The sequence below is a fragment of the Entelurus aequoreus genome, linkage group LG07, assembly GCF_033978785.1.
Source record: "Entelurus aequoreus isolate RoL-2023_Sb linkage group LG07, RoL_Eaeq_v1.1, whole genome shotgun sequence".
Classification (NCBI taxonomy): Eukaryota; Metazoa; Chordata; class Actinopteri; order Syngnathiformes; family Syngnathidae; genus Entelurus; species Entelurus aequoreus.
In genome coordinates, this window is record NC_084737.1 from 51,708,349 (window position 1) to 51,780,437 (window position 72,089).

At 42.2% G+C, this 72,089-nt stretch overlaps 2 protein-coding genes across 5 annotated transcripts; one reads left to right on the top strand and one right to left on the bottom strand.

Annotated features, from left to right (window-relative positions):
• Nucleotides 1-10,300: 10,300 nt before the first annotated feature.
• On the bottom strand, nt 10,301-41,344 carry LOC133653111 (uncharacterized). 4 transcript variants are annotated; one of them, XM_062052132.1, is made up of 9 exons: nt 27,805-27,940; nt 27,450-27,636; nt 27,086-27,334; nt 26,796-26,920; nt 26,353-26,399; nt 26,120-26,268; nt 25,831-25,992; nt 20,041-20,133; nt 10,301-10,324 (listed from the first exon to the last, which is right to left on the bottom strand). In XM_062052132.1, the coding sequence occupies exons 2-8, from the start codon at nt 27,607-27,609 to the stop codon at nt 20,129-20,131; spliced, it is 897 nt and encodes a 298-aa protein (XP_061908116.1). In that variant the 5' UTR covers nt 27,610-27,636; nt 27,805-27,940; the 3' UTR covers nt 10,301-10,324; nt 20,041-20,128. The 4 variants fall into 4 exon arrangements, with proteins under 4 accessions (XP_061908116.1, XP_061908115.1, XP_061908114.1 ...); XM_062052131.1 differs by lacking the exons at nt 10,301-10,324; nt 20,041-20,133 and having other exon boundaries at nt 25,364-25,992; XM_062052130.1 differs by lacking the exons at nt 10,301-10,324; nt 20,041-20,133; nt 25,831-25,992; ... (2 more) ...; nt 26,796-26,920; nt 27,086-27,334 and adding exons at nt 28,802-28,916; nt 29,037-29,147; nt 30,225-30,541; nt 41,332-41,344 and having other exon boundaries at nt 27,522-27,636; nt 27,805-28,625.
• Nucleotides 23,733-25,182, top strand: LOC133653110 (P2X purinoceptor 7-like). The gene is made up of 3 exons (XM_062052128.1): nt 23,733-23,987; nt 24,468-24,686; nt 24,999-25,182. Exons 1-3 carry the CDS (start codon nt 23,734-23,736, stop codon nt 25,150-25,152), a joined length of 627 nt encoding a protein of 208 aa, XP_061908112.1. The 5' UTR covers nt 23,733; the 3' UTR covers nt 25,153-25,182.
• Nucleotides 41,345-72,089: the final 30,745 nt, after the last annotated feature.

Consider the following 72,089-nt stretch of genomic DNA (forward strand, 5'->3'; position numbering starts at 1 on the left):
ATGATTTGCAAATCCTTTTCAACCCATATTCAATTGAATGCACTACAAAGACAAGATATTTGATGTTCAAACTCATTAAATGTATTTATTTTTTTTGCAAATAATAATTAACTTAAAATTTCATGGCTGCAACACGTGCCAAAGTAGTTGGGAAAGGGCATGTTCACCACTGTGTTACATGGCCTTTCCTTTTAACAACACTCAGTAAACGTTTGGGAACTGAGGAGACACATTTTTTTAAGCTTCTCAGGTGGAATTCTTTCCCATTCTTGCTTGATGTACAGCTTAAGTTGTTCAACAGTCCGGGGGTCTCCGTTGTGGTATTTTAGGCTTCATAATGCGCCACACATTTTCAATGGGAGACAGGTCTGGACTACAAGCAGGCCAGTCTAGTACCCGCACTCTTTTACTATGAAGCCACGTTGATGTAACACGTGGCTTGGCATTGTCTTGCCGAAATAAGCAGGGGCGTCCATGGTAACGTTGCTTGGATGGAAACATATGTTGCTCCAAAACCTGTATGTACCTTTCAGCATTAATGGCGCCTTCACAGATGTGTAAGTTACCCATGTCTTGGGCACTAATACACCCCCATACCATCACAGATGCTGGCTTTTCAACTTTGCGCCTATAACAATCCGGATGGTTCTTTTCCTCTTTGGTCCGGAGGACACGATGTCCACAGTTTCCAAAAACAATTTGAAATGTGGACTCGTCAGACCACAGAACACTTTTCCACTTTGTATCAGTCCATCTTAGATGAGCTCAGGCCCAGCGAAGCCGACTACGTTTCTGGGTGTTGTTGATAAATGGTTTTCGCCTTGTATAGAAGACTTTTAACTTGCACTTACAGATGTAGCGACCAACTGTAGTTACTGACAGTGGGTTTTTGAAGTGTTCCTGAGCCCATGTGGTGATATCCTTTACACACTGATTTCGCTTGTTGATGCAGTCCAGCCTGAGGGATCAAAGGTCACGGTCTTAGCTGCTTACGTGCAGTGATTTCTCCAGATTCTCTGAACCCTTTGATGATATTACGGACCGTAGATGGTGAAATCCCTAAATTCCTTGCAATAGCTGGTTGAGAAAGGTTTTTCTTAAACTGTTCAACAATTTGCTCACGCATTTGTTGACAAAGTGGTGACCCTCGCCCCATCCTTGTTTGTGAATGATTGAGCATTTCATGGAATCTACTTTTATACCCAATCATGGCACCCACCTGTTCCCAATTTGCCTGTTCACCTGTGGGATGTTTGATGAGCATTGTTTTATCAGTATTTATTGCCACCTTTCCCAACTTCTTTGTCACGTGTTGCCGGCATCAATTTCTAAAGTTAATGATTATTTGCAAAAAAAAAAAGTTTATCAGTTTGAACATCAAATATGTTGTCTTTGTAGCATATTCAACTGAATATGGGTTGAAAATGATTTGCAAATCATTGTATTCCGTTTATATTTACATCTAACACAATTTCCCAACTCATATGGAAACAGGGTTTGTACATACAGTCAGTATGTACAAACATGGTCTGGAGTGTCATGTGTCGATGTAACAATAAAAGTAGGGATCCAGTTGTCGTTTAAACGAGTTGTTTTATTCACGGCTTTACAGCTACTCCAAGTACTAACTGCTAGCCTCAGGCACATACACAGAATGTTGTAACATGAAGACGCGCTGCAAGCCGTACATATCACAACCTGGGGTGCACAGAACAGCTCCATTTAAAAAAGAGAGGGAAAAAAACATAGCGATTAGAAGGAAACATTTATAAATAAATAATGTTTATGTGTTTATTATATAACAAGTTTGTTTACTGTTGTACTGCTTCTTCTTCTTATAGTTCCACTCACGGCATGTCAAAATAAAGTATTGCAAAGTCGGGTGTGATGCCTGACATTGCACGTCATAATTGGATTTTTTTTTCAGGGTCCATGTACACAGTTCGAATTATGATCAGATTAAATGTCAGGTTTGTCACTGACAGTTTAGTTATGTTTTGGTTTTTCCTCCGTTTGTTTTTATTTCCTGTCAGCGCTCTTATTTTGGTTCAGTTTCCTGCTTTTCTCCCTGAGCGCTGTTTCCCCTCAGCTGTGGCTTATTGGCACCTGGCTACACCTGGTGTCAATCAGCTGCCTGCTATTTAGACCTGCTTTGCCCTCCAGTCAGGGCTGGGGTATTGTTGTTGTAGCTGTAGCTACTACCTGTATGCTGAATCCAGATAGCTGTTAGCCGTGTCCTGTATGCTGTCTTCCAGTTCCTCGTTTCCTGTCTCCTAGTTCCTGGTTTGTGTTTTATCTTTATTTTGGACATTAAATTATGTTTTCCTGCACCAAGCCTGCCGTCTCTGCATCTTGGGGTTCGTCACCAACACCTTGTGACATTAAATACATTTTGCCTATGTACATGCTAGTGTTTCCTTGTCTCAGACAAGCTATAGCCTGTGATGTGAACGCAATCATGCACTCCTTGTCTTCTTTTTATTATTCCTAAACAGGTTGGTAAAGTGAGGTAATGGCAGGCCTGTCACTAGGTTTTAAGAACAGTGGGGCTTAGCCTCCTGGAGAGAAACATGATGCAAGCGTGCGAGGTAAAAACGTTTGCACTTGCAAGATCGTTTCGCTCACAAGAGGTGATGGAGTGATTGTTATTAGTGTATCATAATTTCTAATGATAATCATGCGTGAATGAGCTCGGCTCTTTTTTTTTCAGATCTAAAACAATTGACAGAAATCAATCACCATCATGCTAACAATATGACTTGGTTTGCTAGCCAGGTTTTTATTTATCAAAATGTGGCTCACCTCATTAATTACATGGGGCTGTTAGCTACTAGCTCTTATCTGGAGCCAATTGTTACTTCCAGCAGTTGTAAAAATTTTATTTCTTGAAAAACTTCCATATGTACAAAACATCTTGTAGGCTAGTTTTCTTAATGTTGCTGCTCTCTGTCTGGTTCTGGCTGTCTGCAGTATGTACACTGTAGCAGGTCCGTAACTTGGATTTGACAAATACTGAGGTCAAAATTTTGTGGTCCAAGAAGGGCTTTAAAAGGCTGAAATCGTGGCTATCCCAGCACCATATAAATAATATTACACAATGAATTTCCAAAATAAAAATTGTCATTGGGGTAGAACTAAGTGTTATATTATCCAACATCTTTGACAATCAGCATGATGTCGTAACGGTCCACTTTTTATTAATATGCTGAAGTTTAGCGTAATAAACGTGTTTAACATAATTAAAACAAATTACTATAGTAAACTTGGGGTAAAATTTTATATGAAGCGCCTCTTGTCATTCAATAATTTACATATGGCATGTGCTTCTTCACGCAAAACGGTCAATGGTGAAGTCGATCGATGTCGCTACACAATGACAAGCATCATCATCAGTCTTGTATAAATAAACATTGATTGATTGATTGATTGTAGCTGAACGTTTTGGAGAGAGAAGAGGAGAGATGCAGCAAGTCACTCTTACACTTTAAGCAATAGAGCAAAAAAGATCCACCAGCTCCGGCAGGAGTGGAAGAGCCTGAAGTTCTGGGAGGCAAGGGAGGAGGAGTGAGAATCGCTCTCAGAGTTGCGTAACATCCTCCGCAAAAGACTAATGGCTTTGAGGTAAGCTGAGTGCCATCGGAGGAGGAGGAATGAGAGGGCCAGGAAGAGAACGGTATTTTTGGCCAACCCCCTTAGCTTCACAAAGCAACTGCTCGGGCAGAAACGCAGAAGCCAGTTAACCTGCTCCAGAGAATAAATTCATCGCCACCTAATGAACACCTTTAGTGATGGCTCTGGAGAGAGATTCAGCAGGTGGTCAAGAAGGAAAGAGCTAGCTCAGCTCCATGGCCGAGTGGGGTACCCTACAAGGTTTACAAGAAATGCCCAAAGTTACTCCACAGGCTCTGGAAGATACTGAAGGTGATATCGAGGAGGGGTAAGGTGGCTGACCAGTGGTGATTCGCAGAAAATGTGTGAATTCCAAAGGAGGAAGAGTCAAAGACCATTGATCAGTTTAGATCCATCTCCCTGCTCAGTGTTGAAGGGAAAGTGTTATTTAACATTATTGCAAGGCGCCCGACAGACTACCTCCTGAGGAACGCCTACATAGACACGTCGGTCCAAAAAGGTGGAATACCGAAAGTGCCAATGTGTCTGGAGCACACAGGAGTGGTCACCCAGCTGATCAGGGAGAACAAGTGGTATCTGGTGGTGCTGTGGTTGGACCTAGCAAATGCGTATGGATCCATGTCCCACAAGCTGGTAAAAACTTTGTTCTGGACAACTATAACAATTTCAGTCTCAGAGCTTCTAATCGATGTATGTAACATCAGACTGGCACAAACTCGGGAATAGGTTTATTCACAGGTTGCACTGTCGGTGATCCGTTTTGCACATGCCATAAACATGATTTTGAAGTCAGCTAAGACCAAGTGCAAAGGGCCGCTTACCAAGTCTGGTGTTCGCCAGCCACTGATTAGAGCCCTTATGGGTGACTTCACAGTTTAAACACCTCATGTTCCTGGGAGAAAATGGATCCTCAATGGCTTAGAAGAGCTTTAAGGTGATACGAACTACGGAAGTGCTGCAATACCGAGATTCATCCAATCAAAAAGTCTCTCAGGTTGGAATCAAAGTGAGGACAGAAGCAAGTGGAAGGCATCAGAGGCTGTGTACGATGCTGACTCACCATACTTGCCAACCCTCCCGATTTTCCTGGGACACTCCCAAATTTCAGTGCCCCTTCCCAAAATCTCCCGGGGCAACCATTCTCCCGATTTCCACCCAGACAACAATATTGGGGGCGTGCCTTAAAGACACTGCCTTTAGCGTCCTCTCTCACCTGAAACCTTCACCCCTTAACAGCCGCATGCTGTCCAGGCGTCCGCTTTTCCTCAACATAAACAGCGTACCGGCCCAGTCACATAATAATGTAGCGTTGGACGGGTTTAACAATGGTCTTTACTCGAAGATGTCAAGCAATGCTGACACGTTGTATTATCTTTTAGCTGGTTTAATGATAACGCAAGGCATACTTGTTCAACAGCCATACATGTCACACTGACGGTGACGTATAAACAACTTTAACACTGTGAACCCGAACCAAACAAGAATGGAGAACATCCACACCGTAACACAACAAACACAACAGAACCAATACTCAGAATCCCTTGCAGCACTAACTCTTCCTGGACGCTACAATAACATCTATGGCTTTTGGAGCTCAGTGCACAACTACTCACACAACAAGAAGGAGACGAAGCAGAAGAACAAAGAAGAGACATGGCGACGACGAGTAAGAAGAAGAAATACGCTTGCAAGTTCCAAAATTATTGGAAAAAATAATTTCATTTCATCCAGAAAAGCTCGAAGGGGAAGGGGTATGCTGCCTGCACCTCAAACCCGCCCCCCCAACCACGGCCCAACACCATCTTGGCGCAAAAAGCGTCCATGTATAGGCCACCGCGAGAACCGCTTGCGGGCGCCTGATGGCCGCTTGCGCGGCAGGCCAGCTGGAGGTCGTGGAGGCGACGATGCTGGAGATGAGGATGAGGAAGATGACTGCGCCGTGGGAAGGCCCGCCGAAGACGATGGGGGCGCAGTGGGAAGGCCCGCCAAGACGATGAAGATGGTGGCGCCGTGGGAAGGCCCGCCAAAGACGATGAAGATGGCAGGGCCATGGGAAACCCCGACGAAGACGAAGAAGATGGTGGAGCCGTGGGAAGGCCCGCCAAAGACAAGGAAGACGAAGGCACCTCTGAAGCTTGAGCGCCAGGCGAAGGAGGCTGCCGTGGTGCTGGCACGGTGACAAGCCGTTGTACAGGAACCGGAAGCAGCCGTGGTGCAGGGACCGGTGCTAGCCGTGGTGCAGGGAATGGTGCTAACCGTGGTGCAGGGACCGGTGCTAGCCGTGGTGCAGGAATCGGACGCAGCCGTGGTGCAGGGACCAGATGCAGCCGTGGTGCAGGGACCGGACACAGCCGTGGTTTTGGTGGGAACCAGCCTTGGAGCAGGTACTGGTATGGGAACTAGTCTTGGAGCAGGTACTGGCACGGGAACCAGTCTTGGAGCAGTTACTGGCACGGGAACCACTCTTGGAGCATGTACTGACACGGGAACCAGTCTTGGAGCAGGTGCTGGTACGGAAACCAGTCTTGGAGCAGGAGCAGGTGCTAGCCTTGGTGCTGAAGCAGGTGTTGCAGCTGTGCCACCCCACTAGCACAGTTCCCAGCACTAGCCGCCCCCCTCCGGAAGCGGATAGCAGATGCCTTTTGGGATAACTGGAACAGTCTTTAGGGATGGGTGGGGGAAGGTCAGGAGGCGGCTAACAGAATGAACATTGCAAAGAAAATTATTGCTCTCTGACGTCATCACTAGTGGGCGCAGTAACATCATTGGCGGCGATATCCGGTTGGTTCACAGCCTAGTCGGTGAAATGTTTGGCAAAATTATGGATTGGATTACCAAACATCGGCGGCAAGGATGACAGGGCTGCTTGAGGCTTTCTTCGGTCCGGAAGAGGAGTTTGAGGGAGCGGGGCGTCCTGACAGCGAGGCGAAGCCTTGTTGGGTGACTTCGGCTTTCGCTGACGCGTCCGGGCTGGCTGTGAGATGACGTCCGCAGGCCAGATGGAGTTGATGGGGACCAACCAACCGTTAGGACCCCACATTAAGTCCTGGCGCTCCATGGGGGAATAGCGGAGAGTCTCCGCCTCCATCCATCGCCTTCAATGCCAGTCACGTACCTTCTTCATCCACCTCCTCCACGTCCGTTGCGAGAGAACTGTAGCCTGCTGGCTTTCTACTGTACCGAACGGGTCGCATGGTGATGCGGAGGTCGTTCTCCCAAGATGCAGACGGACTCCGGACACAGCGTGCAGGTAAGAAATGATTTATTCTTCCTAAATCATACAGGGAATAAGAAAGATGTGCCAATAGCACGGGAGGCATCAAAACTAACCGTCGTTAACTGTTGCTTGTAGCAATCTAGGAAGCCAGACAGTGTGGGGCGAGCAACGTGAATAAATAGCCCTCTGATTGGTGCCCGGCAGCAGGTGAAATCAGAGGCAGCTGAAACCAATCAGCACCCATGGTAACTGAAACACAAACCCAGGGGTGCAGAAAACAGAACTGAGGTAGTCAAAACTAACAGACGAAAACCATGATCCGGGCAACGGATCACAACACACCGAGCGCATACAATCACAATAATCGTCCAAAGGAATAATGACAAAGTAAGAACAATTCTAAAGGTTAATAAAAAGGGCGCATAAAGGCAATATGAAGGTATTTGGGCTTCAGAACTGTCAATAAAGATGATTCTTTAAACACGGAAGCTGCTTTAAAACATGCCTCGCCAAATGTGTCAATACAGCATTACCACCGTTGCTTCAAATTTAGGTAAACATTTAAATAATAAAAGGATTTTAAAGAGTGGCAGGCAACATAGTTAACAGTTTCCTCAGTGCACATACAGAGTAGATACAGGACACACATACAGCTGGTTGGCTTGTTGAAAATTATTAGAGCAGTCCAAACCGCCCATGTAATGTAAAATAATGGAAGTGATTCGACTGAATTTCGTAACAAATTCCCACTTTTTCATGTGTGTGTTTTACATGATACTTGTCTTATCTTTGTATTTATAGCCTTGTTTTCAGTGTTTACTAATTATTGTATTTGTCTTGAAGCATCTAATACAATGTCAATAAAACTTTCTATTCTATTCCAACCTAATTCTAAATTATGGCAGGCTTTATCTAACCTGACTCTCGCCAGATCCTTGTAGTTCGCTGAGCTCCACACAAGGATCTGGGCTCGAGGGTAATACAAATTCCTTCAAGATAGCAAAAAATAATGAACCAATCAGGATCGCCGGGCGGGATTTCATAGATATGACGTAGCGCCGAAACGACTGTTTGATTCAAACAACAATGGCGGCACACAGCGAGGAGTCGTGTGCTGACATTGATTCTGCTATTGCAACTGTTCTGTCGAATATATTGAATATTAATCCTTTAAAAGATGAACAGAGAACGGTTTTGAAGGCATTTAATAACTTTTCGCTCTGTCGTTATCCAATATGTCAGCTGTTCTGTTTTGGATTTCCTAGCGTCGCTCTCATCAGCGTCACGGGTTGATTTGGATGTGAGTGGTTGAAGTAGCACGCCATTCAAGATGACGGAGAAGTGGTTTATCCAATCACATACAATGATTGTTTTTACAAGGCCCCACCTTCTGAAATACATCTCCTATTGAGATGCCCCAGATCCTTGTGTGGAGCTCAGCGAACTACAAGGATCTGGCGAGAGTCAGGTTAGTTGATCTAATATGTAAAAACAAATTATAAACTGTTATTTGAGTGCAATAACAAAAGCCCATATGTTAAATGCACATTTTAATTTTAATTATAATATTGTTCTTTGGGTACAATAAGAGACATCCTCTATGTAACCCTAGTTACGAACTCGTAATAGAGGAAACAGGTGAGTAGTAGTCAATGGTGTAGATATCGAACTGGACTAGTATCAGAAGGATCCTAGTGTTTTTAAGAGCCAGTGTTGCATATCAACAATGACACAGACAACGATGAACTTGAATGTTGAATGGCCAAACATGTATTGAAAAGTGCACATAGAAATTTACAACAACTGCAGTATATCTTTTCTTTTCTGTCTTGCCACTGGTGAGGGCGGTCGCATCTCTCTCCGCTCCCTCCTTCCCTCCCTGCTTGCTCTCTTTGTTTTTGTCTTGTTTGAACTATTTTGAAGCCTCTTTTCTTGAGCTGTCCTCAAATCTAAACATCAAAATGAATTTGATCAACTGGACTCTCGACGCAATTGACACAGTCTTTTCGACAAGGAAAAGAGGCTCGGGGGAGCCTGGCTGCCCTGATGGAACCATTGCTGCGGGGTACGTGAGAGATTCCTGGAATACTTGGAGAATCATGTGCCTCTCAGTCCTTTCCATCGAGGACGTGGAAGACATCTACCTATTTGGAGCTGTGATCGCAGGGCATTTGCTGATTGGGCTGGGCATTGCTCTGGTGTATCGTCAAATTCGGAAGACGATGGCAGCCACTCAAGGGGCCAACAGGCTGTTCAACGCAATGGAAGGAATGGGTCGTGCTGTGGGATCACAGACTGGAGCGATTGCTGATTTGAATCGCAAGGTAGATTCGATCTTGATGATGTTACAGAAAGAATAAATTGGAATTGTCAGAGCCAGCATATAGAGCAGGAATGTCATTGTTTTGACTGCTCGAAGAAAAAAACAACAACATCTTAATCTACGATTTGACTCCCTCGAATGGCCTTGAGGAACAGGCTGTTTGAAAACACTCCCCCGAGGACTCCTCAAAGATGGACGCTTTTGACCTTTCCCTTTTCTTCAAAAGCACCTGGGTCGGACTCTTGAACTCTTGAACTCTTGGGGCCGGCCTCGGCCCATAAAGACAATCCAACATCTCACCCAAGTTAATTGGGCATACATGCACGCATATACCCTTCCCCAATCAACGCCTTCACCACTGCTTTATTCCTCCGGGGTTGTGGGGGCTGAGCAGCGCTTAACAGCAGCTGCTGGCCTCCAAGGTCCTGTTGGATGACTTTGTTGCGAGTTTGTTGTGATTAAATGTACCTTGTTTATGTGTGCCATGCTATGTGAGGTTTTTTTTCCTCGGACTCAGTCTGGACCATTCCTGAGGGTCCAGCCTCAGACTGATATTTTTTTTACTTCCACCCTCCCCCCAATGTCACCTTTTTCCCACCTTTTTGAGGAGCGCCTAAGTGAGGCTGATCCGTTGGCGGTCCCGTCTTGTCTCCCTGTAACGTATGTCTGCTCTTAGCGGGATTGTGCCGAAAATGTAATTTCAGTTCTTATGTGTCTTGTACATGTAAGAATGGACAATAAAGCTGATTGATTGATTGATTGATTGATATGAAAAATAATGAACAAGAATAAGAAAAGCCGGCAGAATTGAAACCCTTTTTTCAAAGTTCCCAAAGTTTGTTTAAATAGTTCGTTGGGGCCCGTTTCTCTGTAGCTAACAGTGCACTGTATTAGTATTGTCCTACCGCACAGACCGTGGGGGAGGGGACGTCAACACTGCACCACAGTGTCCAGATTCTCAGGTAGCTCGCCACCCAGAATGCACTGGGAATCGGATCGATGGATCTCGGGAATGGGGGGGAATCAGTGTTGGAGATGGAGAGACTGCGGAGCCTCTCATCCACCTGGGCTGGAAGGGCGATGTCGTCCTCTCCACACAAGGTGCTCCAGGGAATTAAGATGGTATTTGAATCACCCAATCAAAAAAACCTGACCTAACAATAGATCAGACAAGACCCAATAACTTGTATTATTCACACACACTGGTTTCAACTGTGTTCTTAAATAACCATGAATTAGCTTAAATACTTTTAACTTGCATTAATTAGCTCAATCATGTCATTAATCACCAATCATGTATCTCAAATGCTTTGGTTTACAATGTATTTGTTTTCAAAATATGAAAAATCAAAATAAAAGTTAAGCGCTTATTATAGTTCTTTTTTCCAATTGTTCAAATATTCAAAAATATATGAAATGCTTCTTCAAATAAAAAAATACAAATACTATTTAAATGCACCTTTAAGTTCACAATTAAACGAGGTAGGTTAATTGCACAAAGTTCACATTAATGCTCAAAATGGACTTTTGTGTAGCAACTTGGAGGTATATAAGGTTAAAACGTGGTAAATCTCTCCCTTGCTAGCACAGGTGAGAGATGCACTAAAAATTACCCCTTCAATCACTAAATCAAAAGTACTCAGTAATCTATTACTTCAGTAAAACAAAAATAATCACAGTGTTCCTAGCATGTGCTGTAAACATGAACAAAATAAATATCACCAACACTTATGGCTCAAATAAAACATCACATCATTGTTATTCACTCACCGCTGATCAAGTGAAATGACTGCACACAGGATATCAGTCAGTGAATATTATACTCGGATGTCACACTGCTCTACAAGATTCAAACAACACAATATACGGATCAAAAGTTGTATAACAACATTAGAAATGTGGATGGATCGAATTGCAAGCTTATTTTCAAGCCTTACCGAGTGGATGGCCAAGGATTGATCGACAGGTTCTCCGCGTGTGTTCGCATTGCCACGCATGGACCGACAAAACCGGAAGGGGAGTTTCTCTTCTTCCACACTAAAGGAAGTTGCGTCATAAAACGAGTGACACGGAAGGGCTCACAGGCTCGCTGATTGCCCTCTAGAGGTGACAATCATGGAGACAGGTAATTTTTACCTCTGCAATTTCTGTTAAGACACAATGTTTGTGTCAACATTTCTATGTATATTGTGTGTTTACTATTTTAACAATTTGTAGAGCAGGTTGAAAATATAAATGAATAACGTAAAGTGCAGATTAGTTTGTACCTGTTTTAACACTTAGTTATTTAACTGAAATTAATGTATCGTTACTAAATGAATTATTTTAACTCAAATGAATTATTTCAACTCCAGGCATATGGTGTTTTCAAGCCTGGGTTACACCTATGTTTAATCATCAATTTTATCATACATGTTCTGTTAAAATGAAGCCAATAATGAAATTTTTTGTGTTTGTTTATTTTGAAAAGCATCAAAAAGTATTGAAATACATAACGATAAACATTTTGGTATCAAAAGATCGGTGTCGGTACATTTCTAGGTAGGACGTATGTGCAAACATATTTATGAAGGTGCGTACGTGCCCGAACGTAAACTATGCAGTGACGTAGAAAATGGTGTCCCAATTCCTAGGGAAGTTCACAAAGCTCTACCTTTTTTTTCTTCATTTCAAGGGTGTAGTGGGTGTGGGTGAGGACTAGTGGTAGTGAGTGAGGGCTAGTGGTAGCGAGTGAGGGGGTGTATTGGGCCTAATTACCTGAGTATGCTGCACCTCTTGTTAACATCAAAAACGTTGCGCCTTTTGAAGCTGATGTGTATGGATTTCTTACTTGTGGTGCAGCTGCTTTAAGGCCTCAGCCTTTAGAGTCCTTAAACATCCAAGAGCTTTATGAAATACATAATAGGCCTCAACAAGATAATAAAAACATTCTCTATCACTCAAAAGAAAATTCTGTTAAACGTTACAACTGAACATTATTGGACATGTTAGAAATACTGACTCAACAGGAAAAAACTCATTGGAAATATTTTGTAAAACCTTTAGTGCATGAATATAACTGCACAAACAATCTTGCTATGTACACAGTAAGACCAGAGGACCAAGAGAAGCCATTGAGAACACTGCACAGAAATCTCCTGCTGCCAAGAGGCTACCTACCTTCTCCGTTAAAGGAACTACTACCTCACAAGCAGAAGAGAACTGTACATGTGCCTGCTGCTGTACTTGACAATAGTGAGATAGATTCATCAAGAGATTGACTTACCATACGTTTGCACGTTCCATACACAATTGAACCTATGACTTTCACAACAATACCCACTGCTCAGCCTGTTCCAACCATAAATCAGCCTGCTATCCCTGCACAGTCGTCGTCATTTCCCACTAAAGACAACCCTGGGCCTGTGGAAGAGGAACCTCAAGCTTCCCAGGGAGCGGACCTGAACAAATTACATCAGTTGAGAACTCCAGAGCTGAGGAGACCCATTCTCCTGAATCTGATAATCTCAAACCTTCCGTTGATGACTTATCCATTGATGAATCAGGACCGTTAAACCCTGATATTGAACCGCCATTGCAACGTTCCGGCCGCACAAGAAATACACCTGAGAGACAAAACTCGGTCATCCTCCACTAAAGAGCATCCAAACTTTATTTCATGGCATGAGTACAGCCTTATCATTTGCCCTTTAACAAGGACGAATAGTTACTTCCTACTCACTCCAGTAAGCCAGTTATCCGCTGCCAGCCTGGTCCATGTCTGAGGACGTACATGAGATCGAGGGGGAATGTGTAATCAAGTGACGTAAAATTTCTGGTTGACGCAGTTGGCGCACTCCCTTTGAAATTCCGGTACCACCTGCCCAACTGTTGCTGATCAGCATGGCTGCTGTGCTCTGTTTGGCGTTTATGGTTAACTCAATCGAAATTGGAACAAACCTGCTCACTAGACAATCTCTTCATCTTTTTTAGACACCTCGTCAGCTATTTATTTCCTTGGTGATTTGATTTTTTTTTCCCACCCTCCTCAGACCTATCAATGTACTATTTCCCCTTCTGCTTATAACTTCTGGAATTACAAAGTTTTGAGTTCAGACGCAAAAACGGATACCTCCAATGTTTTCGTTTGAAATAAATCATTGTTTTTTTGTTGAGCTTTTCATGAAGCAGCTATCCTGCTGATGTGGGTTGCAATTGAATTGTTGTTTCCAACTACAAAAATAGTCTCAATTTGAAAAATGCAAGTTTATTACTTAAATGAAGTTTTGATAATTGTGTACAAATTTAGCAGCAAAAACAAATAACTCCAAAAAACATCACTTTGCAAAAACAGACTAATTCTTTACTGTGATTTAGGGCTATATGAATAAACATTGATTGATGATTGATATACTGTATGGCAGGGGTCTCTAACACGCGGCCCGGGGGCCAATTGTGGCCCGTGATACGTTATTTTGCGACACCCCCCTTAATATGAAAGTTTAATGTTAGTGCGGCCCGCGAGTTTTAAATGAATGCCGCTTGACAGCGTTGTGTGCAGAGCTGAAGGAATTTACCAATCACGGTGTGGTATGTGGCTCTCGACAATATTGAGGGCATGCCGTGATGGCACTGCCTTTAGTGTCCTCTAGAACCTGTCATCGTGCAGTCCTTTTCTCAATACAAACAGCGTCTAGGCCCAGTCACATGTTGTATGCGGCTTCTCCAGGCACACACAAGTGACTGCAAGACATACTTGGTCAACAGCCATACAGGTCTGACTGAAGGTGTTCGTATAAACAACTTTAACACTGTTACAAATATGCGCCACACTGTGAACCCACACCAAACAAGAATGACAAACACATTTCGGGAGAACATCAGCACCATAACATAAACACAACAGAACAAATACCCAGAATCCTTTGCAGCCCTAACTCTTCGGGCTACAAAAACACCCCCGCTACCCCCAACCCCGCCCACCTCAACTCCCCCACTCCCCCCCCCCCCCCCCCCCCCCCCACACACACCCTTCAAACCCCCCCATCTCCTGAATTCAGAGGTCTCAAGGTCGGCAAGTATGCATTGACGTCACTTGTGTGATGCAAGCAGAGAAACATTTTGCCGCTTTTCCACAACACCCGAACACGCTCTTCTTCCCTGCCTCCCACACTCGCCCGCCTGCTCGCTCCCGCCCCGGCGCAGCTGTAAACAGTCCGGGCGGGGAAGACGAGCGGTATGGTAGCTTCTTAAGCACTTTGCCGAAGGACCGAGCGACAATACAAAAAACTGTGGTGCACTGGACCACAGCGCTGATACTCCGACAGAGAGTCGCTGGGCGAATCGTACAAGTAACACGTTAGTCGTGATGTTAGCCCGTTCGGGGCTAATTGTGCTACCGTAACTGTAAACTCCACGGCGAGCCCACCTCCCCCCTACCGTTGGCTCCAGAGTAAACAGTTCATCATTCAAAAGAGTAGTGGCTACAAACGTATCCTGTACATTATGTACACAGGCAATAAATATAATTTTCCCACCGCACTGTCGACCTTTTTTGCGCTCACGGACTGCTCAGATTTATCAGGACAGCATCTCTTTTTGCGCCCAGCAGGCGAGAGCGCCACACGCTCAATGATTTTATCAAATGTACTCAATATTGATGCTGTAATTAAGTTACAACCACGGCAAACCAGACACAGCGAACATGAGCGCTGATATTAGATGGCGTCATCAAATTTCGATGCACAGATTTGTCCTGATGGATTTGGCGCTTGTCGGTTTCCGGAGTAAAACGGAATATTCAACAGTGAAATGTGAAAGATGAGTCGCTTTTGTGGATAAATTGATTGTACCTCCTGGAAGGGAATGGTGTAAACTAGGCCGCTGGAGATTGTACATTTTTGCCTCAATTGCTGAATTTCCATTGCAGTTTTTTCGCAAAATAATAGCGATATTTCAAAAATTTCGAGTGAGTACATTTGCAATTTGTAGGTATTTCCATTAAAGGGTGTTTTTGCGTCATGAGCCATAATTCTCGTAAAATTTCATCCCGCGAGACTCCACATTGAGGAAGTGAAGTGAATTATATTTATATAGCGCTTTTCTCTACTGACTCAAAGCGCTTTACATAGTCATTATCTAAGTTACATTTAAACCAGTATTGGTGGCACTTGGAGCGGGTGGGTAAAGTATATTGCCCAAGAACACAACGGCAGTGAATAGGATGGCGGAAGCGGGTATCAAACCTGGAGCTGTCAAGTTGCTGGCATGGCTGCTCTACCAACCGAGCCACGCCGAAGATATTGCAGCCAATGCTGTTGCCGTAATGTCAATAGAAGACAAAGGCAGCGGGTGATCGCTGAAGGGCAACGTTTTTACGGCCCCCTTGACATTTGTTCGGGCATGTGGGTCTCTCCAAGCCTGCGGGTCGGCCTCTATTGTGGATAAGGGACCCGTTGCAGTAATGCCGCCTCGCTCGACCCCGGCCGACTGATCGAAGCAAGGCCATGATAACCCGTTTGGCCTAGTTTTCCTGCAATAGCGCCCCACCGGTTCGGTGTTTAGGGGCCGTCTAAATGGGAAAAAAGTGTTTCCGTCATCCTTTTGCAAAAAACTTCAATATCGAAACGTCTCAAAAGGCACCTCATGAGAGCGCAAAAATGTTTTAGCGATATTTAAGAGGTTTTTAAAAAATAATGGTGTTTTCATTACCAGTTTCTTATTGCGATATTTAGGTTTTGCTCACTTCTAGGGGTAATGAAAATGCAGCTAGTCACACTGATAGATAAATATTAAACAGTGAATCTGAAGTGGCAACGGCTTAATGAGTCTTTATTTGACAAGTCATTATTTGGATAAAGGTTTACAGTTGTATTAAATGAGGACTTGTTCGTGCTGAAAAAGACATTTATATCCATCTATCCATTTTCTACCACTTGTCCCCTTACGGGTTCGCGAGGGGTGCTGAGCCTGTCTCAGCTGCACACGGGCGGAATGCGGGGTACACCCTGGACAAGTCGCCACCTCATCACAGGGCCAACACAGATAGACAACATTAACACTTACATTCATTCACTAGGGCCAATTTAGTGTTGCCAATCCGCCTCATCTATATATATATATATATATATATATATATATATATATATATATATATATATATATATATATATATATATATACATATACAGGGCTCGTATTTAATCACGACAACCGCGGCAATTGCCGCGACTGCCCTTGTTATTTTCCGTAATGCCCTAAAAAAATTGACCAGCTTGCGCGACAAGAACTATACCGACACCGCCCTTGAAGTTTTACCTGTTAATGGACGAGGGATGTAACAGTAAACGGTATAATGATCATTTGTGATAACATTTCAGACAGTTAGTAATACCGTCTAATTTTTTAATTACCGAAAAACATCCTTTATTAATGCATTTTAGGCAACAAGAAGTCAGGCGTATGCACACTAGCGTCGTTTGGCTTGATAACCATGGCGGACTAGCGACACGGACTTTGCTCCGGAGATTTCCCCTCGGAGTAAACGGAGCCAAGCGCTTGGTTTAACGGAATTTTTCCCTCGCTTCTCGGCGTGCATTTAAGAGCGGGCTGCTGTTAGACGGCGACAAGTGTGGACAATATTGGAGACGGACGCACTTGTCCCCACACTAAAAGTATACTGCGAAAGTGAAAAACTTTTTGATGTTGCTTTAATTTGCTCAATACTGCTTCCATCCGCTGCTGTGACTGAGAGTTAATGAGGTGAGGAAATATGTAGCAGGTGATGTGTCGTAAACGTTGTCACAACTTGTTTATAAAGTCTTTAGTTTGTTTACTGGGATGTTCACTCATCCTTTATTTAACTGCAAACTGTATCAGTGTTCAAATAACATCAGTACTAGCTAAAATGTTTTGTCATCTCATCGAATTGAACGCAGGCTGTGAAGATTGTGTATTCGATGGGAGACATGTCACTCCTGGTTTTCTTTTGTTGGCCAAACTGTTGATCTGAACCACAAGGAGGCGTTGGAGAAGAACAAAGCTTGTTTATTAGACTTCATCTTCCATTAGCCAAACTGCTTTGGTTTTATTTTGAAATAAAAAAGTAAAGGCTATATTTGTTTACATTACTTGTGTTTTTTCATGTCACAAAGGTATTACTTCAATAAACATCCATGTGACACATCATTTTGTTAATCTTTTATTGTGTATAGTTAATTCTTATACGACATATTTCTGCTCAAACTCTTAATGGATCTGTCCCGATACAGCATCTACATGTACATATAAATGTAGATAACTAAATGAATAACAATAATTTTTTTAAAAACCTACCTCTATCAAAATGTAAAAATAAAGATAAAGGCATCATGTAATGACAAAAAGCTGACAAGTTGATATTATTAAAGAATATAAAAAACTAATATTTGTCTTTAGATATATGAATAACGTTTATCTATAGTCTTTTTATTAGACATTACAAATTACACAATGGTACTACGTTAACAACCCAACACTGCTTTACCTAACAATCAGTAATAATGATTTCAATATTGATAACAAGTATCTTAATTATTACTTTGGCCATAATTGGCAGCCCTTGATCTGGTACTGGTACCAAAATGTATATTGATACTTTTCAAAATAAAGGAAACTACAAAAAATTTCAATATTGGCTTTATTTTAACAGAGAATCTTACAATACAATAAACATATGTTGCACTACCTGCACTACCATGAGCTAATGCAACAAATTTGCATTCTTATCTGTACTGTAAAGTTCAAATTTGAATGACAATAAAAAGGAAGTCTAAGTCTAAGTTTATATGTTTCCTATTGCACTCAAAGAACAATTTTAGAAGGTTAAAATATAAATTAAAGGGCATTAAGCACATTGGGCTTTTCTTGTTAAATGATAATTGGGTTATACTTGTATAGCGCTTTTCTACCTTCAAGGTACTCAAAGCGCTTTGACAGTATTTCCACATTCACCCATTCACACACACATTCACACACTGATGGCAGGAGCTGCCATGCAAGGCGCTAACCACCAGCCATCAGGAGCAAGGGTGAAGTGTCTTGCCCAAGGACACAACGGACGTGACTAGGATGGTAGAAGGTGGGGATTGAACCCCAGTAACCAGCTACCCTCCAATTGCTGGCACGGCCACTCTACCAACTTCGCCACGCCATCCCCAATTTACAATTTTCCATATTACATATACACTCAAAAAAATGACTCATTGGATGAATTCAATTAAAATGAGGGGAGGATTTCCATCCAACAAATATATGTTGCCCTAACTCAAAATTCGTACATTCTCGCAATACAATAAAAATGAGTTAGTCTAACTAATTTTTAACAAATAAAGCCAAAATGAAATTATTGCATTAACTAAGCGAAATTGATTTACATTTGTCAGACTCATTTTTAACAAATAAAGCTAAAATGAAATTATTTTGGTTACTAAGCGAAATTGATTTATATGTGCCCAACTCAAAATTGATTGGAAATTAAGCAAGTTAAAAATCACCCTAGATCCCATAAAAACACATCAGACAAAACCTGGTTGGTATTTTTTAATGTACAATGATCCTTAATTCAACAATCTTGAATATAACACCACAAGATGTCAAAGTTACTTGCAAACACAAACAAAAATGATGCATTTGAGTGAAAACAAAACATCAATAAGTCAATTTTACATAAAGATGTCAGATTTGCGTACCAACACACACCAATAACTTAGTTTTATATTAACAAAGATGTCAAATTGACTTGATACAAAGCATAGAGAACTCAGTCTTAGATATAAAACACCAAGAAAGACTTTTACCTTTTCTTAAATAACTCGAGGCAAACTTTACGAGAAATGGTTCTCCAAAATAGTTTAAAGTGGTGTAAAATGAACACTCAGCGCAACAAAGGAAACTGCAAAAACACATTTGAGTCCTGCGCAAGTGTGCTAATGTAGCCATTAGCCTTAATGTACTAGAGTTCCATCCATCCATTTTTTACCGCTTGTCCCTTTTGGGGTTGCTGGAGCCTATCTCGGCTGCATTCGGTAAAGAAAAGAAAACAAGGCAAATACAAAATTACCGTGGATCAAATTGGCAACAAACAAAATTGAATAAGAAAAACTTAACATTCACAGACCAGGAATCTGATATTAATGGGATGTTAGTAGCAAATAGCTTTTGAATGTAAGCAAGTAAAAACAAAACATGAGACAGTACTAGCTATTCAAAAAAAATATATAAAAATCCAAAATATTGTATCGAACTCAATCCATTTATCCTGAGTTGAGTGATGAAACGGAGGAGAGAAATGGATGCGAGAAGTGTGGATGGTAGTCACACTCAGAGATAAAATGGGGAGGTAAAGTGAGCAAACTGTTCATCCAGTCTAAACCCCTGTATATGATTTCCTTTTCGGTGCCATTTTAGTTCAGTCCTTCTCAGTTTTTATAAGTTACCGCGATTGTTGATGTGATCCATTTTAATAGCTCTGGCAGTAGCGTATAGCATATAGCAGTTAGCATATCATGGCCTACAATGCACTTCTGCCATGACTCGCCCCCGCCAAATTCGTATTGGTTGGCGTGTGAGTGACGATTGCTGACGTGTGTGTGACGATTGCGGCCATTTTCTTCGTCGCTCACACGAATGAGATAAATAATATTATTTGATATTTTACGGTAATGTGTTAATAATTTCACACATAAGTCGCTCCGGAGTATACGTCGCACCCACGGCCAAACTATGAAAAAAACATCGACTTATAGTCCGAAAAATACGGTAAGTAGTGTTGAGCTCAAAAGACCACAATATATGTAAATAAGAATGGGTAACACTATTTCATGCTACTGTGTAACACAAAATATTAACTTACCAGATATTCCTTGAAGAAAGTGTCTGGATATTCATTGAGGTAGATAACAAGGCTTCTCAGGATGCACTCCCTCCTGATGTCAATGTCGTCACACTAAAGCAAGGTGAGAAATCAAAACAGAATTTAGCAAAATATTGGTGCAACAGTGGCACAGGGAGGGAGGCAAGTTGACTAGAGGGTGTAAAGAAAACTACATAAACGAATACAGCTTCTGAAGACTAGAGTATAACATCTTTAACACATTTCTGAGCAGGGCACACAACCATAAAGGCCCCAAACGAGCTTGTAGTTGCTTTGCACACCAAAAAAATGGATGAATGAAAGGGAAACACTAAACTATTTTGCACAAAGCACAGGCCATTTACTATATATATATATATATATATATATATATATATATATATATATATATATATATATATATATATATATATCAGTGGCGTGCAGTCACTAGAGGCAGGGGAGGCACGGCCTCACCTGCCATCATGGAAAGAAAAAAAATGTAAAAAGAAAAAAAAAAAAATTAAATTGTTATATGTATCCAGTGATTATACTAAAGTTATTTTCCATTTAACTTCACCAGTTTTAGATTATTTTTATTTTTATTTTCACATTTGCATTTCAAATACTGAGAAGAGACGGTGCGGTGATCAGCAGCCAGTTACTCAGTTGAGGCACGTCACTGCGTTGTGCCTCAACATGGATTGTGCACAATCACTCGGCTAACTGCTGGCCTGCTGTGCAGTGAGACCGTATTGCTATATGAATTATATTATACATTTCCATAGTTTAGTTAGCTGAGGTATATAATGTACAGTGTATTTTGTCAACAACTGTATGTGTGTAACGTATTTCTTGTGCTGAGTGATCATAAAACTCTGCTGCGAAGACGCACTGTGAGAGGCTCGTCTCATAACCCCGCCTCCTGGTGCCAAGCACCTCCGCCGCAGAATGCACCGCCCGACGGGAGCGCCACACCAACCAAAGCCCACACCCAAACCCTCCACGTGCAAGACCGAATCCACCCAAAAAAAAGTCACTTAACAAGAAGCCAAAAAGTGCAAAAACAACAATGCTGGCGCTGCAGGAGCCGCGAACGACCGCAGGGACACAAAATTAGGTACACCTGCACTGCAGGTTCATATGTTTGTAAATCTGACTGTGATGATGCAGTCGTGCCTCACCAGACATTAACCTCACCGCACACCACTGATATATATATATATATAATATATATATATATATATATATATATATATATATATATATATATATATATATATATATATATATATATATATATATATATATATATATATATATATAAAAACAGTATATATTATTAGTCTTAGACTTACTTAGTTCCTCCCATTCCTGTTGGAACATTGGGCGACGAGTCCCCTCCATTTGTTCCGGTCACTGGCGACCCTTCTTGCTCCATGCCAGCTGACTCCCATCTCTCTCAGGTCTTCCTTGGCTGTTTGTCTCCACGTCTTCTTTGGCCGTCCTCTCTTCCTCTTTCCCCCTTCTGGCACCCAGTCCATTGCCACACTTGCCGGTCTCTCTTTTGGCAGTCGGAGTACGTGTCCAGCCATTCTCCTTCTCATATCAGAGACTATGTCAGACAATGGTGCTACCCCTGCCCTTCTCATCACCTCTTCATTGGTGATGTGGTCTCTCCATGAGATCCTCAAGATGTATCTGAGGCACCGTCGGTGGAAGACATCCAGCTTGTTTGTAATGGTTGATGTCTTCATCCATGTCTCACAGGCATAGGTCACTGTAGGGATGACCACTGACATATAGAGGCGCAGCTTTGTGGACGTACTGATAGATTTTGATGACCAGATATTCCGGAGGCGTTGGAAGACTCCTCCAGCTTTTCCGATTCTGGTCTGTACATTCTTTTCTGCGTCTCCAGTGTTTGAGATGTTGCTTCCAAGATACGTAAAGTTCTCAACGTACTCTATGCCTTGTTCGCCTACGGTGAGCAGTGGAACGTTTTGGTCTTGTGCAACGGTCATGGCCTTGGTCTTCTCTTGGCTTATACGTAGGCCGACTTTTTCCCCTTGCTCATGCAGATTGTTGGTCAATTTTTGGAGTGCAGCGTAGGAATGGCTAAGCAGAGCCAAGTCGTCCGCAAAGTCCAGATCTGCCAGTCTGCCCCCTCCCCACTTAATGCCGAGGTTTGCTCCGACGACAGACTTCCTCATGACAAAGTCTATGACAATGATGAACAGTAAGGGAGACAAGATGCAACCCTGTCTTACCCCGGTCACAATGTCAAAGTCGTTGGTTGTCCTGTTGGTGGTTTTCACTCGACAGGTGGAGTTATGGTACAGGGCTCTGAAGATGTTGACGTACTTTGATGGTATACCGTATAGCTGGAGGATCTGCCACAGTGATTCCCGGTGGATGCTGTCGAAGGCTTTTTTGAAATCCATGTAATTGATGATGAGGGGTGTCTAGAGTTCTTGGCACTGTTCTATGATGTTGCGAAGAGTGAAGATCTGTTCCGCGCAGGACCTTCCCTTTCGGAAGCCGGCTTGCTCTTCCCTTAAGATGTTATCTACCTCGTCTTTTAGGCGTTGGAGCAGCACACTACATAAAACCTTGCCTGGGATCGACAGCAGTGTGATGCCCCGCCAGTTGTTGCAGTCTGCGAGGTTTCCCTTCTTTGGCAGCGTCACTATAACCCACCGTCTCCAGTCGGCAGGGACCTCTTCGACATGCCAGATCAAATTGAACAGGTGCGTGAGGCTCTCCACGACCACCTCTAGACCGTGCTTCAGCAACTCAGCAGATACCTCATCGAGTCCTGGTGCCTTGCTGTTCTTGAGGCTATTGATTGCTTGGGCAACCTCGGTCCTGGTTATCTCTTCTGAGGTGACTGTCAGAGTTGGGGCTGATGTTTCCCGATCAAAAAGAAAGAGAGTGGGAGGTGTTGGCTGGTTGAGAACCTCTTTGAAGTGCTCCACCCACCTTGCCTCCTGTTCCTCATCGCTTAAGAGTGCCCTGCCATCCCTGCTCTTGATTGGCACCCCGGAGCTGCTCCTGGAGCTGGTTAGCTCCCGCACAATCCTGTAGAGTGTTTTAGTGTTGTTTTTCTCTGCTGCCTCTTGTGCATATTATTAGTACTTGTAAATCTATATATATATATAATTTTTTTGTATATATATATACATTTTTTTGAGTGTAGCCTGCCATAATCAGGGATTAGGTTAAAATATTACAAAAAGCTTTATTGACATTATAATAAATGCTTCATGATTTATGGTTGCCACTCCTGGTCTGTGCCTTAAGAAAAATACAATTATTAGTAAGTACTAAAACAAAACTATGGATACCCAGATAAGCCCTCTATAAAACACACATTTTTAAAGATAAAACAAAAATTGTAGCAATTTGTTACAAAATTCAGTCATTTCACTTGCTTTAGTTGACGTTAGATGGGTCTTAAAGGCCTACTGAAATGAATTTTGTTTATTTAAACGGGAATAGCAGATCCATTCTATGTGTCATACTTGATCATTTTGCGATATTGCCATATTTTTGCTGAAAGGATTTAGTATAGAACAAAGTCGATAAAGTTTGCAACTTTTGGTCTCTGGTAAAAAAAAGCCTTGCCCCTACCGGAAGTAGCGTGACGTCACAAGAGCTGGGGCTGCTGGGTCTTTCCTATTGTTTTCAATGATGGCCGCCAGAAGTGAGAGCGATTCCGACCGAGATAGCGACGATTTCCTCATTAATTTGAGCGAGGATGAAAGATTTTTGGATGAGGAAAGTGCAAGTGAAGAACTAGTGGGGATTGGAAGCGATTCAGAAGCTGTGAGAGGGATAGAGCCATACCGCTTTGAACCCGAAGCTGACAAAGACTGTCAGGAGGACGCTGCTGCTATTGATGCTGGAGGAGCACACGACATAGATCGCCTTCAGAATACAGAATGGTAAAATGTTATTTATTTATAGACTAGTTTTAGCTTGTGGCCTAGTCTTGCACTGTTACTGTTAGTGTTACAACTTACACCCCAGGCCTATCTATAGACCAAGTATCTATCATTGACACAATGCTGGAGTAGCACACGACATAGATCGCCTTCAGAATACAGAATGGTAACATGTTATTTATTTATAGACTAGTTTTAGCCTGTGGCCTAGTCTTGCACTGTTACTGTTAGTGTTACAAATTACACCCCAGGCCTATCTATAGACTAAGTATCTATCATTGACACAATGTCAAACCTAATTAATTACCCATTATTTCTATGGGCCACAGCTCCATATACCGGCAATACTAAAAATATGCATGTAGATTAATAAGATCCACAACAAGACAATGATAATATTAATTATTCCACATGTTTGCAGATTGCAGGTGTCCATAATAAGAATTGATTTACAAATATTATGAATATTTCTATTTCCAGGTGTACATGTCACAACTGTGTGAACATGGAGACAGTGGCTGAGTGTGTCTGCTGTCGTGAGCTAGATGCAGTGGCCAGAACGATGGAGGAGAAGAGGGTGGAGACGTGCATCATAGACCACCCTGGCTTTCCATCTGTGTGTCTGGATGAATGGGTGCTGCAGACAGCGTATTACGCCTACCAACAGCAATATGGCGTGCTGCAGCAACAGCAAAATGAGTGAGGCACTAATAAGTTTAAATAATTATATCAACCTTTGGAAGATAAGTCAGAATGAGCACTTTCTTATCTTATTCTTATTCTGTGAAATGTACTGTGCTACAATGTACATTACATTATATATCATAGAAGTATTACATACATAAAACCGTAGATGTCAATGATATTTACAATTTACTGCAACAGTAAATGACAAATGAATAGAATGCATGACAATGTCTTTTGCATCTCAGAGAACAGTGAGTCACTGTGTATCCATGTCCGGATAATAACAGCTGCCATCATTTGCTAACAACTATTTTGTACTTGCAGGCGGAGACGACACACAGCCTATCAACAGTTTGTCCGCTTCTGCTGGGGATATCTGGGAAAGGAGATAAGGGTGGTACTACCAGCTTGTGTAGTACATAAGATTAGGACAACATTCCCATCGATGGACTACACGGGGTTCCAAGACGTGCAGTGACTGCAACACAATCCACATGGCCACTGTACTTAATCAATAAAATAAATAAATCAATCAATCAATCAATCAATCAATGTTTATTTATATAGCCCTAAATCACAAGTGTCTCAAAGGGCTGCACAAGCCACAACGACATCCTCGGTACAGAGCCCACATACGGGCAAGGAAAAACTCACCCCAGTGGGACGTCGGTGAATGACTATGAGATACCTTGGAGAGGACCGCATAATATGTGGGTAACCCCCCCCTCTAGGGGAGACCGAAAGCAATGTATGTCGAGTGGGTCTGACATAATATTGTGAAAGTCCAGTCCTTAGTGGATCTAACATAATAGTAAGAGTCCAGTCCATAGTGGGGCCAGCAGGAGGCCATCCCGAGCGGAGACGGGTCAGCAGCGCAGAGATGTCCCCAACCGATGCACAGGCGAGCGGTCCAACCCGGGTCCCAACTCTGGACAGCCAGCACTTCATCCCTGGTCACCGGAATAACCCCTCCACAAGGGGGAGAGGGTGTGGGGTGGGGGGCAGAGGAGAAAAGAAAAGAAACGGCAGATCAACTGGTCCAAAAATGGGGGTCTATTTAAAGGCTAGAGTATACAAATGAGTTTTAAGATGGGACTTAAATGCTTCTACTGAGGTAGCATCTCTAACTGTTACTGGGAGGGCAGTTAACACTTACCGAAGCGACTCCTGTGCTTGGCGATGGCTTCCTCCTTGTCTGGCTTCTCCAGTTCATCGCAGAGGAAGGGAGGCACATCCACAGTGACGCTGACTGGTGTTCTCTGGTCAGGGGTCTGTCTGCAGCCAGCAACAACCTCCCTGATCAATTCATCTACGTAGCCTGCAAAATACAATTGTACATGTTCCTGCTCACAACATAATATACTCATGGAGAGTGAAACTTGACAGTATTATTATCATGATACAAAGTGTCAAGTGTTTACATGTTTTGTGTCCTCTACACTTACGGTATGTTGGCTCTGTCGCGATTTTCTTGACCACATGGCCCCCTGCTTTATACTTCGGGTAGCGTACTGCATAGCGCTCAGCACCCGCTTGTGTAGTGGCTATAGGGCGGCTCGAGTTTTCATTCCAGTGCCGTCCAGCAAGCAGGTTCCTAGGTGTGGTAACAGAATAATGTAATAATTAGTACTAAAGTATGGCACACACTAGTGACACTTAGATTAGTGTGGAAACATACCTGCACAGCATTCCGATGTATGAGAAGACATACATTTTCGGTGCGAACTGTATAAGATAAAAGACACTTTATTCAGTCATGCGTCCATACAATGTGTGTGTAAATTTATAAATAGTTTGTAAATTTGAATACAAATGTTTGTGTATTAAACTGTTTATAGTCAGCTATTAAAGCTTGATCTCCTGCAATAATGAAGCTGTTTTGTTTTTAATTTTAACACCACGCCAGAATTGTTTGCAATCTTTCTCACCAAGATGCTTAGCCACTATGTTGGACCTCTAACTGCCTAGCCACTATGTTGGACCTCTAACATTCTCTTGCTTACACTGACTGTATCAAGGCTACATTTAGTATGCTCTAGTATTTTGCTCCCTGGCCACCAAAGTCCTAGTGGCAGGTGGTAACCACCGACGCCACCTACAGGCGATCAGCCTAATTCTCACCTGTATGATAAGGCTATGGAACGCCTCCACCTTGGAAGTCTGGTGTTCACCCGACAGCATGGCGATATCTTTCAGCAGGGACTTGTTGTTGACCACCTCCTCCAGTTTCACTGCTGAGCGTGAACCTAAACATAAATTTAAAATAGAACAATGTTTCAACAAAAATGTTCCAGTCAACTTAAACTGGTTATTTACTTACAAGTTTATCTGAATTTTTTGACTTTCAAAAGATGTGCAGGAAAATACTGCTAGTCCCTCACTGCTTTCGGGCAACTTATTTTCCTACTCACTTTGTTTGAGCCATTTCTTTTGCCGTTGCAGTTGTCCATGAGTACAAATTGGGAAGAGGTCGCCATGGTCCTTGTGGATGTTCTGAATGTGTCGCTCCACAGACTTCCACTTGGCAACCAGAAGTGCCCCCTCTCCAGGCGGTGTAGACACTGCTGCCCAGTAGAGGTGGTTGATTATACTTTGCACCCAGGGCTTCAGGTCTTCACAGTCCTTATGCTTGTAGATGGCCTTCAGTTTCTTTCCGATGGCTACAAACAGAAAAAAGCAGAAATTTGTGGATTAAATACAATATGGCATGCATCTGATCACTAATATGTACACACTACTTCACAACTTGTAATGCATACAAATAATCCAACTAACATTTTGCAACATGCCAGATGTCATAGCAGTGCCGTGTATTGGGCATGTTTTCGCGAATCCATTTAGCGATCTGTCTGTGTCGGTCTGTCACCAGCACCCCGACATCCAGGTCCCAGCTGATCAACAGCTCCACCATCCTCTTCAGTCCTTCCATCTCCATATGGTAGCTGCCAAGACATTCGTTGCTCTGAAATATATATAACAGAAAAGGAATGAGCAAAGAAAAAAATGAAAAAGGGGCTTAGTATACATTGAAATGGTTAATGTTATTAGACAAATTTACTAGGATAATTCTGGAAAATCCCTTCTCTGCTTATTATGTTACTAGTGTTTTAGTGAGATTATATGGTCGTACCTGTACAACCTAAAGGTCGAGAACCACATTGGCCACAAGCTCCATTGTGGTGTAGGTACCAAACTTGGCACTGTGTCCCGGACTGTCTGCTCGCCCATCACCACCAAGGACGAGGGGTCGGCCTTCCACCTGCAGCATGGTGAGGTGCGTCCGTTGCTGTTCCTCCCACACCTTTTTGATGGCTGGCTGCAGGATGAGCTCCTGGTGGTTGAAAAATGTCCTCTTCACATACGTGACCACTCCGATGCTGTTCAGCACTTGCAACACCTTGCCAGAAGATGCGCCAGCGAAGAGGATGCCAGCAGATAGCAGGATGTTGCCCGCGGCATAAGGGCCAATGTTTGGCTGGCTGCTCCAACTACTCCTCTGGTCACATGATGCACATTGAAGAGTCATGGTCAACTGTGTACCGTTTGAATCCCAAGAAGGGCTTATGTCCTGGCTGCCACAGACTGGACAGTGACACCGCTTGACGAGACTCTGGAGGCACGACTCAAAGATGATGTACTTCGGTTCCTTGTGGCAGCCCTCTTCACGCATCTGGTGAGTACGTGGGTGATCTGACGACCCGTCAGATTGACACGGATCCGATGTCGATGACTCACTCGGCACATAGCTGTCATCGGAAGAACCACTAACAAAAGGCGCAGTGGGACTTGATGCTGGTCCTACATCAAACAATGCAGGAGCACCTGGAGTTGCTATGTTAGTCTGCATCTCGGGGCTGTCAGATGGAGCTGCTACACTTGACGATGGGACTTCACTAACCCTGGCCAGCCGAGCTCTAACCCTCTCGAGGATCTCTGGGGTCACCTGGTGTCCTAGCAATAAAATCAAACACAAGTTGTTTATATAATCTGTTAAAATTAAACTAGAATCACATACTAATTATTGTCTTTGAATCACCTAATTTATCTGTCTACTCTACTCTGCACAGGCAGCTGTGCAATGTGTACTGTGATGTGCAGAATCATGTTCATCACCGAAATAGACATACCCTTTGATCTATGATGTATTTTCCCTGTTTGGGTGCTCTTGCTACTGGTCATTGCTGTTGGTGCTCTGCCAATCGGTACCCAGTCCGTCTGGCATCCTTGTTCTCTTGTATTTCCCTGGAAATGGAGAAACAGCTACATGTAATATGGATACCTCATTTACATAAATTATGAATACTTTTGTATTGGGCTTGAACTGTAATGCATTTGAACATTGATTAAGAAGACAAATCGAACCTGATCTTGATTGCCCTCCTCATCAGGCAAATCTAGTGCCATTGCCATTGGTTCATCCACCGCATCCGCCACTGATGCCGTAGTCGTACTGGCCATGATCTGATCTATTGTCTGTAAATGTACAATACTTTATATTATTGTCTATTGTAATCTATTGACAGTATTGACACTATTGACAGTAATGTCAGTAAATGTACGATACTTTATACTGCAGAAGAACTTGACTAGAACTTGAAGCAATAATTATATGTAGACTATTTTATTGTTAATTTATTTCATTGTTCATGGAGTAGACCAGTGGTTCTCAAATGGGGGTACGCGTATCCCTGGGGGTACTTGAAGGTATGCCAAGGAGTATGTGAGAATTTTTTTAAATATTCTAAAAATATCAACAATTCAAAAATCCGTTATAAATATATTTATTGAATAATACTTCAACAAAATAAATGTTTAGAATTAAGTTCATGAATCCAGATGGATCTCTATTACAATCCCCAAAGAGGGCACTTTATGTTGATGATTACTTCTATGTGTAGAAATCTTTATTTATAATTGAATCACTTGTTTATTTTCAACAAGTTTTTTGTTATTTTTAAATCTTTTTTTCCAAATAGTTCAAGAAAGACCACTACAAATGAGCAATATTTTGCACTGTTATACAATTTAATAAATCAGAAACTGATGACATAGTGCTGTATTTTACTTTTGTTTCTCTTATTTTCAAACAAAAATGTTTTGCTCTGATTAGGGGATACTTGAGTTAAAAAAATGTTCACAGGGAGTACATCACTGAAAAAAGGTTGAGAACCACTGGAGTAGTATATGACTGTGTGTGTGAGTTTTGATTGATTGATTGATTGAGACTTTTATTAGTAGGCTGCACATTGAAGTATATATTCTGTACAATTGACCACTAAATGGTAACACCCCAATAAGTTTTTCAACTTGTTTAAGTCGGGGTCCACTTAAATTGATTCATGATACAGATATATACTATCAGATATATACTATCATCATAATACAGTCATCACACAAGATAATTACATTGCATTATTTACATTATTTACAATCCGGGGTGTGGAGGGGTTAGGTTTGGTTGTTATCATCAGTCATCAACAATTGAGAACAAAGAAATGGATATTGGAACAGTGTAGTCTGACTATGGAAACTGGAAATCAAGATTCTTACCCTCTTCCTTTCCCTTTTGGCAAATGCAGACCTCATGTGCACAGTCTGTCCACTTGTGGAGGGTGTGGGGTGCTCTGAACTTGTCGAACTTGCACTTAAGCATGGCCGTGGTCTGTTGAAAACAGTTGGCTTCGCACCTTTCTTCAGCACGAGTCGACGGGTGGTGGCGATGCCCATCGCTGCCCTTTGCAAGGGACCCTCTTCGAAACATGATTGTTCGAAATGTTCGCTGCATAATACACTGTACTTTGCGTGTGTGGTCCAATCCAACCGTGTTCGCTTGACTTCTTTGTTCTATAGTAAAGCTTGGCCGCCATCTTTTGGGAATAAAAACAATGCAACACCAGTTGTGTTTGTCTTTGTGTTGCTACATCCCGCAGCAACACACCGCTTTCCACTTACAGCTTTCTTTTTTGTAGTCTCCATTGTAAATTGAACAAATTGCAAAAGATTCACCAACAGATGTCCAGAATACTGTGGAATTTTGTCGAAAACACAGGTTTTTATGTCGGATCCGATAGGGTCCAACCTCTTCCGTAGCTCTTGTGACGTCACGCGCATACGTCATATGCAAATGAGTTTTTCGAACGGAAGTGTGGCGGGAATTTTAAAATTGCACTTTATAAGTTAACCCGGCCGTATTGGCATGTGTTGCAATGTTAAGATTTCATCATTGATATATAAACTATCAGACTGCGTGGTCGGTAGTAGTGGGTTTCAGTAGGCCTTTAACTCTGCTAATATTTGGCATCAATCCAAGCAGCTGTGTGTGTGTCTACCTATCTACATGTGCACAACAGGGGACCTGGTTAACTTATGATAGTAGTGTATGTGTGTTTAAGAGAATGGCAACATGTTGTCTGACTGACGTCAGTGAGTGAATGGGCGAGTAAAGAGAGAGAGAGAGGGGTAGTGCGTGCACTGCACAGTAGAGTGATGAACGGGTCCGGCTGTGTCCTGCAAAACTAATAATAAAGCAACTAGATTGTCACAAATCGGCGGCCTCGTCATCGTCCCTAAAGGGAACGTCTACCCTATGCTCCTCTAGTACGGTCTGCACCGGAGCAGAACAACAGGACAGGTGTAACAACTACTTTATTACCTGTCACTATTTAAACTCATTGTGCAGATCTGAATGCTTATTATTTAAACGTTTATCTAAGCTTAAAGCAACGGTGGTAATACTAATCGCCACATTTGGCGAGGCGTGTTTTAAAGCAACACTTGAAGTGCGGTGCTTCCTTGATTAAAGCGTCATCTTTATCGTCAGTCACAGGGAGAACACGCAAACTCCTGGAATTCACATGTAAGTGTAAAAATACAAAAAAACAAGAGAAATCTGTTGAAATCTAATTTAGTGAATGGAAACATAGAGAATGGCAATAACATCAGGGAAGCCAAACACCAGCTACTGGTTGGCAGGGCAATTGCTCAAGACTGTAAGACCAGAAGCACCGACCAGTGCAATACCTGGACTGACTACAAGAAAGCCTACGGCTCAGTGCCACACACATGGATACTGGAGTGTCTGGAACTGTTTTACATCAACAGGACGCTAAGTAGCATTATCAAGAACTCAATAAGGTAGCGGATGACTATTCTGGAGGCCAACTCAAAGCAAATTGCACAAGTGAGCATCAAATGGAGCACATTCCAGGGAGACATTATGTACCCGCTGCTGCTATGCATAGGCCTGAACACACTCATTCAGATCATAATAGGTTCCAAAAGTGTAACGACACTCAGCCATGGATGGATGACATCAAGCTGTATGCCAAGAATAAGTATTACATTGACTCCCTGATTTACCTAATAAGAATTTATGACATCAAAATGTCATGCGGACTTGCTAAGTGTGGGCGAGTGATATCTAAACGATGGAAAAGGATCTACCTTGGATCTTGAATTATCGGACATAACAGACAGCTACAAATTCCACAGACCAATGGTATCAATGATGAGGCAGCTCAGAGGTCAGCCACAGCCAAATGCAGGTAAGGCGGGTCCTGAAGAGCCAGTTGAATGGCAAGAATAAGATCGAGGCCATTAACACCTGTGCCCTACCAGTAATCAGATACCCTGCTGGCAATACCCTGAACCCCAAATGCAAATGCAAGCCACTGATATTGAGACAAGAAAGCTCCTTAAGATGCATGGAGCTTTCTCGGAAAGAGCATGTCATGATAGCAGCCAGCATGACAGAGTAAAAACCCACTAAGGCTCCACCAACTGGTGATATACCCCTTGGCATGTAAGCATTCCCTCAGGGTTTGTGTTTTGTAAGAATGTAAAAATGAAATTTGATTTGCGTCGTATTGGGGTCCTCTCTGATGAAGCACATGTAAGATTTTCAGGCATTTTCTATGTTCTTAGCACTCATATTCAGCTCATATATTCAGTGTGTAGATGTATATATACTTTGTTTTTGACTTTACTTAATGTGCCTCGGTGTAAACTGCAATGCAGTTTATTTTTTAATTGTTTATTCCTTATTTAACCAGGAAATGTGAAGGTTTATGAATATTAAAATTTTACTTTTTTAAAGAGGAGATTTGACATACTATGTTTGTATATTGTGCCAACTGTTAGAAAGCCCACTGTTTTGCGTGTTCGTGTTCAAGCTTCACTAATGAGTGTTGGGCGAGCGCCCGTTTGTCCTACTGCCTAGGCGGTCCTTAAACGCACCGTAGTTGTGTGGATCATTACGCAGCTGTCTGTTTGCTTTTGTGAATGTGAATTATATTTATATAGTGCTTTTCTCTAGTGACTCAAAGCGCTTTACATAGTGAAACCCAATATCTAAGTTACATTTAAACCAGTGTCGGTGGCACTAGGAGCAGGTGGGTAAAGTGTCTTGCCCAAGGACACAACGGCAGTGACTAGGATGGCGGAAGCGGGAATCGAACCTGGAACCCTCAAGTTGCTGGCACGGCCACTCTACCAACCGAGCTATACCGCCCCTTTTCTAACTTTCTCCAACAATATCTCAGAAGGACGTGTTTTCGTGCCACTCCTTTGTCTTATTTGGCCACATAACGTTGTATGCTGTGCGTGAATGTATAAAGACCACAGCCAACGTTGCTCAACTTGACAAAACTGTAAATAAATCCACTAAAGGACAAAGCCTGCCGTTTCATTTAACGTGGAGAAACACCTCTAAGCCAGTGATTTCTAGGAGGTACCTCACCATCTGACAAACCCTCCGTTTTACCAACTGTTGCAAGTTGTGTGACGTAATTGCTCAATGCAATTGTTTTGCAAGAAGATTCACTCCATACTTGGTGATGGTAAGCTACTAAAGCTCACTCACTCACTCACTCATCCCATGGCCTAGGAGGCCGTAGGGGTGTCATGGTGGATGCTTGGGCAGTCAGGGATCTCCAGCGCTCACAATCTTCTGCTGTTCGTAGCAGGGTTTGGAAGCTGCAGCCAGTCCATTCTTTGATGTTGTCCATCCAGGCCTTTCTCTGCCTGCCTCGTCTCCGCTTCCCCTCTACTGTTCCCTGCAGGATGGTCTTTGACAGGGAGGTGTGCCTTGTGACATGACCAAACCAGGTCAGCTTGCGACATTTAACTGTTGAGAGTAGAGGTTCCTGTTAGCCAGCATGGGTGGTAACTAGCTGTCTAACATAATAATGTGTCCGGTGTTCACTGTATGATATATGTAGCATTCTTCTGTAACACTTGCTTTCAAAGGACTGTATCCTGCGCTCAGTGTCCACTGTGAGCGTCCAGCTCTCACAACCATAGAGTAGGGTGGAAAGAACAAGTGACTTGTATATAGCTATAGCTACCCTGGGTTAAACTGACAGTTTTATGGGTACCACAACTGCAGAACTAGGTGACTCCCCTGTGCCACCCCTGAAAGAGTCTGGACAAGCCACTGTTGTGAATGTAACAGGCACCATAAAAGAAGAAAATGAAGAACTCCAGGAATACGTCAATAAGATGGCCCAGAGGGAAGACCAGATGCCTCAGGCAACATAAGTCCATTTAGGAGGAGGAGCCAGATGGTCTGGCATGGCAAGTTCTACAGATAAATTAAAGAAATGGCTGAGATTGAGAAAACATACCAGTAGTTGGAAAAGACTGGACTGAAAGACACTAATCATGTTGATCATCATGGCGCCGATCACGGCTGCTTCTGTGCTCTCGTGCGCTCTGTTTTTTTTGTTTTTGTGTGTAAATTGTGTGTCTGCGTGCTTTTACACCCGCAAAGATCAATCACCCCTACGCACTTATTACTGGTCATCTTAGCGTCAGCTGCGGATTTGGTCAATTTTTTTGGTCAAAAGAGGGAAACCACACCGAAGAGGAAAGAGAGCAGACGCCCTTGTCCCTCTCCGCAGACGAGAATTACGCACCCCCTAACCTGCCATCTTTCTCTCCATTGTCCGCTCACTTCCCAACAAGATGGACAAGCTAGCGTTGCTGATGAGAAAAAACAAGGACTTTTCCTCATCTTGTGTTTTGTGCTTCACGGAAACATGGCTGAGCGCGAGTGTCCCAGACAGCACGGTTCAACTGGAGGGCTTTCATCTTCTCCGTGCGGACCGAGACGCGGGGCTCTCCGGCAAAACAAGAGGCGGTGGAGTCTGCTTTTTCATCAACAACAACTGGTGTACAGACGTGACGGTGATATCCCAACACTGCTCTCCTGCTCTGGAATATATTTTAATTCACTGTAAGCCCTTTTACTCACCGCGTGAGATTGTTTCAGTCATGCTGGTGGCTGCCTACATACCGCCCAGCTTGCAGACCGGATCTTACATGTGGAACGGTCTTTTCCGGACTCCCTTGTTATCGTACTTGGTGACTTTAACAAGGGAAATTTGAGCCAGGAATTACCCAAGTATAGGCAGTTTATTAAATGCCCGACCAGAGAGGAGAACACTTTGGATCACTGTTACACTACAATAAGTACCATGCAGTCCCGCGCGCTGCTCTCGGACTATCAGATCACGTGATGGTTAACTTAATCCCTTCATACAGACAGAGACTGAAACTGGTTAAACCTGTTGTGAAGACCATTAAGTGTTTCACCGCTGAGGCTGTGGAGGAGCTGCGCGCATGTTTGGAGACGACAGACTGGGAGGCAATGGGAGCGGCCATGGACAATCTGGACGAGTATATGGACACTGTGACCTCATACATTCAGTTCAATGAGGCGTGCATCATTCCAACGCACACCAGGGCTTGTTATAACAACGACCAGCCCTGGTTCACACCCAAGCTCCGACAGCTGCACAAGAAGAAGGAGGCTGCATGGAGAAGCGGGGACCGGAGTACCTACAGAGAAGCGAAGTACCACTTCAACAGGGAAGTGGAGAAAGCTAAATCTGTGTACTCTAACCATCTACAGGAACAGTTCAGCTCCAATGATTCTGCGGCCGTTTGGAGAGGGCTAAGGGCCCTTACGAACTATAAGGCCAAAGCCCCCCAGGGCCTGAATGACCGGACTCTGGCTCAGGGCCTCAACATACATTACTGTCGTCATGAACAGCCTTCAGCTCATCAAAGCTCTGCTCCCCCCACCATCACCCTCCCCACCAACGCCAGCACTTCATAAAAGGAATTAAAGGACTCCAAGGACATCACAGGACTCCAAGAACATCACAGGACTTTAAAGGCCCTCTCCATCCGAGAGGAGGATGTACGCCGGCAGTTCTTGAAGCTGAACACGCGGAAGGCCCTCGGGCCGGATGGTGTCTCCCCTTCCACCCTCAGACACTGCGTGGATCAGCTGGCTCTTGTCTTCATTGACAATTTTAACACCTATCTGGAGCTATGCCACGTGCCGTCCTGCTTCAAGACCTCCACCATTGTCCCTGTCCCCAAGAAAGCACGGATCACAGGACTTAATGACTACAGGCCGGTGGCACTGACGTCTATGGTCATGAAGTCCTTTGAGCGCTTGGTCCTGCCCCACCTCAAGGACATCACCGCCCCCCTCCTGGACCCACTGCAGTTCGCCTACAGAGCCAACAAGTCTGTGGATGATGCAGTGAACCTGGCCCTCCACTTCATCCTGGAGCATCTGGACTCCCCAGGAACCTACGCTAGGATCCTGTTTGTGAACTTCAGCTCTGCCTTCAACACCATCCTCCCTGGACTGCTACGAGAAAAGCTCTACCAGCTCAGCGTGCCCGACTCCCTCTGCAGTTGGATCAATGACTTCCTGACGGACAGAAGACAGAACGTGCGGCTGGGGAAGATTGTTTCGGACAATCGAACCACGAACACTGGTACTCCTCGGGGCTGTGTACTTTCCCCCTGGCTCTTCTCCCTGTATACAAACTGCTGCACCTCCAGTCACCAGTCCGTAAAGCTGCTCAAGTTTGCGGACGACACTACCCTCATCGGGCTCATCTCGGATAGCGACGAGTCCGCCTACAGGAGAGAGGTGGACCGGCTGGCGTCCTGGTTCAGCCTCAACAACCTGGAGCTGAATGCCCAGAAAACAATGGAGATGATCATGGACTTCAGGAAAGTCACAGCCCCACCATCCCCCCTCACCCTGATTGACTCTCCCACCCTGTCTCCATTGTGGACTCCTTCCGTTTCTTGGGCAAAACCATCACCCAGGACCTCAAGACTCAGTCAAACCACTGAAATTCTAAACACAATGGAGGACATAGAGACTCATGACTGTCCATAAAGTGCCTCACTAAAACAACAGTCCTTTGAAACAATTTACAGTTGTTTTTGTTGCCATCAAATAAACTTGTTTGAACTAGCAGAACAACAGCAAGTAAGTGAAGCACAAATCAGTTTTTGTTTTCCCCCAACTGATGGTGTTATTTGGTGTACTTTAGAAGTTCTACTTTCTATTCATGCATTTGGCTGAGAAAGCAAGTTTGTCTAAAATATGTTGTAATTGAAGTAGCTAGCTAGTTACAGTTGTCATCTTCTGGTTAAATGATGCATGAAAGTGAATATCCATCTTCAGCGATCGGAACCTGTTATGTGGTGGCGGCATGACTCCTGCTTTACAGTCACCGTGCCTGCTTGCACAAATGCTGAAAGAGGAATTTGCAGTTTCCGGCCTTGCTTTATGTTTTTAGCTTAACCGCCATAGCAAGTTTTTTTGTCATTCTAGCTTTCTGCTCCAGTTGATCAACGTACAGACACACTCGCCAACCAACTCCCACGATCAAGCCACACAAAAGTGCTACAATCCACTTTGAAGTGTTATCCATCCATCCATCCATCCATCCATTTTCTACCGCTTGTCCCTTCCGAAGTCGTGGGGGTGCTGGAGCAACTCTCAGCTGCATTCGGGCGGAAGGCGGGATACACCCTGCACAAGTCGCCACCTCATCGCAGCTTTGAAGTGATATGTCGCATACAATTAAAACAAGCCAGCAAAGGGAAGGGATCATTTGTTAACATTAAGCCTGTGATGCTGAAAGAAATAGCCTGCTGTGTGAGAATAAGCTACCACTATGTGATGTAACAAGCTTATTTAGAATAGTGCAGTGGGTGGGTCCACTAAAGCAGTGGTTCTCAAATGGGGGTACGCGTACCCCTGGGGGTACTTCAATCAATCAATCAATCAATGTTTATTTATATAGCCCTAAATCACAAGTGTCTCAAAGGGCTGTACAAGCCACAACGACATCTTCGGTACAGAGCCCACATACGGGCAAGGAAAACTTACCCCAGTGGGACGTCAATGTGAATGACTATGAGAAACCTTGGAGAGGACCGCATATGTGGGTAACCCCACCCGCCCCCCTCTAGGGGAGACCGAAAGCAATGGATCTCGAGTGGGTCTGACATAATATTGTGAAAGTCCAACACATCAGCGAAAGTCCAGTCCATAGTGGGGCCAGCAGGAACCATCCCGAGCGGAGACGGGTCAGAAGCCTAGAGATGTCCCCATCCGGTGGACAGGCTAGCGGTCCACCCCGGGTTGGGAGCAGAGTAGAAAAGAAAAGAAAAGAAACAGCAGATGAACTGGTCTAAAAAAGGAGTCTATTTAAAGGCTAGAGTATACATATGAGTTTTAAGATGAGACTTAAATGCTTCTACTGAGGTAGCATCTCTAACTTTTACCGGGAGGGCATTCCATAGTATTGGAGCCCGAATAGAAAACGCTCTATAGCCCGCAGACTTTTTTTGGGCTCTGGGAATCACTAATAAGCCGGAGTTCTTTGAACGCATATTTCTTGCCGGGACATATGGTACAATACAATCGGCAAGATAGGCAGGAGCTTGACCGTGTAGTATTTTATACGTAAGTAGTAAAACCTTAAAGTCGCATCTTAGGTGCGCAGGAAGCCAGTGCAAGTGAGCCAGTATAGGCGTAATATGATCAAACTTTGTTTTTGTCAAAAGTCTAGCAGCCGCATTTTGTACCATCTGTAATCTTTTAATGCTAGACATAGGGAGGCCCGAAAATAAAATGTTACAGTAATCGAGACGAGATGTAACGAACGCATGGATAATGATCTCAGCATCGCTTGTGGACAAAATGGAACGAATGTTAGCGATATTACGGAGATGAAAGAAGGCCGTTTTAGTAACACTCTTAATGTGTGACTCAAACGAGAGAGTTGGGTCGAAGATAATACCCAGATTCTTTACCGAGTCGCCTTGTTTAATTGTTTGGTTGTCAAATGTTAAGGTGGTATTATTAAATAGATGTCGGTGTTGAGCAGGACCGATAATCAGCATTTCCGTTTTCTTAGCGTTGAGTTGCAAAAAGTTAGCGGACATCCATTGTTTAATTTCATTAAGACACGCCTTAGGGGCATGTAGAGTTGAGTGTCATCGGCATAACAGTGAAAGCTAACACCCTATTTGTGTATGATGTCACCTAGCGGCAGCATGTAAATACTAAAGAGTGCAGGGCCAAGAACCGAACCCTGGGGAACTCCGCACGTTACCTTAACATAGTCCGAGGTCACATTGTTATTGGAGACACACTGCATCCTGTCAGTAAGATAAGAGTTAAACCAAGACAAGGCTAAGTCTGACATCCCAATACGCGTTTTGATACCCTCTAATAAAATATTATGATCAACAGTATCGAAAGCGGCGCTAAGATCAAGAAGCAGCAACATAGATGACGCATCAGAATCCATCGTTAGCAATACATCATTAGTAATTTTTGCGAGGGCTGTCTCCGTAGAGTGATTTGCCCTGAAACCTGATTGAAAAGGTTCACAGAGATTGTTAGACGCTAAGTGTTCATTTAGCTGCTGTGCGACAATTTTTTCGAGGATTTTCGAGATAAACGGAAGGTGGGACACCGGCCGGTAGTTTACCATGAGGTCAGGATCAAGGTTAGGTCTTTTGAGTAGAGGATGAATAACCGCTTTTTTGAATGCTAGGGGAACAGTGCCAGAGGAAAGTGATAAGTTTATAATATTTTACACTGATGGACCTAATAATACAAAAAGCTCCTTGATAAGTTTCCCAGGAATTGGGTCAAGTAAACATGTTGTTTGTTTTGTCCCATTTACACATTTTAACAATTCCTCCAATGTTATTTCATCAAAGAGAGAGGAACTATTTTGGAGGGCAGTGTCCGTCGTATATACAGTCGTATCTGTGTTAATAGAACCCAGTTGTAGCTGAGATGCATTGTCTTTAATCTCTTTTCTAATGACTTCAATTTTCTTATTAAAGAAATTCATAAAGTCATCTGCTGAGTGGGTGGAGCTACTGGGAGGAGTCCCTTTTTGGGTTAGTGATGCTACTGTACTAAACAAAAATTTAGGATCATTTGTGTTGAGGTGGATGAGATTTGAGTAATATTTAGCTTTAGCTGAGGTAAGCATGCGTTTATAAGTTATTAAACTATCACTCCATGCTTGATGGAAAACCTCAAGTTTAGTCGCAAGCCATTTGCGTTCCAGCTTTCTACATGATCATTTCTGGGCTTTAGTTTCTTCTGTAAACCATGGGGTACGCCTTTTAGGGGCCCTTTTTAGCTTTAGCGGTGCTACACTATCAATGGTGTCGCGCAGGGCGTCGTTAAAGTTGTTAGTGAGGTTATCAATAGAGCCCACATAATTTGGGAATGGTGCCATTACAAAAGGCAATAGGTCAGTAAGAGTCGTCGTTGTGGCAGCATTAATGTTGCGGCTGCTATAGTAGTTATTATTATTATTATTAGTTTGTTGACAATGAGTCAGAACTTAAAATTTTACAAGGTAATGATCGGATATTACTTTAGTGTACGGGAGTATCGTAACTTTAGAGGTGGTGACACCCCTGACAAGCACTAGATCTATCGTATTACCGTTGCGATGCGTGGGTTCATTTATTATTTGTGTAAGACCACAGCTATCAATTATAGTCTGGAGCGCCACGCATGGAGGGTCCGATGGGGTATTCATATGGATATTAAAGTCCCCCATTATGATTATATTGTCGGCGTGCGTCACTAGATCAGCAACAAACTCTGAGAATTCACTGATGAAGTCCGAATAGGGCCCAGGGGGGCGGTAGATAACAGCCAGGTGGAGAGGCAGCGGTGTGACAAACCTCATAGTGAGCACCTCAAACGAGTTATATTTATTATTTAGGTTAGGTGTAAAATTATAGTTTTCATTGTATATTAGTGCGACACCCCCTCCCCTTTTAAGAGGACGGGCAACATGCGCATTCGTATAGTTAGGAGGAGATGCCTCATTTAGCGCAAAAAAATCGTCTGGTTTGAGCCAGGTCTCGGCGAGACCAACGACGTCAAGTTTGTTGTCTGTAATGACCTCATTAACTAATAACGTTTTGGAAGATAATGATCTTATGTTTAAAAACCCCATATTATAGGTAGTGGGCTGTTTTGAGGATTGTTTGTTGAAATTATCCGAAGTAGCAATATTAATAATGTTGCGTTTATTATGCGTAGTGCACTTTAAATAGTTTCGACCATATCTAGGAATTGATACGACGGGAATTTTCAGATTGTTTGCTTGATACTGCGATAAACTGAACGCATCATAGTTAGCCACCTCAGTACAATGTATGTCTGCCTCTGACACCGTCACAAAAGAAAAAACATTATGTGAGTTGTATTTTATTCTAACAGAATTGCTATGTGTGCAGGGATTATCCAGCCTGGCGCCGGCTAGTTCTAGTTTAAATGACTTCTTACCCGGACATTCCACGCTTCATTGGTTAGCTTTTCCCTTTGTTGTTAGCCCCACTCAGCATCCCCGCTTCTGCTTCCGCTCACACCGCTTACGCCGCCTCCATTGGCGGTCCCCGCTAATACTTGACTCCGCTGCTACAAAGGCCGCTCGATGTAGCCCACGAAGTATTCCCATGCTAGCGAGGAGGTCCACCGTACATGCATCTTTCAGTCTATAACGACCCGATCCATCCACATACAGAATTGTCTGTCGGTCGTATGTGATCACAGTGTTCACGCTTTGAGCCAGCCATGAAATTGACAGAAATGACGGGTGTTTTTTGCCAAATCGCTCTACACTCCCAAGAGCGTTTGCAAGCCGCTGCCTTTAGGGCGCCGCCATTTTGCCATCTTCTTGGCATACTTGAAGGTATGCCAAGGGGTACGTAAGATTTTTTTTTAAATATTGTAAAAATAGCAACAATTCAAAAATCCTTTATAAATATATTTATTGAATAATACTTCAACAAAATATGAATGTAAGTTCATAAACTGAACATCAAATCAAGTAGGCTATTCCATCCATTACCATAATAAACCCAGAGTTTCCCCCATGCCATGATGGTAAAATGTCTGCCAAAAAGAACAGTGAAAAGGAATGCAACAATGCAATATTCAATATTGACAGCTAGATTTTTTTTGGACATGTTCCATAAATATTGATGTTAAAGATTTATTTTTTGTGAAGAAATGTTTAGAATTAAGTTCATGAATCCAGATGGATCTCTATTACTATCCCCAAAGAGGGCACTTTAAGTTGATGATTACTTCTATGTGTCGAAATCTTTATTTATAATTGAATCACTTGTTTATTTTTCAACAAGTTTTTAGTTATTTGTATATCTTTTTTTCCAAATAGTTCAAGAAAGACCACTACAAATGAGCAATATTTGCTCTGTTATACAATTCAATAAATCAGAAACTGATGACATAGTGCTGTATTTTACTTCTTTATCTCCTTTTTTCAACCAAAAATGCTTTGCTCTGTTTAGGGGGTACTTGAATTTAAAAAATGTTCACAGGGGGTACATCACGGAAAAAAGGTTGAGAACCACTGCACTAGAGAACACAGCAAGAAATCACTTAGGCCCAAGTCTCCAGGTGGTACACACTGTGTTGGAAATACCACAGCCATTAAAGTTCTCCCAACACTTGTGTGGGTCTCTTAAATTGAAACTGGCTGACACTGGGGAGCAAAAGAGTGAAGAGGAGCACAAATCTGAACAGACGGATGCTTTGAAAAAAATAGATGGGCTAAGGACAGTAAAAGGACAGAGAGCCCAAGTGTAATATTAAAGAAATTGCCATTCTTGCTATGGCTATGCTGTAAAAATGCCTTTAAAGGAGTGTTGCTTCAAATCATCATTCAAAAAAACCGTGCCCTCTAATAGATTTTTCATTAGTTTAGCCATTCAAATGCAACCTTACAGTTTTGATTATCTATGTGTGTGTAAGCGTGGGGTTTTTACAGACTGAGAACTTTTGTCTCCGTTCTTGTGTTGATGCACACAGAATGGGGTTAATTGCTTTTCTGACCTTACGCGGAGGCTGAAGGAAATATTTCAATCATCGTTGAATATATAGTGCTTAGTCGATGGTTGCACGGAATTAAAACTTTGTACATTCTTTAAAGTCTGACTTTATTTACTTTTGGCATTTATTGGATGTCTCAACAGAACTGTTGGCAAGTTTAGTTTATTGCTTAGGAACTGACCAACCGGCAACCCTGTCACATGTACAGTACAGTACATGCAGTACAGCGGCATCTCAACTGTCAAACACCAGAAATGTGTAAACTGAACAAACGCCTTGGGTAGAGATATAACGATATGAACTTTATACATCACGGTTATCGTGACCAAAATGTTCATATTGTTAAATGTTAAAAAAATGATTATACATACACTGAAATATTTTGACCAAGTAATTGTTTCAGATAACTTAAAAACATAGACACATTGTTGGAGAAGCCACTATTTTTCATGTTATTTGTTTTTTATGCTTCACTGGTAGTGTTTTAGTTGCTCAGACAGCAATATATTATATAAGTTTAGATTGGAGAAGATATTAATGTTTTTTGTTTTCATGTTAGCATTTGAGCTAGTGTAACAAACTTTTCAGGATGTCCCAAATTACCAGATAATGTTAGGTAAGGAGGAGTTTTGTCCCTCCAGAGTTGCCGTAGGGCTGTGACGTAAGGGGTCTATAAAGGTGGTTGTGGAAGAAGGTGTGTACGGAGAGAAAAAGGAGGGTGAACATTAAAGAAGTGGTGGAGACCGGACCTGCTCTTATGACTCCCATTTATTATTTTATTATTATATTATATTAGTACACATAATATGCGAACCCAGAATACTCGGCTACATTGGTGGCAGCGGTGGGATTTTAACTGCTGTGTTGAAAAAAAAAAAAAAAGAAAAGAAAGTGTTACACGGGACTTGTGAGTTTTCAGTTAGCTGCACGTGTATAGTTAGCTGCTAAGCTTTCTGGCTGTTTTGCGGACACGTGGTGTGGTGACGACGACACTTTTAAGCTCGGCAAGACGCTGTTGGACAGACACTCACACGGCATGAATGTCAAAAATTGACTTAACAGCTCCCTTCCCCGGCGACGGTGCCAGAATTTCTCAGCTGGACAGAGACAATTGATGGACCGCTTCTGGGCCAGCCTATCGGCGCATGTGCGTGCTCCGGTGGAGAGCTTGGAGGTGTGTGCTGCGGATGTGAGCCGGCTGGTTACGGAGGCGTTCCCGGCGGTCTTGCTGCTGGCTCTTCATGCTGGGAGACATCCGACGGTGGTGTGAGCAGTGCGGAGCGTGTCGGACCCGCCGGTGCCCTTGAAGTCCCCGTGGGTGGGTCCCAGATTTGTCGGCCCCTCCAGAGGGTGGCCATGGACATTCTGCAGTTGCCCATAAGTCCCCGTGGGCGGGTCCCAGAATTGTTGCCCCCTTCCAGAGGGTAACCATGGATATTCTGGAGTGGCCCAGAAGTTCCCATGGGGTGGTCACAGGTTTGTCGGCCCCTCAGGAGGGTGGTCATGGACATTTTGGAGTGGCCCGTAAGTCCCATGTGGGGGGGAGGGGTCCCGGGGTGGTTGTCCCTTCCAGAGACTCTGCCAGCACCACCAGATGGTACTTTATTGATTCCTTCACTGCCTATAACCCCAAGTCTGATGGCATGATGGCGCGTCACAATCGAACTATCTCGCAGGGGGCGACTGGGGCGACCTCCTGCGCACAACTGAACTATCTCGCAGTGGGCGATTGGACCGACCTCCTTCACATCTGCACGTTTTTGTATGTTTTGAGGGGCCAGGGTGCTATCTTATGCAATACTTTGTGGATCAGTTAAAATATTGTTGATTTGTTGGTGCATTAAGATTGTGAATTTTTTTCTCTGTTCTATTTCCCCTTGTTTGTTACCTATTTTGTTTGTGACGAAACGGGGACGTTTCTAATTGAGGGGGGGACGTATGTAACAAACTTTTCAGGATGTCCCAAATTACCAGATAATGTTAGGTAAGGAGGAGTTTTGTCCCTCCAGAGTTGCCGTAGGGCTGTGACGTAAGGGGTCTATAAAGGTGGTTGTGGAAGAAGGTGTGTACGGAGAGAAAAAGGAGGGTGAACATTAAAGAAGTGGTGGAGACCGGACCTGCTCTTATGACTCCCATTTATTATTTTATTATTATATTATATTAGTACACATAATATGCGAACCCAGAATACTCGGCTACACTAGCAAGCCGGCGGCAGTCGGTCCATGAGTTTATCAAAGTGCAGTTATCAATCAAGGTTTTTCGATTATTTCAATTTAAAATGAAAATACTAACTGTCCGGACTTTTACCACGGTTATCAGAAATATTGTTTATCATTACATCCCCTAGTCTTAGGCAAAACATGCATGATGTCAACAAATAACACAATTCGACTGTGCAGCTCATTTGACTAATTTGACTTTTTTTAATGCAAGTCATTATTTCCAAGTGGATTTTGGTTAAGGTTAGATCTAAAGGCACTCCGTAATAGACCTATGTGCATCTGCTTTTGTTAAGAGAATAATCTTTACAATTGTCTCTGATGTTGTGGTGACATCTTCATGATGTCGTTGACTGTAAAAAAATACTTCAACACATTTACTGATTATACCCTTAGGGGTAAGTACTTCGGCCAGACAAATGACATTGGGAAATCTCTGTAAAGCATGAGTATACAGACCATTTTGAAATTACTTTTAAATCCAGTAAAGGAGAATATTGAATGTAAAAAAACTGACCTTGTTTGATGAAAGATTGTATAACCATTCATTTCTTGTTAGAAGTCATTTTAAAATATTAAGATAAGTGGTTGTGCCATCTTCTGTGTATTTACACATAGAGTCAGAAATACTGTCACTGTGTGTCTTTATTGTTTATGGATCTTAAGTTGTTTGTTGCCTTCTTGGCAACCAATCGTATTCTTTTGTCGCTTAATTAGTGAGCAAAATGAAAGCATCAACACTTAAAACTGACGTAGCTATAGCAGGTGACAAAATAATTATGCTGAAGGTAAAGGTGACTCTTGGGGAAAATAAAAATAATTCTAGATGTGGTTTCTGCAGGGCAGCATGGTGGCACAGGGGTTAGTGTGTGTGCCTCACAATACGAAGGTCCTGGGTCCGATCCGTTTGCATGTTCTCCCCGTGACTGCGTGGGTTCCCTCCGGGTACTCCAGCTTCCTCCCACCTCCAAAGACATGCACCTGGGGATAGGTTGATTGGCAACACTAAATTGTCCCTTGTGTGTGAATGTGAGTGTGACTGTTGTCTATCTATCTGTGTTGGCCCTGTGATGAGGTGGCGACTTGTCCAGGGTGTACTCTGCCTACCGCCCGAATGCAGCTTAGATAGGCTGGAGCACCCCCTGTCACCTCAAAAGGGACAAGCGGTAGAAAATGGATGGATGGTTTCTGCAACAAACACATTTTTGAGCACAATGGATACATATGTTCTATTGATTATTCATCTCTGAATGTGGTTATTGTTTAACACAATGGACATTTTTGACTATGGGCTTCTACAGTTGTGGAATGTTGTTTTATGCGTTTACTGTTCTGATGAGTACAGGTCAATGGGCCATCAACAGAACTGAAGATGTGTTTTTTTGGAACTGTACCACATATTGTCATGTTAGGAGTTTGTCCGGATTATTCCTTTCAAGCGCTTTTAATTTCCCAGGTGAACAAGGTTGACAGTGTTGAAACAAACTAATTCCAGCTTTTGATCATGCAATTGAATATTTTCAAAAGAAAGATTTTAAGCATCTATCTTGAAATATTAATTGCAGTAGTAGTGAAGCCATAGTATTAGTTCAACTTCATAAAAGGGATGGTCTTACATAGTGATTGTGTAGTGATATAAGCAACACAAATACTTTGTTGTCCGTTGAGACTGAAGCTGTATATTTATCCGTGTTACCCAGATGCGAAGGTCACTCGGAGTCAGCTTTTAGCAGCTGAATGTACTAACAGTGTGGTGCTGGTGCTCTGTTATTATAATAAGGCCAACCAAAGAAACCTAACATCACCTTCAAAAAGGGTTTGTACCATTAAAGATGACTTCCACCTGCAATTATGTTATGGTTAATAGCAATAATTAACATTTAATGCATCACAAATAATTGCGTGTGTCATGTTAAAAACTTCACACAGTGATTCACCAATACAAATTCCGAGCTCTTTAGAGTTTAGGTTTTAGAAACCAGCTATATTGTTGTGCTTCAGTTACTGTATGGACAATGAACCTTGCTGTTGCAGAAATAAATCAAAATTGAACAAATTGGCAAAAAGTGGACACTACAATCAATGACAACAAATAACTATTTACAAATGTTACTGCATATTGGGAAATTAAAAAAGAAGAAGTTTTCAACTAAATCATGAAAGAGTGCCCTTCCTGTTCAGAAAAGTATACATTGTATGAAGGAAAATGAAGATCTGATTTATGAAAGATAATTTTTATGGTTTTATTGCAGTATCACAACCATGTCCAATGCTATATTTATTGTCACTTATTTATTTAAAGGGGACATATGATGAGTTCCCTCTTGTCTGACTTATAAATGTCACAATGTTGGATACTTGTATTAAGTGAAGTGAAGGGAATTATATTTATATAGCGCCTTTCTCTAGTGATTAAACAGTACCAAAGCGTCAAAATCATAAGGTCGTTGCATTTGGTTGTGAGCTTGTGCAGAGTTTTTGATTCCTCCTAACGCTGTGTTTTTTTCTTAATAGCGGGACATTTTGATGTCACACACTGTTGTACATACTTATGTGGGCATTTCAAGTGCATGCTCTCTGTCTGGCCTCTCCTGTCTGTTCTCTTGTACCAAGACTGTTGGCTGCTGCCTGGAGCCTCCCGTGTAATGCTCTCTCGCATCCGGCCCTTCAACGGGACTGTTTTGTCAACATGGACCAGTAAGTACTAGTTGGATGAGCCGCCAAACTAACCCTAACCAAAACGCCTATTGAGCCTATCCCAGCAGCGCTCGGGCAGAAGGCAGGGTAAACCCTGTAAAAGTCACCACCTCATCATAGGCCAACACAGATAGACAAGCATTCACATTCACACACAAGGTCCAATTTAGTGTTGTGAATCAGTCTATCCCGAAGTGCATTTCTTGGAGGTGGGAGGAAGTCAAACTACCCGGACAGAACCCAGGCAGTCTCGAGGAGAACATGCAAACTCCACACAGTAAGACTGCATGATCTTGAACCTTCCACTGTGAGGCACAAGCGCTAACCGCTGCTCCACCGTGCTACCTGATAAATTCAGATACATTTGGAGAGGGTGGGACATGGATTGGTTAATATGCAATCTATAAGAAAAGTCTCCACATCATTAGCAGACATTCTGAGAAAGTAAGTTATAAATGTGGCTGCAGAGCAAAATTTCCACAAAAACATCCAATACATATTACACAGAAAGGAAATATTTAGGCCTGGTCTCGATATACCTGAACAAAAATATAATCGCAACACTTTTGTTTTTGCTACCATTTTTCATGAGTTAAACTCAAAGATCTAAAACTTTTACTGTATACACAAAATACCTATTTCTCTCAAACATTGTTCACAAATATTTCTAAATCTATGTTAGTGAGAATTTCTTCTTTGCCAAGATAATCCATTCCACCTCACAGGTGTGGCATATCAAGATGCTGATTAAACAGCATGATTATTGCACAGGTGTGCCTTAGGCTGCCCCCCAAAAATGTCCACTCTGAAATGTGCAGTTTTATCACACAGCACAATGCCACAAATGTCACAAGTTTTGAGGGAGCGTGCAGTTGGCATGCTGACTGCAGGAAGGTCCACCAGAGCTGTTGCTTGTGAATTGAATGTCTATTTCTCTACAATGAGCCATCTATGAAGGCGTTTCAGAAAAATTGGCAGTACATCTAACCGGCCTCACAACGGCATCAATTGGTTTGCATAACCAAAGGATGTATTCACAATCTGTGAGAAACCGTCTCAGAGAAGCTCATCTGCATGCTTGTTGTCCTCATCGGGGTCTCGACCTGACTGCAGTTAGTCGTCGTAACCGATTTAAATGGGCAAATGCTCACATTCGATGCCGTCTGGCACGTTGGAGAGGTGTTCTCTTCATGAATGAATCCTGGTTTTCACTCTTCAGGGCAGATAGCAGACAGCGTGTGTGGCTTTGTGTGAGAGCGGTTTGCTGATGTCAACATTGTTAATTGAGTGGGGCGGGGGGCGTTATGGTATGGGCAGGCCTATGTTATGGACAACAAATTAAAGTGCATTTTATTGATGGAATTTTGAATGCACAGAGATACCGTGACGAGATCCTGAGGCCCATTGTTGTGCCAATCACCCGAAACCATCACCTCATGTTGCAGCATGACCCTGTTGCAAGGATCTGTACACTATCCGAGAAGCTGAAAACGTCACAGTTACACTTTCTCTTTCTCGTCTCCCTCTTCGCTCCCACTGAGACTAGGTTTAATACTGCAGGCATGCCTGCCACTGCCCTCAGTAGCCGACATCAGGTAATTACAGTTCACTGAATATTATCATCGCTATAGTATATTTTTTGCAACCTCTTCTGATTGATAGTCCGCAATTACAGAATGTTGAACAGGCTGAATATAAAATTTTATCAAACAGAAGTTTAAGGTTTTTAACCCTCAGCCCGTTCCGTAGTTTGCTTGGAGTGAGGAGGAGCTTCACGTCTGTGTTTGGATTACAGTTAAGTGCATTAGTAACATAGCATGTAGATTGTTACTCAAACTGCTGTAGTAAGATGGAATACAAGCTCAGCAGAAACAAAGACGGTAGAGAGGAAGTCTAAAGTCACTTTTATCTGAGATTTTCGTCAAAATATGTCAGGTCTTTTCTCATACAAATCGCACACGTCCGGTTGGCGGCTTCACAAATATAATGCTACGCTTCACATCCGGTTTAACCAACGAAACATCGTCTTACAGTACGATCATGCTATTCTGTTATTCTGTGATATTTCTAGCTAAATAAATGTTTTTTGGCAGATTGAAAATAAGTGAATTGTAATAGCAGCAGCAATAATGAAGGAGGAACTCTTTGAACAGACACGTCTTCTTCGCTACCACTGATACTAGGTTTAATACTGCAGGCATGCCTGCTACTGCCCTTTGCAGCCCGCATCGGGTAATTACATTGTTTTGTCTTTTTTTTTTTTGTCCTGTCCAGGTCCTCAGGAAAATCATATTGTTGATGTAGATGCCCATATTTGCTGTACAGATTTACAATAAAAACAGAAGTGTTGGATACTCAAAAAGCATAATGTTTAATAAAAACATTTCATTAAAGCAAATTAATTGTCCAGTCATGGCATTCAAAACTTTAAAAATGATCTGTATAGGGTACAGTTATTAATGACTAAAAATTTCTGCAAACAATTCTGAGTCAACTTTGAACAAAATGCGATAATACTAAATACTTTAATCGTTTGACAGCCCTAATATATATATATATATCTATCTCAATGTGGCCCCCAAGTCAAAATATTTTCTTAGGCCTGGTATAGGGTGATATTGCCAGAGTAAGTTGTGGTTCTTAGTTTCTAAATGATGCCATGTGTTCTGGTTGCACGTTGATTTTCATTTAGTCATTTGGTCCAGTGGGTTGAATGAAACACCTACAAGGGCCAAATCGAACACGGGGGCCGGGTGTTTGACACCTGTGATCTAGACCCCAATGAGGTGTGTTAAATGTAGATTACAATGGGAAAATGCATATTCATTAAAAAAGACTAACAAACATGTACAGTAAATATGCCAGATTTATGTCAGAAAGGCTCATATTCATCTGCAGGACCTTGACAGGTTGAGGTAAAGCAGTCCTTCTCAAATAGTGGGGCGGGCCCTCCTGGGGGGTGGGGGTGGGGGGAGTGGGGGGGGGGGCGCGTGACCTGGGGTAACATGTTTTGGTTTTTGTCCTACCAGAATATGATGAAGCATTTGTAGCACTTGGTTTCACTGCAACCACGGTAGGAGACGAGGAGAGATCGGTGTGTTGTTTTCTTTGTTAATAAGCTTACAAAGTTATGCAGAGGTATAGTTATAACAATTTTATAGACAAATTATACCATTTATAGTCACGGTAGAGAATGGCGGTGTATTTTCTTCTTACTCGGAGGGGGCGTAACAGAAAATATTTGAGAAGCACTGATGTAAAGACATAACAGACATGTAAACATAACATTAATACAGGAAATATAAAAACAAGGGGATACAAATGTACACTACCGTTCACTACCGGTCACCCAAACAATTTTGTGGAATAGACTTCATTTCTAAGAACAAGAATAGACTGTCGAGTTTCAGATGAAAGTTATCTTTTTCTGGCCATTTTGAGCGTTTAATTGACCCCACAAATGTGATGCTCCAGAAACTCAATCTGCTCAAAGAAAGGTCAGTTTTTTAGCTTCTGTAACGAGCTAGACTGTTTTCAGATGTGTGAACATGATTGCACAAGGGTTTTCTAATCATCAATTAGCCTTCTGAGCCAATGAGCAAACACATTGTACCATTAGAACACTGGAGTGATAGTTGCTGGAAATGGGTCTCTAAATATGTAGATATTGCACCAAAAACCAGACATTTGCAGCTAGAATAGTCATTTACCACATTAGCAATGTATAGAGTGTATTTCTTTAAAGTTAAGACTAGTTTAAAGTTATCTTCATTGAAAAGTACAGTGATTTTCCTTCAAAAATAAGGACATTTCAATGTGACCCCAAACTTTTGAACGGTAGTGTACTTTAGCAAAGTACTGTACTGATAAAATATATTTATTTGACCGTGATCTCATGTTAATCGTCTCCCTCTAGTCTTTTTAGTTGAAACTGAGTTGTTACAGCACTTTTCCAATATGAACCACAGCAACCAACAGCTCTTGGATGCATCTCAATAGAATCTTTATTGTTACATACGTCAGGGGAAGGGGACGACACCACAACCAGGATCAGGTCAACAGGTTTATTCAAACTTTTGGTGAGTGTGTGGGAGGTGTATGCTACTCTAAATATTTGGTGCAAAACAATGTATAGTATTAACAATGTGAATGTTACCAGGGTTTGTTGTAAGTGCAAGTGCGTGTTGGATGAATCCTCCGTCAGTCCAGAGGGGTAAGGCAAGAAGGAAGTCCATGGGCAAGCAAGCGGTCGGGGGCTGGAGAGAAACAATGAGGTCCGTGTCCAAGCAGGGGTCGAGGATCGAGGGAGGCAGTCCAAAGTCCAGAGAGGAGTTGAGGTACACAGCTCGATCACAGGGAATAGGAAGGACACTGCGGAGACCACAAAGGACATAAGACACGGGAACAAGGAAGTAACAAGGAGAGCAAGTACGTGGGAGGGAAGCCAGAGACGGGATGCTTACTACTGAGAGTGAAACTACGTTCCGGCGTAGGCTCCATGGGTCCGCTGGTCTTTATGCTGCCTGTCATGATTAGTCCCAAGTGCGCTGAGTGTAGATTGCTTCCAGCTTTGCCGGTGCGTGGCCGTGAAGTGCCCAGCGCTAGCAGGGGCTGCCAACTGAGGTGCTGGGAGAACTTGCTGCTGATGAAAAGCGGGTTCGAGCCCGCGCCGTGACATTTATCTGGTTGCCAAACTTTCTCAGTGTTAGACCTCCAATAGAGTGGTATATACTGTGATCAAATGTTATTATGTGTTAATTATTCTTCACTGCACTGCAGTCATTGCACATGAAGTGGAAGATGTGTTGAACTTGCTTCTTATCTGTCTCTGTCCTTGGTTCTGAGTTTCCTCCTGATTTTCCACTTCTCTCTCACACTGACTCTAACTGAAAAACAACCAGATAAAACCGCATGCCCCGAGACCAGCAATGAATAGCCTTCCTTATGTTGATAAACAGAAAATGCAGGGCTTATTATGAGAGATTAGCCCTATTATAAAAGACATTGATCCTCAGGCAGAGAGCACAGAGCTTCACATTATGATCAATAAACACGGATTAAAGCACAAAGCATCTTGATGCTTGAATGTTTAGGGGATAGCCAGCATCCCATCCCCAGGCTACCTTTGTATCTTTAGTCTGGGGCTGTTTGGAAGACCTGCGTTTAACATCTCCATGTTAACCATTCAGTTAGTTTAAGGAGTCACACTTCCAAAAAGTTATAAAGCCATGTTTAATGAAGTTGTTTGCTACTTGAATAAATCACTGCATGTAAAATAGCTTGACTAAAACTAGAGAGATGAACAACTTGACTGGTAGGTCTGAGCGCGCACCCCGAACATGCCCCGTTACCGCAAATGCTATTGCAGCACAGGTTGTGAAAAACGGGGCATATACCGGGATAAATCGAGATTTTTCCCGGGCGGTGCGCCAGGAAACTGCAGACCTCTGGAGGACAACAACATCTGTAACATCTGTAACATCTCCGGTGAGTTTTCACCGGAGGAGTTCACAGCTGCCCTCCAGTATACCAAACCAGGCAAGTCTGCTGGGCCTGACAACATCTGCCCAGAACTCGTGCTCCACGCTGCCCCTGCAATGAAGTCCTGGCTGAGAGTTTTCCTGTCTTCTTGCCTGCGCCAACTCCGGATCCCCAGGATTTGGAGAAGGGCCACTGTTGTCGCTATCCCCAAGCCGAACAAGCCAAAGGATGACGTAACGAGCTACAGACCAATCTCGTTGCTCTGCGTCCCCTTTAAAGTCCTCGAGCGCCTGATTCACGCCCGTGTCGAGCCCATCATAGACCCCCACCTCCCCCGGGAGCAGGCGGGTTTTCGACGTGGGAAGTCCACGGTGGATCAGGTCGCCCTCCTTACCCAGGACATCGAGGACTGCTTTGAGGCGAAAAAGAAGGCCGGTGCCGTCTTCATAGACCTGACTGCTGCCTATGACACAGTCTGGCACCGCGGCCTCACCTGCAAACTTCTCCGCCTGCTTCCAGACAGGCACATGGTCAAAATGATCATGGAGCTTGTCTGGAACCGCAGCTTTACTCTCACCACCAGTAACGGAGATAAAAGCAGGTTGCGGCGCCTGAAAAATGGCGTCCCCCAGGGATCTGTCCTGGCTCCCCTCCTGTATAACATCTATACATACGACCTGCCTGCCACAGTCTCACGGAGGTTCGCATACGCAGACGATCTCGCGCTGCTGCACTCCGACAGGGACTGGCAGGCCTTGGAGGGAACTCTAAGCCAGGACATGGAGACTTTAGTGGCTTACCTCCATAACTGGAGATTGAAGCTCAGCGAATCCAAGACGGTGACACAAGCTTTCCACCTATACAATTGGGAAGCGGATCGTGAGATCAGGTTCGAGGTGCGGAAGCCGGATGGGGCTTCCCTTACCCTATGCCGGCCTCGTCCTACACCTGAAGACCCTCGTCCTGACCCTAAATACCTTGGGGTCACCCTGGACAGGTCGCTCACTTTCCGTAAACACCTCTTGGCAACACGCAAGAAACTCAACACCCGCGTCTCACTGCTGAGACGGTTGGTCGGGTCCGGTTGGGGTGCCGGGGCAAGAACTCTGCGAACAGCAGCACTTGCCCTGGTCTACTCAACTGCTGAGTACTGCGCACCTGTCTGGGCGCGCAGTGCTCACTCTAAACAACTTGATGTCCCGATCAACGAAGCCTTGCGTGTTATCACTGGATGCCTGCGCCCCACCCCTGTGGAGCTACTGCCCATCTTAGCAGGCATCCAACCCGCTGAGCTTCGTCGCCAAGGTGCTGTAGCAACTCTGGCGGGCCGGGCAAACATGGATGAGAACCACCTGCTCCATGAAAGGCTCACACTCTCCTCAGAGCCAACGCCCCGCCTCCCCTCCAGAAACCCACTGGTAATAAATGATAAATAATGATAAATGGGTTATACTTGTATAGCGCTTTTCTACTTTCAAGGTACTCAAAGCGCTTTGACAGTATTTCCACATTCACCCATTCACACACTGATGGCGGGAGCTGCCATGCAAGGCGCTAACCAGCAGCCATCAGAGGCAAAGGGTGAAGTGTCTTGCCCAAGGACACAACGGACGTGACTAGGAAGGTAGAAGGTGGGAATTGAACCCCAGTAACCAGCAACACTCCGATTGCTGGCACAGCCACTCTATCAACTTCGCCACGCCGCCCCCTATGGTACCAGCCGCCCTGAAGCTCCTGCAGCAATGCAGTGACAACAACATCAGGGCGGCTCACTGGGCGAATCACAAATGGAGCACGGACCTGGAGCATACCATCTCCTCCAGACTCCGTGACTTCATACCTGACACCGGCTCAATACCAGGCCTCTCACTACCACGAGTGGCCTGGGTGAGGCTTAACCGCCTCCGAACTGGTGTCGGTCGCTTTCGCTCAAACATGTTCCAGTGGGGCTTAGCACCTAACGCGACGTGTGAGTGTGGCGCGGAGGAGCAGACTGCCGACCACGTGATCCTGCGTTGCCCGATTTATCGTGCTCCTAATGGTTTGCGTGGCCTGGCGGACCTGGATGACTGCTCGGTGACCTGGCTCACTTCTGTGTGTCCTGACATATGAACGGGAGGGCCCCCCGGGCCTGGGGTGGTAAAAGGCATAGACCCTCGGCCTCAGGTCCGGGTGCCGGAAAACAGCTGCCCATACGATGAAGAAGAGAGATGTATTAATTAGAGAAGTGTTGTAACGATACCAATATTTTGTTACCGGTACTAAAAAAAATGTCGGTACTTTTTGGTATTTTTCGGTACTTTTCTAAATAAAGGGGACCACAAAAAAATTGCATTATTTGCTTTATTTCAACAAAAAATCTTAGGGTACATTAAACATATGTTTTTTATTGCAGTCAAGTCTTTAAATAAAATAGTGAACATACAAGACAACTTGTCTTTTAGTAGTAAGTAAACAAACAAAGGCTCCTAATTAGTCTGCTGACGTATGCAGTAACATATTGTGTCATTCTATTATTTTGTCAACAATATTAAGGACAAATGGTAGTAAATGAATTATTAATTTACTTGTTCATTTACTGATAATATCGGCTTACTTTCTCTTTTAACATGTTCTATCTACACTTTTGTTAAAATGTAATAATCACTTATTCTTCTGTTGTTTGATACTTTACATTAGTTTTGGATGATACCACAAATTTGGGTATCAATCCGATACCAAGTAGTTACAGGATCATACATTAGTCATATTCAAAGTCCTCATGTGTCCAGGGACATATTTCCTGAGTTTATAACCATATAATATATTTTAAAAAAACGAAAGATGTTGTGATGCCAAAAATATCAATGTAATCATAGTAGTATCGACTAGATACGTGCCTGTTCTTGATATCATTACAGTGGATGTTAGGTGTAGATCCACCAATGGTTTTTGTTTACATTTTGATGCCGTTGAGCTACAGTGTGTATCAATCACTCATCAATCAATGTTTATTTACATAGCCCTAAATCACAAGTGTCTCAAAGGGCTGCACAAGCCACAACGACATCCGCGGTACAGAGCCCACATAAGGGCAAGGAAAAACTCACAACCCCAATTGGACATCGATGTGAATGACTATGAGAAACCTTGGAGAGGACCGCATATGGATGGAGGTTAGGTCTTTTGAGCAGAGGATGAATAACCGCTTTTTTGAATGCTAGGGGAACAGTGCCAGAGGAAAGTGATAAGTTTATAATATTTAGCACTGATGGACCTAATAATACAAAAAGCTCCTTGATAAGTTTCCCAGGAAGTGGGTCAAGTAAACATGTTTGTTTTATCCCATTTACACGCCTTAACAATTCCTCTAATGTTATTTCATCAAAAAGAGAGACTATTTTGGAGGGCAGTATCCGTCGTGTATACAGTCGTATCTGTGTTAATAGAACCCAGTTGTAGCTGGGATGCGTTGTCTTTAATCTCCTTTCTAAGGAGTTCAATTTTCTTATTTAAGAAATTCATAAAGTCATCTGCCGAGTGGGTGGAGCTACTGGGAGGAGCCCCTTGTTGGGTTAGTGATGTTACTGTACTAAACAAAAATGTATAATCGTTTTTGTTGAGGCGGATGAGATTTGAGTAATATTTAGCTTTAGCTAAGGTAAGCATGCGTTTATAAGTTATTAAACTATCACTCCATGCTTGATGGAAAACCTCAAGTTTAGTCGCGCGCCATTTGCATTCCAGCTTTCTATATGATAATTTATGAGCTCTAGTTTCTTCTGTAAACCATGGGGTACTTATTTTAGGGGCCCTTTTTAGCTTTAGCTACGCTATACTACCAATGGTTTCGCGCAGGGCGTCGTTAAATTTGTTAGTGAGGTTATCAATGGGAATGGTGCCATTACCGAAGGCAGTAGGCCAGCAAGAGTCATCGTTGTGGCAGCATTAATGTTTCGGCTGCTATAGCAGTTATTATTATTATTATTATTATTAGCTTGTTGACAATGAGTCAGAACTTCGAATTTTATAAGGTAATGATCGGACATTACTTTAGTATACGGGAGTATCATAACTTTGGAGGTGGTGACGCCCCTGACAAGCTATCGTATTACCGTTGCGATGCGTGGGTTCATCTATTATTTGTGTAAGACCACAGCTATTAATTATAGTCTGGAGCGCCACGCACGGAGGGTCCAATGGGGTATTCATATGGATATTAAAGTCCCCCATTATGATTATATTGTCAGCGTGCGTCACTAGATCAGCAACGAACTCTGAGAATTCACTGATAAAGTCAGAATAGGGCCCTGGGGGGCGGTAGATAACAGCCAGGTAGAGAGGCAGTGGTGTGACAGATCTCATAGTAAGCACCTCAAACGATTTATATTTATTATTTAAGTTAGGGGTAAGGTTAAAATTTTTATTGTACATTAGTGCGACCCCCCCACCCCTTTTAAGGGGTCGGGCAATATGCACATCGTTCAGTTAGGGGGAGATGCCTCATTCAGCGCAAAAAAATCGTCTGGTTTGAGCCAGGTTTTGCTGGGACCAATGACGTTAAGATTGTTGTCTCTAATGACCTCATTAACTAATAACGTTTTGGAAGACAATGATGTCATGTTTAAAAAGCCCATATTATAGGTAGTGGGCTGTTTTGAGGAGTTTTTGTTGAAATTATCCGTAGTAGCAATATTAATAATGTTGCGTTTATTATGCGTAGTGCACTTTAAATAATTTCGACCATATCTAGGAATTGATATGACGGGAATTTTCAGATTGTTTGCTTGGTGCTGCGATAAACTGAACACATCATAATTTGCCACCTCAGTAGAATGCATGTCCACCTCTGACACAGTCACTACAGAAAAAACATTATGTGAGTTGTGTATTATTCTAAGAGAATTGCTATGTTTGCAGGGATTATCCAGCCTGGCGCTGGCTAGTTGTAGTTTAACTGACTCCTCACCCGGACTAGCAGACTCTGTAATTGCCTGTGACCGGGCTTGCTCTAGCGTAGTTGGTCAAGTGTGACTCAAACAGAAATCTATGTTTCTAGACAGGATGATGGTGCCTTCCTGGTTAAGGTGAAGGCCGTATCTCATCAGCAAGCCTGGATTGCCCCAAAAAGAGGAACAATTATCAATAAACGTTAGTCCCTGTTGTCTACAGAGGATAGCCAGCCACTTGTTAAGCGAGACTAATCTGCTATATCTCTCATCATTGCCTCTCGCAGGCAGGGGGCCAGAGACAATTACTCAATGCCTGGACATCTTTCTAGCGAGATCACAAGTCTGGGCTATGTTTCTCTTTGTAATCTCTGACTGTCTCATCCTAGTGTCATAGGAGCCAAAGTGTAAAACTATGTTCGCATAACTAGTGCTGCGATTAGCCTGTCGTACATTTTTACTAGGCCTGTTGCGAGTGAAGTTGTTATCTTCACTACATACTTCCCATGTAGTGAAGCATGTTTAGCTATTCCTCCTTCTGCAGGGATGATACTTGTAAGAAACTTACTTTATTTGTTGCCATGGAGGCGAAGATTAGTGATTTAGAAGTAACTAAAACACTGCCGAAGGCGGACAGACTTTAGCCGCTGGTTCGCCATGTCTTAAAGCACCTTTTCCGGTGAGCGTTTCAGTGTTATAACTTCACCTTTATCGTTCGTTTTTAAGCAAAAATGCGTCCGTTCTCCCTTTTCTGTCTACACACTGTGTCTACTTGTAAGTACTCCGTCATTGTGTGCCGCCAAACATGCTCGTCTGCTCGTAAACCAGCAATATCACGACGTGACTTCGACGCGGGCGCAGGGGGGTGCGGGACCGGTACTGTTCAGAGATGGTACCGTACCGAAAATGATTCATTAGTATCGTGGTACTATACTGATACCGTTTTACCATACAACCCTAAATTAGAGTGAGTTTATTTATTACCTTCTTGTTTGTTTGCGTGCAGGATTACACATAAATGTGGAAAATACTTCCAGGAAACTTTGTGTAGGCCCAAGTAAGAAACTATTAAATCTAGTTGAAGATTAGTCTGGCCTTGGTGGAGGTATACCATTGACAGTTTCCTCAAACATTTTAAAAGCCTTGTGTTTTTTTTTCCTATATTGCCTTTGTCACTTTGCGTCTGTGTTTCTAAAAGTGTTATATCTTCCGGTCATTTTGTCAGCGTCTGGAGCTTTTCACACTGACTGTCTGGCAGGCGGAGCAGCCATCGCTTCTCCTTCCTCCATCTCTTCCCTCCCCTGTGGGTGTCAGCCCCAGCTGGAGAGGGGCAGTCAGGCTAAGCCGTGAGAAATGACTCTCTCCCCCGGAGGACCTGCGAGGTGGATCTGGGTTCAGCTGGTCCAAACGTCGCTAAATGCAAGGGGACAGCTCGCATCCGACAAGTTGGGTCACAGGCAGGGGGATTGCAGTTGGCTACAACGCAGACAGCGATGTGACATACCTTGGCATTAGATCTTTTTTTTTTTAAAACATCTATCCATCCATTTCCTACCGCTTGTCCCTCTCTGGATTGCGGGGGGCTGGAGCCTACCCCAGCTGCATTCGCTATGTATAAATATAAATTATGTAATGTGGTGTTTGAATTTAATAAGGTTTAAGTTCTGGTTATATTTTAGCATGAATGTAGCATGAAAAGGGACAAGCGGTAGAAAATGGATGGATCGATGTATTGCAATATTCCTTAAATGCAAACCATTTTCTGATGTGTTTGAAGTTTTGAACAAACCAGGTAAACATGCATGAACTTGACCACTATCCAAAATAAAACATGAAAATCATCAACAGATGGGTTTGTTTTGAAGACAAAGTGTGACAGTGTGAATATTTTTAACAACCCATTAGGAGATTGAGAACGGAGGGAAATTACCATCAGTGCACATTTCTTTTCCCCCGCATTTGCAATATTTTCCTCGCTATTGCTCCTCTTGAAATGGAAGAAGAAACTATTCTATTTCACACATTTTAACAGCTCTCCATATTGATTTGCTGAGGAGGAACCTTACTTGCAGCAACATACCAAGTGCAGAAACATGAGCTCGCTGTGCTCAGGTCATGACAGGATTAATTTAAACCGTTACATCACTTGAAATGTTGTGAACAATATAGTTGTAGCTTGACCTACGAGTACATTTGTCTTCCACGACCAAGCTCGTAACTCAAAGTACTCGAGATCTCAAAGCAGTTTCTTGTGTAATGAAGCCGAAACATTAATGCGTAACAATAAATTAAGTCTTTATTGCTCAAACGGCACAAACCTGTTATAAATATTATTTCAACTTAAAGCGAAAATGCTCATAACTCTAGGTAGGCACACACTTTAAAGCATAACAAAATGTCGAGAGTGAGCTTGTATTTCAAATTACTCGTAAGTTATGGTACTTGTAAGCTGTGGTACTACTGTATTCTGTTACGGGCTACAATTATCAGTGAATACTCAAGTGTTCTACCAAATTATTTGTATTGTGATGTGGGCACTACCAAAAATCCTTTTGTTTTACAGTAAACTTTTCAAAATTTTAGTTAAGCTTTAGGAATACATTATTGATTTGCCTTTGCTCTCGTTAATAAAAAATAAAAAAACGACTACTACGGTAACCCTCAGTTTGTCACATTTAACGAAGTGTCTAAGTTTGTGTAATATTTGTATTTACAAATGATTTTACCTGGAGTTACATATCTCAGTGTATATTGTGAAAATGTCCGACTTGGACTATTAGTCATAACTTTGTACAAAAAAAAGTCAAGTAAAAAAAAAAAAAGGCAATCTTTGCCCCAACACTTCTGTCAGCGTTAAGTTGCAAAAGTATCCAGACAGACCTAATGAATAAATCAATTGTAATTTTTACCTTCCTGTAGGTATGATATTCATTTGGCCAAATACTTTTCTTGATTAAATACTTTTTGGACGGTAAAAACAGAAGAGGAGCAAAACTAAAGAGGACTTAAAGAGTAACTGCACTTTTTTGGAGAACTTTGCCTTATCATTCACAATCCCTATGTAAGTAAGACAAGAACATATAATGTTTTTCTTTTTTTAATGCATTCATTTATGCAAGTCGGCATATCAGGGTGGCTAACAATACAGCTAAATTGCAGCCATAAAGCTTTCTAAAAACACATCTCAAAACCGCCAATAACACTCCATTTACTTCTTGTGACTACACATATATATATATATATATATATATATATATATATATATATACTGTATATTAATATTATTATAATTATTATTATTATTATTATTTTTATGTTATTTTATTTATTAGCGGCGCTCTGACCACAGAGAGCTAACTAGCTTGTGCTGCTATACTGACACAGTGAGCCGGTGAGCTGCTGCATCGCATGTGAGCTGGTGAAAGTTCATTCCAGATTATAAATCATCCCTTTCACCTGGATAGTTGAAGGTTGTGACCATAAATCGAGAAACTGGTAAACTTTTACATTCAATTTAGATAGCAATAAAGAATAGAAAAAAACACTAGTTTGTGGCCCCCATTTTTATTTTTATTTTTTTACCTACGAGTGCATTATGATTAATTGTTCGTCTAAAAGGGGAAATACGAACATCCCATCAGTCGGCATCCCAGTGAGAGCAGACATTGTACAGAAAGTGCTTGTAGTATTATGTTCGTAGTTTTTATATCTTGTTCAACACTTAGAATTAGTGCTACTTGATGCTTGTTTTTCACTAAAGCTGGATCTATTGAGCACACAGCTTCTAAAACGTGTAGCTCATCCTTCTTATATTTATGCTAAAAAATATTAGGTTCTAGATCATCATTTGTACCAAAGTAATCTTTGATGACTTTCTTGAAGTTTATCATGAGTAGTTGTCGTAGTTGTTGTTGTTAAAGGGAAAAGTGAATGTTGTGATTCAACTGTAAAATTAATACGCCACAATATGCTTAAAATGACCAAAATACGTAAATACTACACGTTATATTCAATGTGGCTATTATTACATTACTTACACAGCATGTATATAAAATGTTGGAGGCCTTTGGATGGTTTTTAGAGCGCTGTATAGGTGCAATAGAGCGACTCACATTGGCTGCATTGTTAGTTAACTTTTGATTAAGGTTTATTTACGAGTTAGAATAGTTAGAAAAAAAGAAAACCATACGTGTTCTTGTCAATGATGGGCTAACCCCACTCCCCCACACACAGGGGCACCGGAAAGGGGGGGTAAAGGAGGCGGATTCTAGGGGCCCATGATGGAGGGGGGCCCAGAGAGGCCCCTAATGATGATGAAATTATAATGTTGCTGCTGTGTTGGGGGCCCTGTAAAGATTCTTTTCATGGGGCCCAAAATCCCTAGCAGCGCCCCTGCCCACACACACACAAAAAAAAGTGCTGTTCTAAGAAGGATGATGTTTTTTTTGGTCTGTTTTTATGTCAGAAGTCTAGTTGTAATTGTTTAACTATTTGCACAATACAACACAAAGACGTAGACGATTTAAACATGCAGCAGTGTTTTCTTTAAAACTTCATTTGGATACAGGAGTGAATACAAAAGAGCTTGAGAGTGAATTGTCTTTACCTTTGAATTCAGTAGTTTAAAGATAATTTGAGTCATTTGGCACATTTACTACGTTGCATAATTTTCTGCTTTTCTGTTTAACATGTCTGAAATATTTGTTAGCCTCCTGTCATTTAAAATCAGAGTTACGCAGTTGCCTAACATCAGCACTTTCACCCATCGACTATCTTGAAAAACAGCAGGGACAGTTATAAAAGTGTTTTCCACCTCAACATGACATTTTCAATTAACATAAACGCTACAAAAGAAAGTAAAGTTGTAGTTTGTCAATACAAAAACATATTTATTTAAGGAAGTCAGTGTTTATCAGCCAGTGTTGATAAACTTTTAAAATGAAGAAATCTTGTTCAAGAGTAGCAGCTATAAGTCTTTGGATGAACTGGGACTGTTTCTGCCTTATCGCAGTCTTAATCACATTCTAAAAGTATCCAAATATGTCTTGTGAGCACTTTTTTTGCACCGTAATGTCTCACAGGGCCATTAGCGGCACGTTAAAAGCCTGCTCTCAAACTTAAATCCGCCTACCTCACCCACCTCCCAGAGCAATCCCAAACAGAGTACTTAGCCCAGGGACGCTCAGTCAACAGTCTGCTGACCTTGGAAAAGCCCCAGCCGGCACCTTGGTGGCGACGGTCCTTGCAAGGCAGGCAGACCTTTACCCACCTAACAATCCCAGACACTCTCACAGACTTCTGACTCACAAGAGCTATTCCCCTGACAAACAGACACGCTGCTAAAAGAAGTCAGGCTCTGACAGAAGGTCAGCCTGAGAATAAGTGTAAGATTATATATATATATATATATATATATATATATATATATATATATATATATATATATATATATATATATATATATATATATATATATATATATATATATATATATATATTGTAATGGCAATCTTCACCTTTAAATGTTCCAATTTATTGTCATTACTCAACAGGTTTGAGGGAGTGATCCTACGCAGTAGCAAACATTTTATATGAAGTGAGGTCCAGTCGGAAATCCAGTTTATGCATATTTATTAACGAATTTGCAGGGTGAATGAAACATACCAGGGATTATTGCAGTGATATTGTGTTATATGTTCTCCTGCCTGTTGCTGTTGTCTGCTGTGGTTTGCTGTTGTCTGCTGCTGGTAAGAACGGTTTGTGCTCCCACACCTGAGTCCTTCCTCGTTTGGCTCACCTGTGCTCCTACATATGCCTTCCCCCCTGCCCTGCTCAACCAAAAAGCCCGCCACCTAGTGACAAAAGAAAGTAATGCCAACACAAAAATAAGGATGCCTTAAATGGCTCCTACACACCGGCCCCTAATTGTTTACATTGTAACAAATACTTGAAAGGGAGCCATTCAAATTCACTTTTACACGATTCTTCTTCTCATTTTTTTTTTTTTTCATAATTTCAAAATAAAGATATGTTGGCAGTTATAGTTAATTAATCTTGAATCTTCATTAACACGCGAAGTCCCAGAGAAGGGTCAATTGACACTTTTACCTAGAAAACACACAAGAGGGTCATTTGACCCCTATTCCCCCCTGTGGACACTCCTTTTGTTATGAAAATGTGGCTGTTAGTGGCACACGGCAGGGGGCCACTTGAGCCTGTGTGGGGGAGGGGACCTTACAGCTCAAGCTTTAGTTCTGAGGTAGGTTGTGTGTGTTTTTGCAAGGATCAACAGAATGAAGGGATCAACACTCTGACATTTATTGTTAAAAAAAATACAAAACAAAACATATTTACAAAGAATGAAAAAGCAACTGTTTTCCCAGTTTTGGTGTGGAGGGTTGTTGCAGAAGCAATTGTTATTTTTGTGTGCCAAAAATAGTTTAAAAAAAAAAATTTACAAAGAAAAAAGCATATTTACAAAGAATGAAAAACCATGTCCATGTAAACGTGACTGACATACATTTGAGCAGTCACTCACAATCCTGGCACTGCCATTGCTCCTTTCGGCATTTCCCACATGTATAATTTTTCTGTCTACCTAGACAAACTGCCCCTAACAGCCTCATTACCATAACAAAATGAGTGATTAGTGTATTCGGGAAAAGCGTCGGGCCAAATGACCCCTCTCTGGGTCTTCTAGGTAGACAGAAAAATGCTGGGACTTCTAGTGTTAATCTTCAATTTCAGTCTTTTGGAGGAGACATATCTTGGTTATTGGTCTTTCCAGTATGCTGTTTTTGTTATTTTCCTTGTCTTTGCCTTTTCCTTCTTTGTCTTTTCCTTTGTCCACTTCATCCTCTTATTCCACCACTTCTTCTTCTTCTTCTTCTTCTTCTTCTTCTTCTTCTTCTTCTTCTTCTTCTTCTTCTTCTTCTTCTTCTTCTTCCACCACTTCTTCTTTAATTTGACAGGATGATTTTCAACACTACTCACAGCAGTTTGAACTTATTTTCTTTTCCTAGTCAGTTGCAAGAGTGTGGTCTTTACTTTTAAAAGCCAGGCTATTGCAATCTTCAGTTTCAACCAGGATGAGAAGTAGTGGATGAAATAGTTAGTTAGGTTCAACTGACTTTTGACAATGGCATTTACTGTGATGCCAGGTTTGATCTCTGGATCATCAACAGAGATTTTGGATTCAACTTGCAAGATTGGCCATTCTTGACTTGCTTTCCAGAGAAAATCTGGTCCTCTTATCCAATTTTTGTAGCCTAGGAAGCGATCTGCTGTCAGCCCTCTTGATGCTGCATCTGCAGGGTTATCCTTTGTGCTCATGTATCTCCATTGTGATATGTCGGTAGCATCCCTTACAAAAGAGACTCTGTTTGCTACAAATGTTTTAAAGCGTTTGGTTTCGTTGCTTATGTATTTAAGCACGGTTGTGCTATCCGTCCAGAAAAATGATTTCTCCAGTTTTAACTGTAGATCCTTTCGCAGCATTGTGTCAACTTTAAACTCCTTCATTTTGCTGAGATCTGCTAGCCATCCTGTCCACTGTTGAGAGAAAACGTGTGGTATGGTTTCATCCCATTCAAGCTTTTCCTTGCAGAGCTCCTGCATAATCATTTTGGCTGGCAGAGTAAATGGTCCTAGAAATCCTAAAGGGTCGTATACAGAGCTGACCACAGACAAAATGCCACGTCTAGTGTGTGGTCTTTCTGGTACAACAACTGTGAACTTGAACACATCAGTTTCCACACACCAGTGTAGTCCTAGGGCTCTTTCCATTGGTAGATTGTCCTTGTCCAAATCCAACTCCTTGATTTCTTTAGCCCTGTGCTCTTGTGTAATAGATGATAATACAGCACGGCTGTTGCTGATCCATTTGGACTGAGTAAACCCACCCATTTGGCAGAGAGCAGTCAGATCTTTTACTAATTGTACTGCTTCTTGTTCTGTGGGAATCGAACGTAAACAGTCATCTACATAAAAGTTATGGCGTACTGTGTCTGTCATCTCAGGTGGAAAATGAGCTTGGTTGTCTTCAGCGGTTTTCCTCAAAGCGAAATTTGCACAACTTGGTGATGACACAGCTCCAAATAGATGTACCTTCATCCTATATTCAGTCAGATCTTGCTGCATATCACCGTCAGGCCACCATAAGAATCTCAGGTAGTCGACATGCTTATCAGACACCTTAACCTGATGGAACATGCCTTTAATGTCTGCCATCAAGGCAACTGGTTCTTGTCTGAATCTGATGAGGACTCCGATAAGTGAGTTGGTAAGATCAGGACCCTGAAGTAGTTCACAGTTCAGTGATGTTCCTTTAAAGACTGAACCACAGTCAAAAACAACTCTTAATGTTCCTTTTTTTGAGTGGTGCACACCATGATGTGGAATATACCACAGTCTTCCATCTTTTCTATTCAGCTGGTACCAATTCAGCATAGCCACTGTCAATCCTATCTGTGAGAAAAGATGTATATTCTTTTTGGAACTTTTCATTTTTGTTGAACTTGCGTTTCAGGCTCTGGATGCGTTGCTCTGCAATACAACGGTTGTTCGGCATGATGGGATCTTCTTCTTTAAAAGGTAAGTTTAAACAGAAATGTTCATCTTTAATCTTTGCAGAGTGACTCACAATATCAAGAAACTTTTCCTCTTCTGTTGACATTTCCTCTGTTTCCTTACTGGATCTTTCACTGAAATCTTGGTTGTACTGTTTGACTAATAACTCCTCCAGGTTTATAATAGATATTCTATTGACATCAGCAACAGGGCAGCCATTATGCCTGCTGGTGTCATCTCCTTTTAAAGGACCATAAATGACCCATCCCAATAGGGTCCTCACTGCGTATGGCCCGTCCTCCTGGCTATTGACCACCTCCCAGGGTTCCAGTACCTTAGAGGCATTCGTGCCAATGAGGAGGTCGATGTCAGAGTCAATTTCAGGTAATGTGATATGATTTAGGTATGGCCAGTGTTTCAAATCCTGCTGTTTTGGAATATTGTGTGGTGAAACTGGCATGGTTTTGTGTGTAAATACATCAGGCAATTGAATAAAGTCATTCGTATTTATCCCGGCTATTTCCAGTCCAGTGATGTGGTAGCTGGTTTCGGGTTTCACTTGATTCATGGTTTTGAGAAGGATGGTTGTTCTTTGTCCTGTAATGTTCAGTCTTTGCATCAGTTTTTCTGTGCAGAATGTGGAGGTGCTTCCATGATCCAAAAATGCATATGTTTGTAATGCTGTGTCTCCCTTGTTGCTTTTAACTTGTACAGGTACAATGGAGTAGATGGGGGGGTCATCCCCGGCCCCATTATGACCACAAGTATGCTTGGGAGGTGGGACAACAGTATTGGTTCCAGTTTGTGTTTGTTCTGTCTGTTCAATGTGGAGTATTTGTGGATGTTGTTTTTTTACAGATTTCACATAATAGACGATTTCTGCAGTCTCGACTTAAATGTCCTATTTTCAGACAGCCAAAACAGACTCCTTTTTCCTTTAAGAAGTCTATTTTTTCTTTGTGCTTCTTCCTCTTGAATTGTGGACAGCACGCCAGTGTGTGACCACTCTTCTTACAGAACAGACAACTGTGAGATTTGACAATCACATTCCTTGTTCCTTCATTTGACTCCACAGTTTCTATGGGTATTAATGTTGTTGCACAGCTGCTTCTTGGACTTGACTTTACTCTTGGCTTAGGGACCGATGAGGGTTTGACAGTTGATTGCTTAGTGTCCTGAATGTTACCAAACAGTGGATCAGAGAGTATTTTGACTTGTTTTTCAATAAAGTTCACAAGGTCTGGGAAAATGGCACGATGGCCTTGCTTCTCCTGTAGGTCACAGGCCTTGTTCCTCCACTGCTCTCTGACCTTGTATGGAAGCTTTAGGATGATGGTCCTCATATTAGAAACAACATTCATTTCTTCCATATAGGCCAGATTTTCCATTGCATTGGAACAACTTCTGAGGAATAGAGAGAATGCTCTCAATCCTTTTATATCGTCCAATTTAATTGTTCCCCTGGAAAAAGCCTTTTCCATATATGCTGTTGCAATATGATATTCATTACCAACATGTTCCTTGAGTAGCTGTCTTGCCTTCTGGTAGCCCTGGGACGGAGGCATATGTTGGCAACTTTGAACCAGCTCTTTTGGATGCCCTCTAGTATATTGTTCCAAATAATGCAAACAGTCATAGGTGTCACACTTTTTCTCCACTCCATATTCAAATGCCCTTATAAAGGTTTCATACTGAAACGGATCTCCATCAAACACAGGTACGTCTCTTGATGGTAAGGAGGAATGGACATTCTGCTTAACCAATAAGGCATTGAAATCATGTTGTGCTTTTAGTAAATCAAGAATGTGATCTTGTTTGATGGCATTTGTGACAGGGGATGTAGTGTGACCTGTATGACCTTTAACATCCTCTTTTTTCATTGGTACAGTTGATTTTGACAGATTGTCAGTTTGCATTAAAGAGTGAGCAGCCTGTCTTGGAGTCATGTAATGAGCTTCGGTATATTTTTCATATATGAATTGTTTTGGCTTCCCGACCTTTGTGTCAGAGAGGGGCATTGTTTTCTTTTGGAGCAGCAGCTACCTTGTGTGATTCAGAGCTCATTCTTGACACTCTTGATCCTTCCCTAGATCCCATGGTTGCAAAAACTTGTTCCCTTGCATTTGCTGCTGCCAGCTTGGTTTCCATTTCCAACTTTTCCTTTTCCATTCTGAGTTTTTCCTGTTGTTTTGTGAATTGTTCCTGTTGTTTTGCGAATTGTTCCTGTTGTTTTGCGAATTGTTCCTGTTGAATTCTTTGTTGTGATTCAATCTGATGTTTTTTCTCCAATGCAGCAGCCTCTGCCATGAGAGCAGCCTTTTCGGCCTGGGCTCGAATGCGAGCAGATGAGGTAGAAGAGGTTGTTGATGTTATGGAACTGCGTGTGATTGAGACATTCGATGCACTGTCCTGGGCTCCAATATCAGAAAGTGTAACACATAAATGTTCATCACGGGCAAGTGGGACATGCATTTCATCTTGGACTTGCGTTTCAACTAAGCCATGCGTTTTAGAGACATGCAATTGGGACTTCTCTTCCACAGGGGCAGTGTCATGTTTGGTTAGCTTTTTCACTTCTGATAACCATTCATGCACAAGTTTTATGAAACCTTCGAGTATCTTAATCTTTTCTTGAAACCAGTCATTTTTTCTATCAAGTTCCTTTTCAGGCAATGGTAAGGCAATCAATGAGGAATGATTTTCCCTTGCCTCTCCACACAAATTAATCAATTCATCCAAGTAACCTCTTACAGCATTAGCATTTTCATCATTTTCATTTGAATGCATGAGTTGTTTCATTGTGTCCCTTATTTTAGCAGCTTTTTTAACACATGCTCCTATTGCTTTAGGATAATTGTCAACTTTCATTTCCAAGCCTTTGGCAGTATACTTCATGGCTCTTTTTCCCTTTCCAAAATATTGTACATTTTCCTTTTCAGGATCCACATTTTCACCACCTTGTGGCTGTACATCATATTTGCCACCAGAGATAATTGGCCAAGTCCCTTGCGTTGCTTTCAGCTCCACACAACTCACCCTATAGAGCTGGCAGGTGTTTCCAATCACCCTGGCTGATGAGCAGCAGCGTGGCCGTGGCAAAGTTTGTCCTCTTGCGGCTTTTTGATGTCCTTCGGTGTTCTTCTTGTTGTCCTTTTCACTCGAAGAGCACCGTTCTTACTTGAATGTTGTTGCAAAGCTGCTTCTTGGACTTGACTTTACCCTTGGCTTAGGGACGGATGAGGCTCTCTGAGCCAAGGGTAATATCAGCAATATTGACATTCATTTCATGTGTATATATATTCTTTATGTGTATAATTTTAAGAAAAAAAAATATATCATGATATATATCATTATTGGGATATAATTTATATATAATATTACTGAGATGTCAAAGTTATGCGATAACGCTAATCATATATTTCAATAATAGCACTAATTTTCTCAACAGGCGATTAACGCACACGCATCCGTTTTGACCCATTTTGGCTGCAGTTCACTTGTTACTGATGAGCCACAAGCGAGCAGAAATTGACAAAGAAAAGGACACATTATGGAAATATCAGTTTAAAGCCATAGCAAGTTGTTCTACTGACAACATAGTTCTATTTTCCGCACAGCAGTAAATGCCTGCTGTGCACGTTGTTCAGAGGTGGGTGGTGTTTCACTTCCATGTTTCGAGTACAGTTAAAGTGCAGGGATAACATAACATTTAGATTGATACTGTTACTACTGTAGTAAGTAAGATTACATAAAAGCTCAACATAAATGAAAGACAGTAGGCAGGAAGTGGAAAGGGGACTTTTTTTTTTAATGCAATCATGATGGACATGATGCGACACTTTCTCAAACCAATCACACACTTTTCCGGCTTTAAAATAAAAGTGCTTCGCAATACATCCAGTTTAACTACATTATCAAAATAAATAGGTCTTACATTACTATCATGCTTTTTCAAAAATGTTTTTTAATTTTATTCTGCGATATTTGCACTTAAAAAAATGAGGAATATCAGGGGGCAATGTGTTGGATTTCTGGCTGGCTAAAATATTATGTATATTCTTTTATAAAATGTACCAGTGGAATCCTTAATAACAGAATGATTAGCAGGCTGAAAATTATATTTTATTAATAAATAGAGAAGGTTCAAACATTGCCATGCAGCAATTTGAATACCATTAACTTTTGCAACATTTAATCTACGGATTATCAGAAGCATTTATTCAGGTAGATATGTCACAGATTATATTACCAAACATATTTGACAATCATAGCATGATCGTAAGAATCCACATTCTTTGTTATTAATGTGTGAAACTGTTATCTAAACATGGTGTACAGTAGATTCTTCTCTGAATGCAAAGGCTCCTAAAGCAGGAATACACATTCTGTATTTCTACAAAAAGAAAATCTGGCAAGACATCAATACACAGCAGGCAATTGTTTCTTATTGTCAATAAAAGCTTGTTTGTCCTTTTTGTGTTGAGCTATTTAAAAGGGCATAATGTTTGAATACACATTTCATTAAAGCAAATTCATTGTCGAATCATGGCGTTAAAACTTGAAAATTACCTGTCTAGGATACACTTATTAGTGATGAAAAATGTTATCTATCTGCGATTAGTTGCGAGTCAACGATCAAACGGGATTACATATTTTAATTATTTGACAGCCCTTAATATTACATGTATAAGGATATATTTGTGTCCATATCGCACAGCACTACTCCTATGGTACGTATCCCTATGACAAAACTTTTAGCAAAATATATCTTGACAAGACAAGATGCATTTTGGTTTCCAGACAACCCCATCACAACACCCTCCCAGAGAACCCTGTTGGCATGGTAAAAATAGGTTCTGTTGTCCAGATCATATTTCTTTATTGCCTAAAAAAGATAGTACAGCTTGATTTGTACATTACAAAACATTACAGGTACATGATGCAATGGGTGTGCAGGAAAGGAGTGTCTCCATGGGCACAGCCGGTTGTACACACAAAATCCTTATATAAATATATTTTGCAGCGTACCTCAGGCATCAATAATGGTACCAATATCTCAATATAAACGACATTAGAAAAGTTATAAAGGATTTAAAGTTAGTACTATTTGCAGATGATACAACCACATGTTGTTCCAAGGAGAACACACAAAAGCTAATACAAGTAACAGAAGAAATAAATTAGAGACATGGTTTGACAAAAAACAGTCTATCCTTGAATCTCAGTAAAACTAATATAATGCTATTTAGTAACGGTAGAAGAGAATGTTAAACCCAAATACAAAGAAACGAAT

Excerpts from the sequence above, each read along its gene's own strand:
- LOC133653111 (XM_062052130.1), bottom strand. The coding sequence starts at position 30,401 with ATGGGCATCGCCACCACCCGTCGACTCGTGCTGAAGAAAGGTGCGAAG. Across the intron at positions 29,148-30,224 it reads CCAAAAGGGAAAGGAAGAGG|ACAATAGATCAGATCATGGC; the intron begins GTAAGAATCTTG and ends GTACATTTACAG. Across the intron at positions 28,626-28,801 it reads AATACATCATAGATCAAAGG|GACACCAGGTGACCCCAGAG; the intron begins GTATGTCTATTT and ends TTTTATTGCTAG.
- LOC133653110 (XM_062052128.1), top strand. The coding sequence starts at position 23,734 with ATGGCCGCCAGAAGTGAGAGCGATTCCGACCGAGATAGCGACGATTTC. Across the intron at positions 23,988-24,467 it reads CGCCTTCAGAATACAGAATG|GTGTACATGTCACAACTGTG; the intron begins GTAAAATGTTAT and ends TTCTATTTCCAG. Across the intron at positions 24,687-24,998 it reads CTGCAGCAACAGCAAAATGA|GCGGAGACGACACACAGCCT; the intron begins GTGAGGCACTAA and ends TTGTACTTGCAG.